The sequence below is a fragment of the Globicephala melas genome, chromosome 17, assembly GCF_963455315.2.
Source record: "Globicephala melas chromosome 17, mGloMel1.2, whole genome shotgun sequence".
Classification (NCBI taxonomy): Eukaryota; Metazoa; Chordata; class Mammalia; order Artiodactyla; family Delphinidae; genus Globicephala; species Globicephala melas.
In genome coordinates this window covers 68,338,280-68,410,368 of record NC_083330.1, presented here as the reverse complement: position 1 = coordinate 68,410,368, position 72,089 = coordinate 68,338,280, and positions in this window count along the sequence as shown.

Genomic DNA, 72,089 nt, shown 5'->3' with positions numbered 1-72,089 from the left:
TGCCTATGTCTATAGCTAAGTCTACTCTTATTTTTCAAATCTGATATTGTGCCTGAAGGAATTCTCAGTAAAGACTTTTTACTTGCAACCTTTCTGCCAAAGCTGGGGAGCAATCATCAGACTGAGCCACTCTAAGGTATAATGAGTGTTGTTGGCAAGTATGGTGTGGTTGTCTAACTACCGTGTACCATTTTTTTGAAGGGGCCTTTACAGTAAGGAGCCCAGGGTTTAAACAGCAACTCTGGGTTCCTTACTATCAAAGTCTCCTAAATGTCCATCTCCTACCCTCACCTCTTTCCAGAATTCTAGCCTCATGTATCCAGCAGCCCATTCCACATCTCTACCTGTTTATTTAATACACATATCGATGATAACATGGTCAAAACAAAACTCTTGATTCTCTACCCTGCAGAACTATTCTTCCCTCAGACTTTCACCACTCAGAGAATGGTACCATCATCCATTCGGTATTTGAACCCAAGGTCTAAAATAATGCCCTGTTCTTCTCTTCCCTTCTTCTCTGCATATTGTCCATCAGCAAGTGCCCAGATGGACTCTCTCCTTCCACATTTGCCCCCTATAGTTCTCCACAAAGATGCTTCAACCATCTTTTTAAAACATAACTAAGATTAATGCTCCTCCTTACATTGCAATCCAATTCTTCCAAACTTCCCCTAAACTGGGACACATCTAAGTAATTAACTATTGGTTGACTAAAAGCCCAAGGTGTAGTGAAGAGGATATGCTTTGTAATCAGAGATCACTTCTAATTTGATCTTAGGCTTTTCTACCCAACAGCTGTGTGAATTTAGACAAACTACCTAAATTTTAAAGCCTAATGTCTCAATCTGAAAAATAAAATTAAAAATAGTACCTTTCTTCATTCATTCTAAAAACATCTATTGAATTACTAAGAGTGTCAGGTACTGTAATGAGCATTGGTATAAAAACTAAATAAAATAGATATAAGGCTGTCCTTACATTGCTTAAAGTTTACAATTGAACATAGTGAGTCAAATGCGGAACAAGTACTTAACAAGCAACCGGTGCTGCTACGGTCTGAGTGTTTGTGTCCTCCCAGATTCATATGCTGAAATCCTAATGCTTGGTGTAATAGTATTAGGGGTGGGGCCTTTGAGAGGTGCTTAGGTCAAGAGAGTGGAGTCCCCATGATGGGATGGGTAGTCTTATAAAAGAGACCAAAGAGAATTCCCTTAGCCCTCCTTCAATGTAAGGATACAACTTAGAAGTCCGCAACCCCAAAGAGGGCCCTCACTTGACCATACTGGCATCCTGATCTCAGATTTTCAGCCTCCAGAATTGCAAGAAATAAATTTCTGTTTATAATCCACCCAGTCTATGGTATTTTGTTACAGCAACATGAACAGACTAAGACAGGTGCTTTGTTCTTTTGCCTTCTGATACTAGGGATCACCTATCTTCTATTTCAACTTCCCTCAGATTATCTCCTGATTCTTAATCCTGAGCTATTTTTACTTTACCATGGTGCCTTATACTGTCATCTACTGGAGCAATATCCAGTTTTAAAACTGAAAACAAAAAGCTGAAATGATTTGTCCTCAAAGGATCACTTGGGTAGTCCTCTTAGTGCAATTTAGAGAAAGGACGTAGTTATAGCCCCCCATGTGAATAAGCCCTCAGCCTTGTACAGCACCGACTAGCTATGGTAAGATGCATGAGGAGATGAACATGTTCCTTGAAGGTTATAAATAGGTGTGTGTGCTGTTTGTAGCAAAATACAAGAATTGGGTTTTCATTACAGCAACATTCCATAAGCAGCCAGATGACACATATAACCACAAAAAAAGAATGCATTTCAATAACTGGAGTAGATGGAGACCCTAAAAACCACAGCTGCAACTAGTGCTGGCTGGAAACCAGCTCAGACTGATTCTGTCTTTGCTCATGAGCACCCGGAGACACCACCCTTTGGTGAGCAAGGTGTCGCTGCCACAACTTGGGAGGCCAAAGGCTGGTGGAAATCCCTTGAGGCACAGAACAAATTTCTTTTCATATTTATCCCCAGGAATTCATGCCCTTATGCCTCCAAAAGAGCCACAATTCAGTCCACAGCAGAGAAGAGTCAAAAGGACAGGTTTCCCATCATAAACTGAGCCAATCAGAAGGGAAACTGCCTCTTCTCGGAGCCTATGAATCTAGTTCTGAAACGATTTGATTTTTACTTGCGCTGAACAACAAGCACAACCATGATGAAAATGCAGGTGATCTGGGAACAGTTCTGACCCCATGCCTATGCACCAATGGGTAAGAGTCATTTCCTTTCTTCCAGCTTTCATTTCCTCACCCATTAAATAGAAGTTGAGCAGGAAGCTATATAGAAGGCCCTTTCTGGTGTTCAAAAGAGGATGGAGCTCTGAATCGGCCCAGGCCCAAGCCTCTTTCCTATCTGTGATTCAGATCACTGACATCAGCCTTTTGGGCCATTTTATCATACTCTGAGCTTCCTTTCAGGAAGTTGCTTTGCATTAAGTAGGCTCTTGCTGTTCTTTTGTCCCACTCTACTAGTCAGATTTCACCTGATTAACTACCTGCATTTTCTCCTCTTTGAGCCTTGGGGCTCTTCTTTGCACAGTAGCTTAATTTGCTGCCTTAGCAACTTGCATTTGTATTTCCAGTGGATCTCTCTACGCAGCCTCTGCTTCAGAACAAGAGAAGTACCTTCTTGGGAGAAAGGCAGATTGTATCGTTATAAGAAGCTCATTATACATTTCTTTTTCTTAATTTAAGCATCAACAAACTCAAGATAAATGGAAGTTAATGGATATTAAAGATTAACGGACCCATCCAGTCATTTGTTCCATACACAATTATTAAGTATATTCCATGTACCAAGCACTGTGCTAAGGGTATTACATATACCTTATATAATCAATCAAATTAAAAGTATTAATTGAATACCTACTCAGAATCTGGAAACTTACATCCTGCATTTCTGTTAAATTTTCCTGAATTTTTTCTTTCATAATACCTTTCCTATTTTAAAAAAAATAAAATAAATGTTATCAAGATATAATATACATTTTGGGGCTACAATTCAGTGAGCTTTGACCAATATAATCACTCCAGTCAAGATATAGAACCTATACATCCTCCCTAGACAGACCCTCATGCTCTTTGCAATCAACTCCCTTCTATTCCTGGCCCTAGGCAAGTCCTGATCTGTCATCATAGATTAGTTTTGCCTGTTTTAGAATGTCATATAAATGGAATCATGCAGCATGTTCTCTTGTGTGTCTGGTTTCTTTCATTCAGCATAATGCTCTCGAGAGTTATCCATGTCGTTTGCATGTATTATTCATTGTCCCCTTTTATTGTTAAACAGTATTCATTGTAAGGATATACCACAGTTAGTTTATTCATTCCTATGTTGATGAACACTTGAGTCGTTTCTAGTTTGGGCTATAATGGATAAAGCTGCCATAATGGACAAGCCTTTGTAGGAATATGTTTGATCCTTGAACAACACAGGTTTAAATTCCACGGGTCCACTTATACATGGATTTTTTTCAGTTAATACTACAGTACTGCATGGTCCACAGTTGGTTGAATCGATGGATGCAGAACCACAGACATGGAATGTCAGGGATAGGACTTGAGCATCAGTGGACTTTGGTTTCTGTGGCAGGTCCTAGAACCAATACCCCACAGATACCAAGGGACTAGGGTACATGCTTTCATTTCTTTCGAATAAATACCTAGAAATGGAGTATCTAGGTCATATTTAAGTGCATGTTTTACTTTATAAAAAGCTGTCAAACTGAAAGAGTGGTACCATTTTACACTTCCAGAGTTCTAGCTGCTTCACATCTTCACCAATACTCAGTATTATCAGTCTCTTAATTCCAGCCTTTTTAAGTGGATGTTTAGTGGTATCTCATTGTGATTTGAACTAGCATTTCCCTGATGACTAGCAATGTGAGTATTCTTGGATATTCTTATTGATGTTTTCTATATCTTCATATATTAACTGTTTGTTGAAATACCTTGGGTTGTTAGATTTTTATTATTGAGTTGTAAGAGTTATTAAATATTCTTGATACAAGTCTTTCATCAGATATAGGCACTGGGGAAATCTTCTCACAGGCAGTGATTTATTTTTTCAATTCCTTAATGGTAAATCTTCTCACAGGCAGTGATTTATTTTTTCAATTCCTTAATGGTTTCTTTCAAATAGTAGATTTTGGGGCTTCCCTGGTGGCGCAGTGGTTGAGAGTCCGCCTGCCGATGCAGGGGACACGGGTTCGTGCCCCAGTCCGGGAAGATCCTACATGCCGCGGAGCGGCTGGGCCTGTGAGCCATGGCCGCTGAGCCTGCACGTCCAGAGCCTGTGCTCCGCAACGGGAGAGGCCACAACAGTGAGAGGCCCACGTACTGCAAAAACAAAAAACAAAAACAAATAGTAGATTTTGTAATTTTAATTAAGTCTTATTTATTACTTATTTTTCATTTGTGGTTAGTTAGTTTCGGGTCAGGCCTAAGAAACTTTTGCCTATTCCAAGGTTGTGAATATTTTCTCCTATCTTTTATTCTATACAATTTTATAATTTTTGTTTTTACTTGTAAGCCTGTAACCCAATTTGAGTTAAATTCTATGTATAATATGAGGTACAAGTCAAATATTATTTTTTTCTCTATAGATATCCAGTGTTTCTACTACAACTTGTTGAAAAGATATGTATTTCCCATATTGAATTATCTGGGTGCAGTTTTGTAAAATGAATTGACCATATATGCAAGGGTCTATTTCTGTATTCTCTATTTTGTTCTATTGATTTATATATCTATCCTCATACTAATACCATACTGTTCTTGATTACTGTATCTTTAGAGTGAGTAAAACAGGTAAGTTTTCTGACATTGCTCCTTTTCAAAATTGCTTGAGATATTTTAGGTCTTCTGATTTTCAGTATTAATTTTAAAATAAACTTGTCAAGTCTTATTTAAAAATACCCTGCCGAGATTTTGATTGGAGTTACCTTGACTTTCTATGTCAACCTGAAAAGAAATGTGATCTTGACAATACTAAGTATTCCAATTCATGAGCATGGTATAGCTCTCCATTTATTTATGTCTTCTTTTTTTTGTTCTCCCAACACTGTTTCGTAGTTTTTAGTATATAGGTATTTCATATATTTTGTAAAACTTATCCCTAAATCTCTCATGTTTTTGGTGGTATTATAAATATATATATTTAAAAATTTCCCAATTATTTGTTACTAGTATATAAGTACACAATTGATTTTTTTGTGTATTGACCTTTTGTTCTTATAAACTTACTAAACTCAGTTATCAGTTCATAAAGCTTTTTGTCGAGTCCTTAGAAATTTTTATGTACATGTAATATTGTCTGTGAAGAATAGTTTTTTTTTTTTCTTTTCAATCTATATGCATTTTGTTTCTTTGACATGCGTTACTACAATAACTAGGATCTTCTGTTTGTTGCAGAATAGATGTGATGGAAGTGGACATCCTTCTTTTATTCCTATTCTTCCAGAGAATGCATTCAGTCATAAAACATAAGATATGATGTTAGACATAGCATTTTTTTGTAGATGTAGTTTGCTTAGCATTTGTTCATGAATGCTTGTTTTTTATTTCTTGAGATAATCATGTGGTTTTTCTCATTTATTCTGTTAATATGCTGAATTATATTGACTGATTTTTAAATGTCCTATTAACTTTGCATTTTTGTTTGTTCACGTATAAGAGTGAAGCATCAGATATTAAAAGCTACCTGAAACCTACCATGCATGGGTAAGCCTTGTCAACTGATGGACTTCTTTATAGAGAGGTCTAGATTGTTCATTGTGTTTAGGGATTCCCACATGTCAGTATTTATATACCTGTTCTCTTTGGCTGGTCGGATACCCCATAAAAAATTCACCAACTCTTCCTTGAAGTTAAGGCCTATTTACCACTGATTTATTGCTTCATGAAGGAAGAGAATATCATTACAGGATTTCTGTGTAATCTCTGTTTTCTGTTTGGTTCTCTAACACCAACTTTGTCTTCTGTCCTTCTGGTTCAACCTCTCCAGAGAATAAACCTCCATTCTTCTGTGAGGTAGGAGGGGGATGAGGCCTATTGTTTCAGAGAGAAGGTATCTAAAGGTATGGCTTCTTCTTATACAGTCTTTAGGCAATCATTCTGAGACCGCTTTCAGAAGTATTTGATCTTTTGAACTTCTGAAACTTTCTGGAGTTTCATGGTGCAAAATAGCTTGCTTTCAAGATCCCTGTATTTCTAACTTGGGTTTCAGAATTGCAAAATATTGTTGCTAATTTTCTTGTTTCTCTTCTTTTTGTTTTTGTGAATTTATGCCTTTTAAAAATCCTTTACTGTCTTTTAAAATGTAGTTTGGAGATGCAGCAGAGATGTCCAATCATTTAGAAAGTCCTGGCATTGTTTGTTTAAAAATATTTGATGAGGAAACTGAGACATATTAAGACTAGAGAAATAAGCAGACATTACCACAGGGCCTTGTAGGCCATATAAACGTGTTCACCTTCTTCCTGAAGGCAGTGGAGAGCAATGAGGGATTTTAAGTAGGATACCAATGTAATGAGAATTAGATTTTTAAATGAATCTTATGTCTAGAATATAAAAAGTTGTTGAGAAGAGTCAAGAATAAAGTCAGAGAGACTGGTTCAGAGGTTCTGGCAGCAATTTTAAAAAGAGTTATGGCAGTTTGATCTAGGGCAGGGGCAGTGGATCAGGGACTAGCATCTTGACCTCTACCTTCAGACCTCTACCTTTCTCTCAATCTGTCTTCTTTCCTTCCTTCAACAAGGCTTAATCCTGCAAAATGTAATTTCAAAAAATCTCTCTGTTGTATATTCTCTTCTGTTCTAGACTAGAATATCATCTAGCTCCCGAGGGGCCTCAAGACACACCATGAATCCTGTACTTGGCTGCCAGAATTATTTTTAGAGAGCACAAGTTTGATTATGTGTCCCTTCTAAAGAAAACTTTTCAACGACTCCCCAAAACTCAGAAGACATAATTTGAGATCCTTAGTCTGACATTCATTTTTATTAGATTTTACAAAAGTACCTATCTATAATGTATTGAACACTTTTAAAAAGAAAAAAATCTGATACTTCACCATAGACAATTTGAAAAACACTGCTTTAGATAATTTCCCCCATGATAGTAAAACTCATGAAGAACCAGGTTCTTAACCAATTGCTCTGGCCACATAAGTGTCATAAATGCCTGGAAAATAGCAAATTAAAAGTAAGAGAGGAGGGAAAAGAAGGGAACACTAATATCTGTCAAATACTTGCTCTCTCTCTGTCTCTTTTCTGGGAGTTTTTCACATGTAGCAAAGTAAAGAAACTATTTTAACTACTGAAGTTAAAGTTTCCCTTGGGAATGAAATTCTTCATCTGGGAAAATATCTTGATAGACTATTTTGGATGGGCAAGTTAAGGCCTCAAAACTCTGCAAGGTAAATGAACAGGAAATTGGTGTTGATAGCAGAAATGGAAATAGAGGTCCTAAATAATCTTATAAGAATTTGGATCCCACACAGAAAAGTGGCCAAAAAGAAATTCAAAATGGCAGAGCAACATGAAGATGTTTTAAAAATAAATTAAATGTCTGATTGCTAAAGTTATATTGTTTAAATTGTTGTGCTAGAAACTTTTACCTCCCAAAAATTTTTAGAAAAGAGGCACACTAATGCCTAGTATGAATGACTTTGAGAGTATACCAAGAAAAGGGGGTGTGTTGCATATTAAGTTGAAATAAATAGATGATAATAAATAGAAAAAAATGAGATGAAAATAAGTAGAGTTTTATGGAAGCCAAAACTCATAACTAAAGATAAGTAGGAGAATGTAAATATACTACCAAGAAGTTACAGAAACCTTGGGTAGAACACAGGATTTCCCAATGGACATAGGATATGTATTTTGTAACAAGTTTTTAAAATCTCTCATTGGACAGTTGCTGCATAAAAAATTACCACAAATTTAGGGGCTTAACACAACCCATATTTATTATTCCATTATTTTTGTGGGTTAGAAATAACAGGCATAACTTAGCTAGGTCCTCTGCTTCAAGGCCTCTCATATTTAGAGAGAGATGGGGAAGAAAGTAAGAGAGAGAGGGAGTTTTATTTCAAGGAATTGTCTCATGCAATTGGCAAGTTTAAAATCTGGCAGGCTGCAATTCATGCAAGAGTTGCAGTCTCGAACCAAATTCTGCAGGGCGACAGGCTACAAACTCAAGCAAAGTTTCTATGTCACAGTCTTCAGGAGAATTCTGTCTTCTTTGAAGAACTTCAGTCTTTGCTCAGTTAAGGACTTCAACGGATTGAATAAGGCTCACCCACATTATGTAAGAAATGCTTTATTCACTCTATTTAAATATTAATCATTACTCAAACTCTTCTGATTTAAATGTTAATCACATTTAAAAAATATCTTCCCATCAATATCTAGACTGGTGTGACCAAACAACCTGCCATTATAGCTTAGCCAACTGGACATACAACGTGAGCTATCACAGGCTGTAGTCAAGGTGTTGGATAGGGCTGCATCTTATCTGAAGGCTTGACCAGGGAAGCCTGGATCTTCTTCCACACTCATCAGTTCTTGACATAATTCAGTTCTTTGCATACTATTGGATTGGTGGCCTAAGTTCCTTGCTGGCTCTTGGCAAGAGGTTGCTCTTGCTTTTTTGCCACACGGGCCTCTCCATTATGGTAGCTTGCTTCATCAAGGTCATCAAGGAAGAGTCTATTAGTAAGATGGAAATTATAATCTTACGTAACCTTATCAAGGAAGTGATATTCTACCACTTTACTACATTCTACTTTTTGGAAACAAGTTGCTAAACCAGCCCACAACCAAGGGAGAGAATTACACAAGGGCATGAACACCAGCAGGTGGGCATCATGTTAGAGTCTGCCTATCACAGGTAGCTTATCTCAGTTAACATTTGGATGTCAAGTTAACTATTTCATTAGAATTGTCTTAACCAGTTTACGAGGTAGGCAGTTTTATTCCCATTTCACACATTAAGAAATTAAGTAACTATAACATACCAAGTAAGAGGCAAAGCTGGTAATCAAGCCTGCGTCTATTTGCTACCAAATGTTGCATTTTTCTTACTAGGCTGTAAGGAGTAAAACACATTGGAATTAAGCAACTCTGCGAACAAGCTTCTTTCTGTTTCCATATTTTGCTTGACCTTCTACCCTGCAACCTGTTCTAGTTTTCTTTTTTGTTTCACTAGAGATTTCCTTTAGACTGATATCCATTGCCCTTTCTCAAATGTATGTACTCTGTAGATGCTTAACTTCTCCAGATATAGCTCTGAGACCAGGAGTTATATTTGCCTTGTGGAGTGCAAGGAAACTTTTCTCGGAACTTCTTTCCATTCTTCATATTCCTACTTTCAATTTCCCTGGCTCATTATTTTATGATAATCCTTAGTGCCTCTTCGTGTTCCATGGCTTAGCCTAATTTTCTGCTACCCTGCTCATGTGCCCTTACAACTGGAGCTATTCTGTTTTGCCAGCAGATTTAATGTTACTTCATTCTTCATAGCCAGTCAGTTCCCTTGAGGAGAGAAATAATCCCATGGCCTGATCATCCATTATCAGGACAGGGAAACCCTGGATTCTATTCTAAATTGTGCCCTGGGTTCTAAATTCTGGCTTCAAGATCTGCATTTTATAATTGATTCTCATATCTAAGTACATTCCTGGCATCCAAGTTTTCTAGGACTGGGGTCCCTACCTTGGGGTTCCTAGGGCCTGGAGTTATGATTCTGAACCCATTCATTGTAGCTAAGTCCTCTTCTCTACCTCTGCCACACTGCCAGATTGCCGGTCCTCTTCTTATTTCAGCCTGTAGTTAACATCTAAGTATTATTCATCCCAGATAGTAGAGAAGATGAAGAGCCTTATGACATTTCTTCTGGGTTTGTAATGGGTGGGAAATTACAAGAATGATACTTCTAGTTTAAAGATTTTTTTGACATGGACCATTTTTAAAGTCTTTATTGAATTTGTTACAATAGTTTCTGTTTTATGTTTTGGTTTTTTGGCCATGCAGCATGTGGGATCTTAGTTTCCCCACCAGGGATCGAACCCACGCCCCCTGTATTAGAAGGTGAAGTCTTACTGGACTGCCAGGGAAGTCCTGAAACTTCTAGTTTATATCCTTAGGTTACTTGTTATAAACTTTAAATGCAAAGAAAGAAAATTCCACACCTTCTAGCTAAAGGTGAGGAAGGAATAGGAATTTGGAGGCAGAGGTCTTTCTTTAACCTTATGCCACTTACTCAAAGTAAGCTGTGACTATTGTTGAGGCAGTGCTCCGCCCCAGACATCTGTGTAACAGACCACCTCTCTCCCTTCCTCAAATTTCTCCTGTTGACCTCCATTGCTTACAGTTCAGAATCCAAACTTCCTAGGCTTGTACTCAAGGGTCACCATGGGCTGGTTACAAGCAATTTTTCCAGTCATAGTTCCATGTCCTGTGCATGATAATCCCTTCCCTTTCCTCATGTATGATAGTCTTCCCTTAATTCTTCACTTATTAATCTTGATCCAAGATCTTTTCATTCCGGTCCATTAACACCACATTCTTAGATAGCATTTCCTGTTCCTTGCAAGAATCTCAATGAAATGCTCTTTTTATCTGAGATCCTCATTACTTTGTTTATAACTACCCAAATGCATATTTCATTCTATCACATGATTTGGCTCATTGTTTACATGCCTTTCTTTCCTTACTCGTCCAGAAGTGTTTTAAAGATGTTAAAGCCTGCTTTCTATCCTTTGCTGTGTTCCTACTCTCAGATTCTATCATAATGCACTGAGTGAGGAATGGTGATAAAATGAGGTTGAGGACAGGACATAGATTTTGGAATCAGACACACTTAAATTTGGAAATAGGTCCTGCCATTTACTAACTGTGTGATTGGGAAAGTTACCGAGGCCCTAAATCTTGCTTCCCTCATCTATCTTATGAGAAGAGCACTGCCTGCATCAAAGGTTTGCTGTAAGAACTCACTAATATTAAATATATAGAAAGATTGGCACAATGTAGGGTAAAACAATTAATGTTTCTTCCCCAGACCTCCCATTCCCACAACCCAGAATCCAGACTTCATTCCAACCTCCTCTCCCACCCATGCTTCCTCGTTCTACCCCACCACTAATAAACATTAAATTGGATTGAATCCTGTCACTAGCCCCCTCGAATCAGGAAGCAAATGACTCACAGTGTTTAAATGATCTATTAACTTCTTTCTCTGAAGCCTTTCTGTTTTTTTGGTACCACGCATGCTCCTCGATTTTCTCTTCTCCCAGCCTGGCCTGGTATGAATCCTTCTTTTGTGTGCTCTTTCTGTTGTAAAATTTCATTTTCACCTTCACGTTCTTTGTTTACGTGGTGTCCCTCTTCTGTTGAAAGAGAATGGCCTTGTAGAGCTGGCATTTGTTTCATTTTCTGGCTTCTCAAGACCCGTCTTTACGAGTTTCCTAATCTTCCCAAGTGCTGGGGACTTCAACACACAAGCCAGAGCTTTCTGACTAAGTGCTCCAACCTGAAAGGAGAGCTGTTCCAAGGTTATGTCATCTCCTGCAATGGCGCTTCCTCATCCACAGCCAAAGTTTCCATGGAGTTGAAACAGAAATGAGTCTGTCTGATCAATTCTGATTTTTATAAATAGGAATCCATTTTAAGTCTATATTTGAGGCTTGAGCTTCTTGTCATAGTTAAGAAGAGGGTGGGAAGTTATCAGGTAAATTTCTAGCACTGAATATCTGCTCAGTTTAGTATAAGAGAGAGACTAGACCCTTGCCCTAAGGTGGCTTAAAATTTAGTTGGTGAATGAAAATTTATTTGGGAAATGAAAAGTAATCCACAGGATAGAGAGGGTAATTAGTGGATAAGAGTAGGAAAAAGTAGTTTAATTACCATTTATTGACTTATGGCATGAATGAATAAATACATGATTGTTTGTGACCTCCTGCCCTACAAATTCATATGCTGAAAGCCTAATCCCCAATGTGATGGTATGTGGAAGTAGGGCCTTTGGGAAGTTATTAGATCATGAGTAGAGACATCATGATGGAATTAATGTCCTTATAAGAAGAGACAGGAGAAAGCTTGCTTCCTCTCTCTCCTTCTCCCCTTCTCTTTTTCTCTCTCCCGCTCTCTCCTCACCATGTGAAGACATGGCAAGAAGGAGGCAAATCAGGAAGAAGGTCCACACTGGAACATGACCATGCTGGTATTCTGATCTTGGACCTTTTAGCCTCCAGAACTGTGAGAAATAAATTTCTGTTGTTCAAGCCACCCAGCCTATGGTATTTGTTATAGCAACTCAAACTGACTAAGACAATGATTGAATGAATGAATAAAATTGGTTAAATGAATGAATAAATAAGTCTTGTACTTTACAATTTTGACAAAGTAACTAATTCAAAGCAATTTAAATCATCTTTAAATTATTTGCATTGGAACTCCACATTAATCTCATTAACTCAGCAATTTAAGCAATTTCAACAAAGACCCCTTAAGTAACCACACTGACCAGATAGTACACTGAGTACAAAAGAAAAACAAAATGAATAAGGTATTGTCCTTTTTCTAGTACACAAACAAAAATTTCCCCTCACCCTTCTATGAATTGTTGCCAAGATATCCTAAGTATGGTCCATAACCTAGCATTGAATAGGAACCAGTTTTATATCATCAGTTTTAAGTACAATAATGGGTTGAATGCAAATTGTGTTGGGATTCAGGGTGACTTGCTGACTGATCTATAAGCATTACTCAGTGTGTCTATTTCATCAGTTGGAGAGCTTTATCTTTCTCTTCTGGAAGTAGTTTGACATTTTTGGTTCTCTGTTCTTGGTATGTGAAATATTTGTTATGTTCTCAACTGGAACATAAATTTCTTGAGAGCAAGATCTATTTTTAATTTATCTTCTGCAGAGCCTAGCATAGTGTCTGGCATATGGCAGATACTCAATTATATTGGATGAATGAATGAAGGAACAAGTGTAATATAAAATAATGATGTGTATTTGCTCAGTGAGGATTTGGGAACTATTACTATGTGTCACACACAAATCTAAGCAATGGAGACATAAAGATAGATAAAACTAGTTCCCGATGCTTCAGGAACTCTCAGCCTGGTTGGAAACTCCAAATGCAAACCAATAATGATGATTCAGTGTGCTAAGTATCATGGTAATGATAAACATCAGAAGCTTTATGAGCAGTTGGCAGGTCTCAAGAATTCTGAAAAGACTTAGGAAGAAAGGTGAACTTGAAGTAGGACACAAAGAATAAGTTTGCTACATGAAAAAGGAAGATAATTCAACAGAAGGATAAGAATGCAAGCTAGTGGTGAGATAGACCTCATTACAGACAGAAGGAACAGCACATACAAAGGCACAGAGAAATGAGAATGTCCGACATTTAAAACAATTTGAAGTGGCCAGAGTAGGGGTGTGTTATGGAGAGTCATAGGATAAGGGAGTAGCAAGATAGACTAAGATCAGATTATAAAGTTCCGGTCATGCCATTGAACTTCATAACTTGAGCAATAATAAGTCATTGATTTTCTTTAAGGAGAGTAGTGAGATAATCAAATTTTTGTCTTAGAAAGACAAGTCTGACTAAGATGGGGAAAGTGAGTGATCCTAAGTATCAAGGAAGGAAGGGAACATTTATTGAGTGATGACTATATGCCAGGAAATTTATTGGGGGTTTTCACAGATATACTGAGGTTTGCTTCATTTAATCCTTATGAACCAAAAGCAATAAGCATTAGTATGTTCATTAACAGAGGAAAGGTCTAATATTTGAAACTGGGAATGAAAGAATAATTAGAAGTCGAGAAACTACTTAAAATTCTAGGGGAGACCAAAAGTAGGTCAATGCCAGAATAATGGTGTTAGAGAGGGTAGGGTAGGGAGGGCAAAAGGTTAAGTATACAACATATTGGAGAAGTTCAGAAAGCATAATTAATAAAATTGTCATTAACTCGATGTAATAAGGAAGAGGAATAGTCAATGGTGAATTCAAAGTCTCTAGAGAGTTTTTTGTTGTTTTCTTGTTTTTTCTTTTTTAAGAAGTAAATTTTATCTTTGCCTTCATTTATTCCATTTACAATGTTCTTAATTTCTTTGTGTAGATTCAGATTTCAGTTTGGTATTTTACATCTTCTTCCTGAAGAACTTCCTTTACCATTTCTTGTAGTGATGATCTAATGGCAATGAATTAGTTGAGCTTTTGTTTGTATGAGAAGTTCATCATTTCCTCCTTCCTCTTTGAAAACTCTTTTCTCTGGGTTTTAGAGTTCTGAATTGACAGGGTTTTTTTTTTTTCTTTTAGCACTTTAAAGATATTACTGCATTGTCTTTTGGCTTACATGGTTTCTTTTCATTTCTTCTTCTTTTTTTTTTTTTTTTTTTTTTGCTTACCCTTCCCCCTCCCCATATCCTCAAGTCCATTCTCTAGTAGGTCTGTGTCTTATTCCTGTTTTATCCCTAGATTCTTCATGACATTTTTTTCCCTTAAATTCCATATATATGTGTTAGCATACGGTATTTGTCTCTCTCTTTCTCACTTACTTCACTCTGTATGACAGACTCTAGGTCTATCCACCTCATTACAAATAGCTCAATTTCGTTTCTTTTTATGGCTGAGTAATATTCCATTGTATATATGTGCCACATCTTCTTTATCTATTCATCCGAAGATGGACACTTAGGCTGTTTCCATCTCCAGGCTATTGTAAATAGAGCTGCAATGAACATTTTGGTACATGACTCTTTTTGAATTATGGTTTTCTCAGGGTATATGCCCAGTAGTGGGATTGCTGGGTCATATGGTAGTTCTATTTGTAGTTTTTTAAGGAACCTCCATACTGTTCTCCACAGTGGCTGTATCAATTTACATTCCCACCAACAGTGCAAGAGGGTTCCCTTTTCTCCACACCCTCTCCAGCATTTATTGTTTGTAGATTTTTTGATGATTGCCATTCTGACTGGTGTGAGATGATATCTCATTGTAGTTTTGATTTGCATTTCTCTAATGATTAGTGATGTTGAGCATTCTTTCATGTGTTTGTTGGCTGTCTGCATATCTTCTTTGGAGAAATGTCTATTTAGGTCTGCCCATTTTTGGATTGGGTTGTTTGGTTTTTTGTTATTAAGCTGCATGAGCTGCTTATAAATTTTGAAGATTAATCCTTTGTCAGTTGCTTCATTTGCAAATATTCTCTCCCATTCTGAGGGTTGTCTTTTGGTCTTGTTTATGGTTTCCTTTGCTGTGCAAAAGCTTTGAAGTTTCATTAGGTCCCATTTGTTTATTTTTGTTTTTATTTCCATTTCTCTAGGAGGTGGGTCAAAAAGGATCTTGCTGTGATTTATGTCATAGAGTGTCCTGCCTATGTTTTCCTCTAAGAGTTTGATAGTTTCTGGCCTTACATTTAGGTCTTTAATCCATTTTGAGCTTATTTTTGTGTATGGTGTTAGGGAGTGATCTAATCTCATACTTTTACATGTACTTGTCCAGTTTTCCCAGCACCACTTATTGAAGAGGCTGTCCTTTCTCCACTGTACATTCCTGCCTCCTTTATCAAAGATAAGGTGACCATATGTGCATGGGTTTATCTCTGGGCTTTCTATCCTGTTCCATTGATCTATCTTTCTGTTTTTGTGCCAGAACCATACTGTCTTGATTACTGTAGCTTTGTAGTATAGTCTGAAGTCAGGGAGCCTGATTCCTCCAGCTCCGTTTTTCATTCTCAAGATTGCTTTGGCTATTCGAGGTGTTTTGTGTTTCCATACAAATTGTGAAATTTTTTGTTCTAGTTCTGTGAAAAATGCCAGTGGTAATTTGATAGGGGTTGCATTGAACCTGTAGATTGCTTTGGGTAGTAGAGTCATTTTCTCAATGTTGATTCTTCCAATCCAAGAACATGGTATATCTCTCCATCTATTTGTATCATCTTTAATTTCTTTCATCAGTGTCTTATAATTTTCTGCATACAGGTCTTTTGTCTCCTTAGGTAGGTTTATTCCTAGATGTTTTATTCTTTTTGTTGCAGTGGTAAATGGGAGTGTTTTCTTGAGTTCACTTTCAGATTTTTCCTCATTAGTGTATAGGAATGCCAGAGATTTCTGTGCATTAATTTTGTATCCTGCTACTTTACCAAATTCATTGATTCGCTCTAGTAGTTTTCTGGTAGCATCTTTAGGATTCTCTATGTATAGTATCATGTCATCTGCAAATAGTGACAGGTTTACTTCTTCTTTTCCGATTTGGATTCCTTTTATTTCCTTTTCTTCTCTGATTGCTGTGGCTAAAACTTCCAAAACTATGTTGAATAAGAGTGGTGAGAGTGGGCAACCATGTCTTGTTCCTGATCTTAGTGGAAATGCTTTCAGTTTTTCACCATTGAGGATGATGTTGGCTGTGGGCTTGTCATATATGGCCTTTATTATGTTGAGGAAAGTTCCCTCTATGCCTACTTTCTGCAGGGTTTTTATAAATGGGTGTTGAATTTTGTCAAAAGCTTTCTCTGCATCTATTGAGATGATCATATGGTTTTTCTCCTTCAATTTGTTAATATTGTTTATCACATTGATAGATTTGCGTATATTGAAGAATCCTTGCATTCCTGGAATAAACCCCACTTGATCATGGTGTATGATCCTTTTAATGTGCTGTTGGATTCTGTTTGCTAGTATTTTGTTGAGGATTTTTGCATCTATGTTCATCAGTGATATTGTCCTGTAGTTTTCTTTCTTTGTGACATCCTTGTCTGGTTTTGGTATCAAGGTGATGGTGGCCTCGTAGAAGGAATTTGGGAGTGTTCCTCCCTCTGCTATATTTTGGAAGAGTTTGAGAAGGATCGGTGTTAGCTCTTCTCTAAATGTTTGATAGAATTCGCCTGTGAAGCCATCTGGTCCTGGGCTTTTGTTTGTTGGAAGATTTTTAATCACAGTTTCAATTTCAGTGCTTGTGATTGGTCTGTTCATATTTTCTGTTTCTTCCTGATTCAGTCTTGGCACGTTGTGCATTTCTAAGAATTTGTCCATTTCTTCCAGATTGTCCATTTTATTGGCATAGAGTTGCTTGTAGTAATCTCTCATGATCTTTTTTATTTCTGCAGTGTCAGTTGTTACTTCTCCTTTTTCATTTCTAATTCTATTGATTTGAGTCTTCTCCCTTTTTTTCTTGATGAGTATGGCTAGTGGTTTATCTATTTTGTTTATCTTCTCAAAGAACCAACTTTTAGTTTTATTGATCTTTGCTATTGTTTCCTTCATTTCTTTTTCATTTATTTCTGATCTGATTTTTATGATATCTTTCCTTCTGCTAGCTTTGGGGTTTTTTTGTTCTTCTTTCTCTAATTGCTTGAGGTGCAAGATTAGGTTGTTTATTCGAGATGTTTCCTGCTTCTTAAGGTGGGCTTGTATTGCTATAAACTTCCCCCTTAGAACTGCTTTTGCTGCATCCCATAGGTTTTGGGTCGTTTTGTCTCCATTGTCATTTGTTTCTAGGTATTTTTTGATTTCCTCTTTGATTTCTTCAGTGATCACTTTGTTATTAGTGTACTGTTTAGCCTCCATGTGTTTGTATTTTTTATAGACCTTTTCCTGTAATTGATATCTAGTCTCATAGCATTGAGGTCGGAAAAGATACTTGATACAATTTCAATTTTCTTAAATTTACCAAGGCTTGATTTGTGACCCAAGATATGATCTATCCTGGAGAATGTTCCATGAGCACTAGAGAAAAATGTGTATTCTGTTGTTTTTGGATGGAATGTCCTATAAATATCAATTAAGTCCATCTTGTTTAATGTATCATTTAAAGCTTGTGTTTCCTTATTTATTTTCATTTTGGATGATCTGTCCATTGGTGAAAGTGGGGTGTTAAAGTCCCCTACTATGAATATGTTACTGTCAATTTCCCCTTTTATGGCTGTTAGTATTTGCCTTATGTATTGAGGCGCTCCTAGGTTGGGTGCATAAATATTTACATTTGTTATATCTTCTTCTTGGATCGATCCCTTGATCATTATGTAGTGTCCTTCTTTGTCTCTTCTAATAGTCTTTATTTAAAGTCTATTTTGTCTGATATGAGAATTGCTACTCCAGCTTTCTTTTGGTTTCCATTTGCATGAAATATCTTTTTCCATCCCCTTACTTTCAGTCTGTACGTGTCTCTAGGTCTGAAGTGGGTATCTTGTAGACAGCAAATATATGGGTCTTGTTTTTGTATCCATTCAGCCAATCTGTGTCTTTTGGTGGGAGCATTTAGTCCATTTACATTTAGGTAATTATCAATATGTATCTTCCTATTCCCATTTTCTTAATTGTTTTGGGTTCGTTATTGTAGGTCTTTTCCTTTTCTTGTGTTTCTTGCCTAGAGAAGTTCCTTTAGCAGTTGTTGTAGGGCTGGTTTGGTGGTGCTGAACTCTCTCAGCTTTTGCTTGTCTGTAAAGGTTTTAATTTCTCCATCTAATCTGAATGAGATCCTTGCAGGGTAGAGTAAACTTGGTTGCAGGTTTTTCTCCTTCATCACTTTAAATATGTCCTGCCAGTCCCTTCTGGCTTGCAGAGTTTCTGCTGAAAGATCAGCTGTTAACCTTATGGGGATTCCCTTGTGTGTTATTTGTTGTTTTGCCCTTGCTGCTTTTAATATGCTTTCTTTGTATTTAATTTTTGACAGTTTGATTAATATGTGTCTTGGCGTATTTCTCCTTGGATTTATCCTGTATGGGACTTTCTATGCTTCCTGGGCTTGATGAACTATTTCCTTTCCCATATTAGGGAAGTTTTCAACTATAATCTCTTCAAATATTTTCTCAGCCCCTTTCTTTTTCTCTTCTTCTTCTGGAACCCCTATAATTCGAATGTTGGTGCGTTTAATGTTGTCCCAGAGGTCTCTGAGACTGTCTTCAGTTCTTTTCATTCATTTTTTTTTATTCTGCTCTGCAGTAGTTATTTCCACTATTTTATCTTCCAGGTCACTTATCCGTTCTTCTGCCTCAGTTATTCTGCTATTGATCCCATCTAGAGTATTTTTCATTTCATTTATTGTGTTGTCCATCATTGTTTGTTTCATCTTTAGTTCTTCTAGGTCCTTGTTAAATGTTTCTTTCATTTTGTCTATTCTATTTCCAAGATTTTGGATCATCTTTACTATCATTATTCTGAATTCTTTTTTAGGTAGACTGCCTATTTCCTCTTCATTTGTTAGGTTTGGTGCATTTTTATCTTGCTCCTTCACCTGCTGTGTGTTTTTCTGTCTTCTCATTTTGCTTACCTTACTGTGTTTGGGGTCTCCTTTATGCAGGCTGCAGGTTTGTAGTTCCCGTTGTTTTTGGTGTCTGTCCCCAGTGGCTAAGGTTGGTTCAGTGGGTTGTGTAGGATTCCTGGTGGAGGGGACTAGTGTCTGTGTTCTGGTGGATGAGGCTGGATCTTGTCTTTCTGGTGGGCAGGTCCACGTCTGGTGGTGTGTTTTGGGGTGCTGTGGACTTATTATGATTTTGGGCAGCCTCTCTGCTAATGGGTGGGGTTGTGTTCCTGTCTTGCTAGTTGTTTGGCATAGGATGTCCAGCACTGTAGCTTGCTGGTCGTTGAGTGAAGCTGGGTGCTGGTGTTGACATGGAGATATCTGGGAGATTTTCGCCGTTTGATATTATGTGGAGCTGGGAGGTCTCTTGTGGACCAGTGTCCTGAAGTTGGCTCTCCCACCTCAGAGGCACAGCACTAACTCCTGGGTGCAGCACCAAGAGCCTTTCATCCACATGGCTCAGAAGAAAAGGGAGAAAAAGTAGAAAGAAAGAATTAGTAGAAGTAGAAGGAAAGAAAGGAAGAAAGAAAGAAGGGAGGGAGGGCGGGAGGGAGGGAGGGAGGAAGGAAGGAGGGAAGGAAGAAAAACAAGCAGATAAAGTAAAATAAAATAAAGTAAGATAAAATATAATAAAGTTATCATAATAAAAAAATAATTATTAAGAGAAAAAAACAAAAAACGGACGGTTAGAACCCTGGGACAAATGGTGAAAGCAAAGCTATACAGACAAAATCTCACACAGAAGCATACACATACACACTCACAAAAAGAGGAAAAGGGGAAAAAATCATAAATCTTGCTCTTAAAGTCCACCTCCTTAATTTGGGATGATTCATTGTCTATTCATGTATTCCACAGATGCAGGTACATCAAGTTGATTATGGAGCTTTAATCCGCTGCTTCTGAGGCCGCTGGGAGAGATTTCCCTTTCTGTTCTTTGTTCGCACAGCTCCCAGGGACTCAGCTTTGGATTGGGCCCCGCCTCTGCGTGTAGGTCTAAGGAGGGCGTCTGTTCTTCGCTCAGACAGTACGGGGTTAAAGGAGCCGCTGATTCGGGGGCTCTGGCTCACTCAGGCCGGGGAGAGGGAGGGGCACGGAGGCGGGGCCTGCGGCGGCAGAGGCCGGCGTGACGTTGCACCGGCGTGACGCTGCGCCGCCGTGACGTTGCACGAGCCTGAGGCGCGCCGTGCGTTCTCCCGGGGAAGTTGTCCCTGGATCCGGGGAACCTGGCAGCGGCGGGCTGCACAGGCTCCTGGAAGAGGGGTGTGGATAGTGACCTGGGCTGGCACACAGGCTTCTTGGTGGCGGCAGCAGCAGCCTTGGCGTCTCATGCCCGTCTCTGGGGTCCGCGCTTTTAGCCGCGGCTCGGCCCGTCTCTGGAGCTCCTTTAAGCAGCGCTCTTAATCCCCTCTCCTCGCGCACCAGGAAACAAAGAGGTAAGAAAAAGTCTCTTGCCTCTTCGGCAGGTCCAGACATTTCCCCGGACTCCCTCCCGGGCAGCCGTGGCGCACTAACCCCCTGCAGGCTGTGTTCACGCCGCCAACCCCAGCCCTCTCCCTGCGCTCCGACCAAAGCCCGAGCCTCAACTCCCAGCCCCGCCCGCCCCGGCGGGTGAGCAGACAAGCCTCGGGCTGGTGAGTGTCGGTCGGCCCTGATCCTCTGTGCGGGAATCTCTCTGGTTTGCCCTCCGCACCCCTTGTTGCTGTGCTCTCCTCCGCGGCTCCCAAGCTCCCCCACTCCGCCACCCGCAGTCTCCGCCCTCGAAGGGGCTTCCTAGTGTGTGGAAACGTTTCCTCCTTCACAGCTGCCTCCCACTGGTGTAGGTCCTGTCCCTATCCTTTTGTCTCTGCTTATTCTTTTTTCTTTTCCCTACCCAGGTACGTGGGGGGTTTCTTGCCTTTTGGGAGGTCTGAGGTCTTCTGCCAGCGTTCAGTGGGTGTTCTGTAGGAGTTGTTCCACGTGTAGTTGTATTTCTGATGTATCTGTGGGGAGGAAGGTGATCTCCACTTCGTACTCTTCTGCCATCTTCCCGGAAGTCTGGTCTCTAGAGAGTTGAAAAGCCTGGGTCTTATATGACTATCTTCTTTGAATGGTTTTAATATTTTTCACATTTCTCTTTGTATCATTACCTTGAAATTTGTAGAGGTAGCTAGAAATTTCCTTCAAGATGCAAACCAGAGTTTTAGAGATTTGTGCCTTTAGTGTATCCCTCTGGGAGTCAGCTACAGTGCCAGGAAATATCCCAGGTACCCAGGATTCAAGATGATTTTGTATCTTTCAACTCTACTGTATTGAGAGGATTTCTGTTGTTAAAGTATTAAGAGGATTTTGGAAGCAAACAAACATATAAGTGCAAAGAATTGTATCTAAGGGGAGACGCCACCCAGACGCTTGGCAAGCCTAAATTCACTTGGAAGCAATTAGTGTCCCAAGAAACTGATATCATAGAGGATCAAAGTGTTCACTGGGAAGTGATTTGGGGGATAAAGAGGCCACCAGTGACTTCACAGCAAACCATGCAGTGATTTTGAAACAGTGTGTTTTGCAATGCTATGCACAGCAGAGGAACCACTCCAATTCCAGAAAAATCCTGCTGACATCCAAAAGACCTCTTTCTTATGCTTCCAAGAACTTCTAGTATCACATATTCTCTTTCCTATCTCAAGCTTAATTCTGGTGGTCTACTCTCTATTTTGAGAGTTTCCTTAACAACTATCATGACTGGAAAATTTAGTCATGCACATACCAAACCTTTTGTTTTACAAAGGGATCGAGAGTACAAGAGATGGATTTGAATTGAGGAGATAAAGAAAAAAATTAATACCCTTTCTAGACCCTTCTGCAGTGGTTCTGATCACTTCCTCTGACCAAAGTGATGAAAGAGGAAATAAGAACAGAGGATGTGAGTGACAGGAAATTAGAAGGGGAGGAGAGGGGCAAAGAGACTTCAAAGAGAGCTGTCCTGTCTTGCATATCTAACAAACTGTCCTGTCTTGCATATCTAACAAACAAACTCCCCATTAATGTGTCTTGTAGCAGCCTACTTTTTTGTTTTATAGTTCTTATCAAAGTTTGCAGATACATTTTTATAACTATGGTCACCATTCATGGTCCCTGAAATGCCCAATAATAGCTAAAAATAATGGTGTCCAGCAGAGTCCAGTGAGGGATTTCTATGTGTCGCACACGTGTTTGTGTGTGTGTGAGAACGACAGTGCTTGCCAAGATGAAAAGATGCCTCAGAATTCTCAAATGGAGGCCCAGAACTTCATCCACGGAGGAGGAGGAGATTTACAGGTTTCAATTATGATACTCAGGAAATTAACCAGACCAATGAGCTAATGAAATGGTAGCTTCTATACATGAGATCTGACTTTCAGAATCACATTCTCTGAGGATTAAAAATTCAGACACCTTAGATTCAGAACACATTATCAAAATCCTTTGCAACAGGTCCCAATCTTCTTTTCCTTTACCATCTCGCACTTCGCTTTCCTCCATCCTCAGAAACACACACACACACATGCACACACACACGCACATGCACACACACACGCACATGCACACACACACACATGCACACACACACACACATGCACACACACACACATGCACACACACACACACACACTACCGTACATTTCAGCCATTCTCTTATTCCCACTCTATTAGTTTCCTGTTGCTGCTGTAACTAATCACCACAAGCCTAGCGGCTTAATAAAGCACAAATTGGTTATCTTATAGTGATGGAGGTCAGAAGTCCCACACCAGTCTTCTTGTACTACAATCAATAAGTACAGGACTGTGTCCCCTCTTGAGGCTCTAGAGGAAAATGTATACACTTGATTTTTCCAGCCTCTAGAGACTGCCTGCCGTTCCTTGGCTTATGACTCAATGTTTCCTTCTTGAAAGCCAAAAACATAGGATTTTCACGTCTCTCTCTGACTCTGACCTTCTTTTGCTTCCTTCCTTCATTAATAAGGACCCTTACAATTACATTGGGCCCATCTAGATGGTATATGATAATCTCCCCATTTTAAGAATTTTATCATAAACACATCTGTAAAGTTCCTTGTGCCACGTAAGGTGACATATTCACAGACATCGGACAGGAGGCCATGGCCATCTTTGGAGGATGGTCTTTATTTTACCTCGCATGCTTGCAAAATGCCAAGCACATTCCCACTTCCATACATTTTCTTAGGCTAATTTCTTTGCCTGGATTCCCTTTTCTCCCTTTTCTACCTGGAGATCACGTACCTTGACTACGACCTCTTCTCTGAATCTTTCACTAATTACCTATCTTTCCCTTGGAAGAATTACTGTTTTATCCGCACGGCAATGCGTTAAATATTGAGTCGATTACAGCAGCCATCACATGGACTTGTTTTTCTGTCACTTGTCTGCCTCCTGCAGAAGGCTGGGGATTTTTCAAGGTCAGGATATATACCTTTACTTATTTCTTGTTTAATTACTAGGGAAGTGCCGTTAGGAAACACTGTTTATCTTATATATGATTGAATTCACTGATTTAGGTTGAATATTTTGGTCATTAACAACAAAGACTTTGTCGTGTCCCTTCTAACTCCGATTCAAGAACTGCTTTCAACCGTGTCCTGAAAAAGCTGTGGCTTAGCTGGTACCATCATAACTGAGTTCAGACATTGGAAGAAATCTCTAGGAACGAAGATTGATTTGTGTGATGTCAATAAAACCAATACCCCAACGTTACTGACCCATTTTGATTTATCATGAGCATGAGTTTTCTGGTTAAAAGAGCTGTAAATCAAGAATCAACTCTTTGAATCATCTTCCAAAGAGAACAATGTGCTTTCAGCATAAGAATATACCAGTTTAAACCATAACATATGTTTGTAAAGTAATTTACAGCTTGTAAAGCGCTTTCCTATGCATTATCTCATCTGAAACACCACATTAATTATTTTAAGTAGGTAGAATTTATTATCCCAGTTTACAAAAGAGGAAATTGAGGCTCTGAGAAGTTGTGACTCAGTGATGGACAGATGTGGAAATAAAATCTAGTCCTCACTCAAATGTTAGTTCTTACTATACTTCACTGTAATGAGGTTTAGATTCCTTCACCATTAGATCTGAGGCAGAAATAGCCAGAAGAACATTTTCTCCTTAAACTCCTTTGCATAATCCTATAGAGGAATTGTTGAAGGATCACTTATGACTCTTACTATAGTCAATGTATCTAATATTCCTCAGTACTATAGTTAACCTGCAATATATATATATATATATATATATATATACACACACACACATATACACACACACACACATACATAAATACTATAGCTAACCTGGTTCCTTGTGAACATGTTCTAGATCAGACTTTGAGAACAAAATACATTGCCAAAAGTCCATGAAAAAAAAAAAAAAGAAGAACTGGCTCTCTAAGAAGAGGGGTCATGTCATTTTTTTTTAACATCTTTATTGGAGTATAATTTCTTTACAATGGTGTGTTAGGTTCTGCTTTATAACAAGTGAATCAGCTATACATATATCCCCATATCTCCTCCCTCTTGCATCTCGCTACCACCCTCTCTATCCCACCCCTCTAGGTGGGCACAAAACACCGAGCTGACTGGATATAATTAATGTAGAACAGAAGTCCATCCACCTGGAAGTCTGGAAGAAGAGTTTCCCTGCTGAATGTGGCTGGACCATTCCAGAATAACTTCTTTTTAAAACTAAAAGCAAATTCAAAAATATAAAAGATTTATAAGCCACATTTTAAAAATGCTTCAATATTAAAATAGTATATCTAAATGACATTATGAAAATCAGTTGAGTAAGATGCTCAAAGAATCAGTCCCTCCACTACATCAACCATAAACTTGGGAAAATGGACAGAATCAACTTTCTTTGAACCCTGGATTCTAACTGAAGACTTGCGGTAACTGAGGGAGTGTTTGATGAAGAAAAAAGTTACCAAAGTTTGTTAATAGTGTGGCACTTTTGTTTGTTGCCTATCATTCCACAACATAGCAGTAGTGGTCAGGTGGTCAGGTGATGGTGGCTCACATTCCTGGTGGGGCTCGCTGGAGCTAGTGGAATGAAACTTATTCTTAAAATACTGTGATTGTAAATTTGTGTCTGTTACTGCAGTTCCCACAGGGGTTAGGGGCTAGTGCAGAGGTTGACTTTTGTTTTGCCCCCTTCCCTCAGCTGGAAAAGCTTTCCTGATGGCAGCTGAGGGGTCTGTCAAAAGATTTAAAGACATACACCATCTGTGCCTGCCAGTGGCAAGAGATGGAAGATGAGGCAATCGTCAGACAGATCCAGACGCCTGGGAAGGAGAGGGCTGAGGAGGAAATTTCTTGGTGGAATAAGAAATTCCCTCAGTGATAGAAGGGATTCCCTTCTATCCCTCAGTGATAGAAGGGATTCCCTCAGTGATAGAAGGGCCTCTGTATATACCAAAGAAGATGGAGAACAGTGTGCATGCCCAGGAAAAGACACATGCCCAGGAAAGACTTGAGGGTACTCTAGGTTTATATCTCTGGCAAATCTGTGGGTGCTGCACAAGAAGGAGGTGAAGGCTAAGGCACGGTTATAGGCAGACTAACTTATCACTGAGGGAGTGCTTCAGTTCAGAGTCAAGTTACAAAAACTGGACAGTAGTATTTTTTTTCCTTCATTTTTGATTCCAGGGTTTAAGCGAATCCATGTCAAGTCACTGGGTGACCACTAAGATAAATGAACAGAGACTTCAGTGATCACATACAACAGAATACAGTCTTTGCAAAATAGTTTGGATAAGTCACTAAATAAACAGATAACTCTAGCCCATAACAATCAATAACAGCAAACCCTAAGGAAGAAGAATCTGATTCCAAGATTCACTGTATTATTATATTCAAAATGCCCAGTTTTTAACAAAATATTGGAGCATGCAAGAATCAGGAAAACATGGCCTACTCGTACGCAAAAAGTAACAGAGACTGTCCCTGAGAAAGCCTAGCAGTTGGATTTACTGGACAAGAAATTAAATCAAATGTCATAAATATGCTCAATGAGCGAAAGGAAACCAACACTGTGGCTTTGTAGGAACTTTGGAATCAAGAAGTATGCGTTCTACAATTTTGTTCTTCTTGTTCAAAATTATTTTGGCTATTTTGGACCCCTCCTGATTTGATCGAATAGGAATTTGAGGATCCAATTTTGAAATTAAAACGTATGTATCTTGAATTGTAATACATAAAATATGAGGTTGGAAACCACTGGGTCAGCTGTGTTTCCCACCATGTGGACCAGAGAATCAGAGGAGGGGAGTTTGCAGAAAAAAAGAAAAGCGAGGCAGAAGAGCAAAGACAAGCAATGAGGAAAAAGAGGGAATCTTTATAACATTCACATTCCTCATTCCAGACGCATCTCTGAGCTTGAATTCCATAATCCCTCTGTATCCTTTTAATACATTGTCTCTTTAACTTAAATTGGTAGGTTTTCTGTCCCTTGAAATGAAATGAATCATAACTGTTACACAGTGAGGAAATGAATACTGCTTTACAGACACAAAAATCTTAATACTTTTGCATATTTTAAAGGCAACAAATAAAGAGACAATTTTCTTTTTCTCTTTCAAGCCATCTATAGGATTTTAGAGTTTCTAAAGTATATTTGAATGCAGTATCTAATTGCATCCTAATACTCCCCTGGAAGTAAATGTTATTATCACCCCTATTTTAAGGATTGGAAGACTGACACCTAGCAAGGTAAAATGGCTTGCCCCAGTTAGCAGCAGAACAGGAGCTAAAATTAATGTATTCCATGAAAAGCAGTCTTTACTGAGCAGCCATTCTGTGAGTGACTTGTCCTGGGAGACAGAGATAGAAAGAGAGAGGATAATCTCCATGCCGCCATCTCTACACGTGGACTTCCTCTCCCATAGCACACAATCTCCTCTCTACTTGGCAGGGACAAGTAGAGTGAGCTGTGCCTCACGGGCCAGTGCTAGTACCTCAGCTTCCTGGAAAGCCTTTCTCAGGGCACTCTGGTTGCTGTGAACTATTATCAGCTCAGCTGGCTTGGGTACCCACTGGAATCCAAAGGATCAGACCCTTTCCATTATTCTTTAGCCTTTTCCCTGTGTCCATTCCCTCCTGACACCAGAGATGTGCACTGATTAAGCAATTTTAAGAAGGCAAATTTCTATGGCTGAGGTAGCTGTGCAGAAACTTTTTGTGCTCTCTAACCAAAATGCTTTGTGTATGTAAAAGGCTACATTTAGAATTGGATTATAAGACTTACTGCACAGTTACCTGGGATCAATGGTGTCAAACCAGAATAAGGCTTCCAGCATATTCTAGTCATGAGCAATAGATTAGGACAAGAGATTCCCTGTTCAGCAACAACAGTCATAATGGGTAAAAAAAAATAGTGCATGGGAAGAATCTATATGCTGCTCACTTTCTTTAGCAGTCTCACAGCAATTCAGGTTGGTATGGGCTCTTCAGTGTCAGGGACCCAGGATCTATTTATCCTGTAGCTTCAACATCCTTAGCACATGGTTTCCAACTCCTGGTTCAAGATGGCTGCTCAAATACAATTACCATGTTTGTGTTCCAGTCAGCAAGAAGGGAGAAGAGGATCTCCCTTTCAGGACATTTCCTAAAAGTTGCATACTCATTTCCTTTTACCAAATATGCAACAAAGCTTAGATATGTAGTTATAACTCATTGCAAAGAGACTGAGAAAGGCAGTCTTTATTCTGAGTAGACATGTCCCTATCTTAAATTTAAAACTTGCATTAGTAAATGACAACAGAGTATTAGAGGGCACATAGCAAACTCTAACACAGTGTGAAAGCTGCAGGTGAAGTCATTATAAGGCTGTGCATGTGTGGCCTTTATGAAAATGCCAAGATGGAAAGTTCTATTTCCTTAGATCAAACATATCGTTTCTCTTCTACAGAAGCATCCTGGTATACCAGCACCCTGGGGAAGATAGAGCAAGTGATGTCTGCAGAGCAATAGAATGTTCAAATGCAGCAATTACAAGTAAGAGCAATACTGTTATAATAATCATGATAATAATGTGTCACATTTCTGAAGCAGAATGCTTCAGATTTCCAATATTTAACTTATCCTAATTGAACCCCAAACTATGTAACAAAGATTTTAGTAATAACTCAGTTTTATAGAGGAGAAAATTGAGAATCAGAGAGGTAACTGCTTGTGTAAAGTTTATTACACAGCAAGTAAATCCTAGTCCAAGGCCTGAGCACTGTGTTCAACCCTGATTCTAATGTTCTTTGAGGAATGCAATGCCAACGTATAAGTGTAATTCTAATTTCTATGTATTCCTTCATTCATTCATCAACTCGTGTTTACTGAGCAGCCCAAAGAATACAAATGGAACAGAACTCCTGAGTTCAAAGGCTTTGAGAAGTTAGTAGTGAAAAGTGGCATGTATACATATATATATATAATTTATATCTATATATTTATTTTATATTCATGTATGTCATGACATATACATATATAACACAATATATTTGTGCTTTTTAAAAGAATATGTAGAAAATTCAGTGCTGGGGTGGAGTATCATTTTCCTTTTCAAGCATTAATTGATGCCAATAGAATTAATAGGCTACCCTGTACCATAGAGGGTAGCCTTTGCCTCCTCCAGTGGGTCTTCCTTTCTCTCTTAAAGCTTCATCGTATCATTTCCTCCATCCCTTGCTGATACATTTCTCCGATGAAAGGTCTTACAACACTCCAGTGAAATAACCATCATTATTCCTATCTTATAGAAAGAAAGAATAAGACCAATATAGATAGATAAGCTTCTCAGGATGGAAGTAGAAACTCTATGTCAAACCAAAATTACCACTCTTTTAGTAAGTTTCTTACCAAAACTACGGGGTCCTAAAAATAAAGATTGTATTTATATATCCATTATTATAACTACCATTTTGTGTGCCTCTAACACAATGCCATGAACATAGTAAATAGCCCCATTTTGAGGGCTCTCTATACATTAGATAATGATAATAATGATAGATAACATTTATTGGCATGCACCAAGCACTTTGTTAAATATCTGATGTCTGCCTCATTTAATCTTTAGGACTATGTCGTGAGGTTGATGATGTTATCCCCTCATAGCATATGAACTTGCTGAGAGCCAACAATGTGCCTGTGTTCACGGAATTCATATAAGTTCTCAGATTGTTGGGTCTTAAAATCTAAGTTATCAATCACTGCCTCCTATATGAATTTATATAGTACATTGACTTTAGTTATAAATTAAAACATGAGGGAGAGAAAAAACACGAAGATTGCAGAGCAAGAATAAGAATAATATTTCCTGAAATACCGAGAAGAAATACCTGTGTGAGATGAAAAAGTATACATTAAAATACCGTATAAGTATAATAAAATATAATGGATGTCTGTTTACTCTTGAGATATACATGATTTTCATCACTGTCTTTCTTCTAGGTATTACAATCATTTCTGTGCATGTTTTTGATATTTTATTTGACTATAAGCTTTTTAAGGACAGGGACAAAAGTTTTTTTTCATTTTTTAACCCCTTTACATGAGTGAAAGTATATAGAAATTGAAGTAAGAGATGTGAGTTGAAATCTTTGCTCCACTCAATTCTTACGTGACTAGAAAATTTTTCTCATCCGTGAAATGGAGAGGATGAGCCTGAACAAAATCACACGGCTGTGCTGAGAGTTAAACAAAACTATATGTTACACTATCAACTGAAGGGATATCCAAATGTTCATGATTGACATCTTCATCATCATCGTCATCACCATCACTTCATTATAATCATCATTAGACCCAACACTTTGTCTCACAAAATGAGGCATTAATATTTGCTGAATGAAGGAATGATGAAACAAATGGATGAGTAAATGAATGAGACAGGATGGACGAGAAAAAAAGCAGGAACCTAGATTTTACACAGCCTTGCAATCTCATTTATTATAAGTAGTTCAAGACAAAAGGTGGGTTACCAGTGCTTAATTTTGAAGTCCTGCTTTGTGTGTAGTTTTCTGATGGTAAAATGTAAATTTGGCTTGAATGGACCGCAAGTAAAGGTCATGGGTAGGATTGGAAAAAACCTTCGTCTTCTAAAATGAAACTGTAAGTACTTTGGCACTGATGAGAGCCATCTTCTTCAATGGCCTTGAATGAACTTCCAACATATGAGAGGAGGGGATCCAATACCCTTGTTAATTAAGTCTATTGTGGATGGACCCCACAGCCAAAGAGTTACCCTAGTTCAGACTCCAGGCATCTGTATCCAAATCAGGTATGCATTTCCAAAAGTGAATTTTTACCACTGAAGTTGAGGATGTTACTTCACAGAAGAAAGAATATCAGCTAATATTAGGAGCATTTAAACCTCATGACATTTCCTGCCCCTTATGGGAAACTTGTATATATTAAAATTTCTTAAAAATCAAGAATCACTTTTGTCCCAAAGTAACATTTCTTTGCTTTTTCTTTCATAACTTCTGATGTTACCATCACTTATGCTTAAGGATAAAGACATCAGGCTGAAGAAGAAAAAAGCAGATGTGGAAAAAATGTGTAAGATTTAAAAGAGTGCCCTGTTTTACATTTCTGGCTCTGTTGTACAGGGTGGTCTCATGATGAGTGAAAGGAAAGAAAACCCACAAAACCAACCTATTGGATGGGTGGAGGAGAAGAAAGGAAGAACTAAAAAAACAAAACAAAAACAAAAACATCTTTTTGTTTAAAATGGAATCACTTGCTTAATACAAAAAAAAACCCCTAAATGACAAGTATTGTTAAGGACTTTTATGAATTAGTTTGCATAAATGTAATCACTTTTTGTATGCACCTACAAGTATTTGGATTTATATGTGTGTTTTTATTGGTTTTGTTGAAAAAAAAAAGTTTTCTAATCACAAGAATGAGCTATCACATACAATAAAGGTACTAAGGATCCCAAACATTAAGCCCGTTGGGTTGGAAATAGAGAAGAAAAAATGAAAAACTCTCCACAGTTTCTCCTCATTTGACCTTTAAACTTTGTTTTATCATTTTGCCTGAAGAACTGTGAATTCTCATAACTCATTTGAGCCCTTTATTCTGGGTAATGAGTAAGTATGAAAATGTCTTCCCATGCTTGCTGTGGGCTGGGAAGATGTCTACACCTCTGGTCATCCACATTTGTGAGAACATGGAATGTAATCATAGAATGACTGGAAGCTGATAGCAGCATTTCAATACTAGTGATAAAAGTATTTAGTCTTATTTTAAAAAAAAATTTATTGAGTATAGTTGATTTACAATGTTGTACTAGTTTCAAGTGTACAGCAAAGTGAATCAGTTATATGTATACATATATCCACTCATTTGTTTTTTTAGATTCTTTTCCCATACAGGCCATTACGGAGTACTGAGTAGAGTTCCCTGTACTACCAGTAGGTTTTATTAGTTATCTATTTTATATATAGTAGCATTTAGTCTTAATACTGGAAAATATCAAAAGATGTCATCTAGTATGTTGGCTACCTGGGAAATTTTAGAGGCCAAGAAAAATCAGGTGAAGTGCTCTCCTATTTTTAAAGACATCTCTCTCTCTTTTTTTTTTTTTTTTTTGTGCGGAACGCGGGCCTCTCACTGTTGTGGCCTCTCCCGTTGCGGAGCACAGGCTCCGGACGCGCAAGCTCAGCGGCCATGGCTCACGGGCCCAGCCGCTCCGCGGCATGTGGGATCTTCCCGGACCGGGGCACAAACCCGTGTCCCCTGCATCGGCAGGCGGACTCCCAACCACTGTGCCACCAGGGAAGCCCGACATCTCTCTTTTTAAGAAGGAGACCAGGTGATTCTGATGCAGGTGGTTGATTAGGAGATGATACTTTGAGAAACATTCCCTTAACCAGGAAGAGAGCAAATATTTCATTAATGAACATTTACTACTTGCCAAACACTGATGGATGCTTTATAGATACTGTCATCATTCCTCAAAACAACCTTATGAATAAGTATTATTATCCCATTTTACAGATAATAAATAGAGGCCAAGACTGTGGCCTAATAAGTGGTCTAAAAACTAATAAGTGGAGGATTAAGGACTCAAGTCCATGTTCTTCTAGCTATTTCTTTCCCTGCACCAAAACTTCTTTCTTTTGCTCACATGTCTAGCAATTCTGAGGATCAGAACATTATTCTTCTTTGGGTACAAAAGTGCAGTGTGCTATTATTTAGCTCATGAATCCATTTTTAGATTGAACAATGTCTGGGCATCAGCATGCAAATCAAGCCCCGCTCAGTAGAAGTATCGAGAAAAATGTCTTGTGGGTCCAACTTGGCTCAGAAATGTCTCTCCCCAACAGCAGCGCGTCTGTCTAATTGTGTTTTTTAAGGATTACTCATCATCAATTATTTTGGCCTGAAAATTGGATATTTCTCACAAAAGAAAATTTGGGGAGGGATTATAATCAGGTTTGTGGATAAGATTTGTTCTTTTTATAACCCAATCCTGTTATTTCTTATGGCTCCATTATCTTTGGAAAGTCGGTATGTTTTGTTCTTCTTTTATATTGGTTTTCCATTCTTTCTTATACCCAGATGCTAAAATTAGATTTAGGGCATCATAATTATGCCATAATTACCATGATCATATTTTCCTGCCATTGAAAATTAGTACCAATTTTGATTTTCCCCAAAACTTCAACAGATGCTCTCTTTCTATAGCATCATAAATCAGTGTCAGTGTGTATATAAACGTACAAGCCATTTTGCTGAACTCATAAGGGGTGTGCTGAACTCACTGTTTCACTGAAGTTAATTGTTTCCAAGAATTATCATTCTTTCTATTGATAATTTTATTCCAGAGAGCTTAATTTTTCTCTAATTACCCTGAAAACTGTTTTGTTTCACTGTCCAGAAAGGAACTTATTATCTCTGCCTGAAAACTTCAGTTTACAAATGAGACATAGAGGACCAGAGAAGGGAAGTGACTTGTTCAAGGTCACTTAGCAAGTCAGGAAGAGAGTCAAGGTTAGATATTTTTATCCCCAAATGCGTTTTATTGTATCACACTGACTTAATCAGACTTAGGTCTTGGGACTTAAGACTGGAATCTTAATTCTGACTAGCCATTCTGCCCTTGTTATTTTTGAGGAATAGAAGATTAGAAAATACAGTGGAAGGAAACTAAAGGTCACCACTTCTGGAAAAGAAGAGTAAAGGGTTTAGTATCCCAGTAAAGTCTGAAAATAAGACGTTGTTTATCTGGGATTAGGAGTACTATTACTCTCTCGCTAGGTGGTAGCTAAGAGCTAAGAGGAATAAAGCTTTGGCAATTCATTTACTCATTCAACAAATAATGACTCTCAACATTCTGTGTGTAGTCTCTGGGGATACAAGATAGAAGACACTTTCCCACACACCATCCCAAGTAAAAGAGTTGTCGTTCCAGTGGTAGTTAGAGATATACAGACCAATAATTATAATATAAGAGTGGTACATTTATGGATCAAAGTTGATTGTGAGTTTTTTTTTTTTTTGCGGTATGTGGGCCTCTCACTGCTGCGGCCTCTCCCGTTGCAAGCACAGGCTCCGGACGCTCAGGCTCAGCGGCCATGGCTCATGGGCCCAGCCGCTCCGCGGCACATGGGATCCTCCCGGACCGGGGCACGAACCCGCATCCCATGCATTGGCTGGCGGACTCTCAACCACTGCGCCACCAGGGAAGCCCGAGATTTATTTATTTATTTTTTAAATTAATTTATTTATTTTTGGCTGTGTTGGGTCTTCACCCCTGTGCGAGGGCTTTCTCTAGCTGCGGCAAGTGGGGGCCACTCCTCATCACGGTGCGTGGGCCTCTCACCGCCGCGGCCTCTCTTGCTGCAGAGCACAGGCTCCAGACGCGCAGGCTCAGCAGTTGTGGCTCACGGGCCCAGTCGCTGCGCGGCACGTGGGATCCTCCCGGACTAGGGCTCGAACCCGTGTCCGCTGCATCGGCACGCAGACTCCCAACCACTGCGCCACCAGGGAAGCCCCTCCGAGATTTATTTTTAATACTGTACTATCTCTAATTTTATCCCAAGATAACTGTTTCTTTCTCCTGCACGTATAGAACTATTACTTTATTCAATATATTTTAGTTTATATTTTAATTATTTTTCATGCCGTATCACCAATAAAGTACTGCATCAAGCAAGGCTCCTATCTTCAAAAACTTGCAATCTAGTAGAAGAGACAAAATCGTTGTTTAGTCATAATTCAAATTAAAGTGTGAATATTCATCTTTAAAACTAAGGTATTAAGTGGTTAGGATAGAGGTAGCATTGATTTTGATCCTTAAAGAATTCAGCAAGTAGAAAATGGGCCAGTTGTTCCAAATAACAGAGACTTTGTGCTTAGAGGTCTGAAGCTTACAGTTTTACAGGATAATTCAGTCAAAAAGGGCAGTGGAGAAAAGTTTAATTTGGAAAAATATGTTGGAGCTAGATTTGGAGAAAAGTTGGACATTTTGAAAGCAATCTGACCACTGATGAGTTGAAGCAAAGCCATTTATTGAAATGGCATGTTTAAGGTCAAAACATTTCTAAGGTGGTCAGAATAGCCTAACCATCAGTTGAAGAGTCTATTGAATTTATTTCATTTTTCTGACAAGGTCAGCTACTGACCAATGATTACATAGTAACTTCTCACTATGGTCATGAACATGTGTGTGGGGGGGTGGTGATGGTGGTGGAAAGGACTCATTTAATATCAACCACTGTACACTTTTCCAGGTCATATATGAAAGAGACGCCTATTAGTTAGATGTAAGAAAATAATCTGTAGAATTTCATGGCAGCAGACAGGAGGACATGTAGAGCCATTAGCTACCACTCCATATAGAGATATGATGAGTTCAAGGAGACTTACTATGGTGTCCGAAATTAGATTAAACTCACTTGTGTAATTAACTCACGGTGCATCAACAGTCATTTCCAAATTCTTGTGCAAACTGCTTATCAAAGATAGGGTTGCTGCATCATCTTTCTTTTCCAGTAAGACAATGAACGATACTTCTGGTTTATCTATGTTGCATGTCTTTAAAAATACTGAGTGAGGCATGAAGACAATAATGTTTGCTCAAAATAAATTCCAAATATTAAGCTAACAAAGTTTAGAGGAATCTTAGAGATTATCCAACTGTGTTTACCAACTTAATTAAATTTGTTTAAGCACATTAACTATAAATTGCCCTCTGTTATGTGTCAGGGACTTGTTAGGTGAATTCAGAAGACCTAGTTCTGTCATTTATAAGTTGTGTGATCTTGGGTTAGTCACGTAACCTCTCTGAAGCTCTTTCGCTATCTTTAAACAATGTGAATGAAAGTCTTCTAACCTCATGATGGCATTGTGCGGGTGAACTAGGTAATGTATGTGTGAAAAGAACTTTGAGTAATGGAAGATGCCTTAGACATGTTAGCTCACATTATTATTAAAACATTATAGATGTCCTACCTTAAGAGGTCGAACTTGGGGAAAATGCATGGGGATGGTTGAAATCACCCTTTTCTTTTCTTCTTTTTTGAGTTGGCTTTGGCTCATCAGTACTTTTATTTTATCAAGTAAGGACATTTTTATTTTTATTTTTTAAAATTTTTATTGGAATATAGTTGATTTACAGTGTTGTGTTAGTTTCAGGGGTACAGCAAAGTGAATCAGTTATACATATATCCATTCTTTTTTAGATTCTTTTCCCATACAGGTCATTACAGAGTATTGGGTAGAGTTCCCTGTGCTATACAGTAAGGACCCTTTTCTTTTTTATATATAAATTTATTTATTTTATTTTTGGCTGCGTTGGGTCTTTGTTTCTGCTAGTGGGCTTTCTCTAGTTGCGGTACACAGGCTTCTCATTGCGGTGGCTTCTCTTGTTGCAGAGCACAGGCTCTAGGTGCGTGGGCTTCAGTAGTTGTGGCACAAGGGCTCAGTAGTTGTGGCTCGCAGGCTCTAGAGCACAGGCTCAGTAGTTGTGGCACACGGGCTTAGTTGATCCATGGCATGTGGGATCTCCCCAGACCACGGATCGAACCTGTGTGCCCTGCATTGGCAGGTGGATTCTTAACTACTGTGCCACCAGGGAAGTCCAAGGACCCTTTTCTTTATTCATCTTTACCCACAAGCGAATAAACACAAACAGGCTAGCAACTATACAACCATGTAGTTATGTGAGAGAAACAGTAGGACAGGGAGGGACCAACCTCTCCTTTGTATAATCAGTCCAGAGTTGTTCACTCATTTGAAATAGCATCAAAACGAGAATAATATAAATATTTTAGTAATTATTAGACAGTGGTTTTGAAGAAGGTGATTGATCTTAACAGGAATATTTTTCATTTTATTTTAAATGTGTGACTAGTACGCATCCTAACTCCTTCCCTGGTAGGGCTGGCAGGCTCTGCCGCTGCAGGGAGTGTTCCCTTCTCCTCAACAGAAACTGATCATGGAAGTTGTCCAATCTGCAAGGTAGAAGAAAATATCTGGAGATTGATACTTGATTATTTGAAGGGGAAGACCACTGATATCCTATAAGATGGGGAGAGGAATTAAGTGGAAAATGCAGCAGAGGTACGGGAGAATGGCAGGTTTAGAGAAAAGAGGATTTTTCACCTGGGCAGCTCAAAAACTGTAGGGACTCTCTAGGGATCAACAGATGCCTACATAACACTCTTCTGAAAGAGAGTCAAGAAGGTAGACCAAGGAAACTATGCTCTGTCCCCGTATTTCTCCTAATCTCCATCATCACATACAAACTTCTCACATATACACACGCACAAACACACACACACACATACACGAATCATGTATATTTTCTACAACTTTAAAGCAACTGTTTAAGTTCTTTAGAAAAGAATTATTGAAACCATTTCCAAGTTTATGGGTACACTGTTTTTTGAGAAAGGGGAGAAGAAGAGTGGTATCCATAACAAAAAATGTGTATGCCCTCCTCCAAGACGATTGTTGGTTCCCTCATTGTGGATTCCCAGTGAACAAAGGTTTTCAACACCTAGACAAGAGTCCCACTGGGAGAAGATGGGGCCCTCTGACACTCTCTACTCAGAGAGAAGCAGGAGAGAGACCTTGAGGAAAAAATAAATAGGAAACTTATTACGGGTTAAGGATACATAGTTTCAAAATAAATCTGGATAAATCATTTCATGGAAGACTCACAGTAGGAGAGCAATATTGTCAAAGAGCTCTTACATTTCAGATGCTCTAAAATGTATTATCTCCACTTTTAGGTGCAGAAATTGAGCCTCAGAAACGTTATATCATTCTCGCAGGTCAGATGATGCTGAATAGAAAATCTAAGATTCTAGCACGTGTCCACACAACCTCAAAACTCTGAGATGACACCATGTTGAGAGACTGGTAACTAGTATCACTTATTGCATGCTTAGTATATTCCCAACTCTACATTATATAATTCTCACAATAGATAAATTTAGCGGGGCACTATTATGCCCATTTGACAGACAAGGAAAGAAAAGAGGTCAAGGTGATAATGAAATTCACACAGCTAAGAAGTAGGCTTGGGATTAAAGCTCAAGTGTGCCTAAATCAAAGTTTGTGTCCATTCTACTAAACTGCAATAGCCCAGTATCCCTTTGAGATTCACCTATGAAGAGCAAGCTTACCTTCCAATCAATGTGGCCTTCTGGGGTCCCTACCAGAACAGAGTGACAAGATTCATTACTGCTTCTTCTGGTTACTCAGTGGTACCATAATTCTGTGTGCTTTTTGCTCCCATAGGCTTACACATTGCATTGCTACTGCCTATATCTCTATGTGTCAAACCAGAAGATGCGCTGCAGCTTATCTTGCCATTGTCCATTTCCAGGGACTGGCACAAAGTAGGAACTCAGGAAATTTTATTGAATCCCTATTCTGATGAGAAAGTCTTAACGGGTAAATCCTGAAATGGAGGGCTGAGCTTGTGTCAAAGTTCCTCAGCTAGTTCTAAGGTTTGGGAACTGCTTGAAGGAATTATAAATGCACCAGGAGCCAGAGTATCCAACACTTACTGCAGCTCCCAAACCTCTGATGACTGTCTGTGTCATCACAGCATTTCCTCATTTCCTGCAGAAGAGGTATTTAAAATGCGTTTCTGGACAGATCACGAAGAATGGTCACTCTGGTCTTTTTACAATAGAATTGCTCATCTGTGGCAATGGTTGACCTGGCCAGGACAGTCTGACCCAGAGGCCAAACCATCCATGGTGCTTCCTTTAATAGCCACCCTTTATCCTTCCTTTTCCAAAGGTGGCCAAGGACCACAATCACCAAATAATAATGACAGAGTTTGCTTGTTTATTTTTCCCGTGATCACAGGCAAGATGGGGAAAAAATAAAGTAAATGGCTTCACATGTCTAGAACACTTGCTTAGTATCAGACACTATCTGACATATGCATAGGTTGACACATTTCATTCACCAAATACCCTACGTGGTAGTTTATAAATGCTGTACCTGGTATTTATACCTAGTGACTGCTTAACATGTGTTTGTTGGATAAAAAAAAAAAAAAAACACCCCAGAACTTGAAGCAAAAGCTTACTTGGGGGGATGCAATCTCAAGGCAACAGGAGGGAAGCAAAAATGGGTAGGAAAAGAAGGAGAACAAATGCAAGGTGTGTGCCACCGAGCTAGTCAATGCTTTGCAAACAAGCAGTTGATTCCTTGATCTTACAAGATGTTTTCAAATAGGCTATACAAAATACAGTGTTTCAAAACAGTCTTTCCATACAGTGGGGAAGAAAGAAGAATAAGTATATTCTGGTTCCTTCTGGTTCCTTCCTTCCTGTCCTTTATCTCCTATTGGTCAAAGTCTACCATGTGGAGCATTAATTGCACTTCTCCGTGGAAACCAGAGCCCCCCAGGATACTTTTGGCCAGTGTACAGACAGGGTGATCTCTTTATAAGTCAGAGCTGTGCGTGGGGCAACTCACTCTGTAGCAGCAGCAACAGCAACTTGGATCCATGAGTATTGAAAGGGACGTACACCCTTGCTAGGTTCTCTCCAGTCTGAAAGCAAGACAAGTGTCTTCAGCTAGAGTCAGGGTACATGGGAGGCATCATTTAGGATGGTGTATAAACTGAGTCCAATGTATAGTCCTAAATGGCCTCTTTCCTGCTCAGGTTCTGTACTCTTTCTCAGACTCAGACACAGGGTGTCTTATGTTAATCTTCCTTCTTTTCTTTATCATGGACTCCAGACACTTGGCCTGCTTTTCTCTCTTTTCAGCAACTGCTACCATATACTCTACCTTTTAGGAATGTTCTCTGCATGTCTATGCCTTGCAGAGTAATGGGGCCTTGTCTCTTCAGATTGCGCTCCCCCGCAAGCTCACCACTTACCCCAGCTCCTTATTGCTGCCCTCAAAGACAAGCCTTTAGGTGAGGAACAGCCAGCAAGTATCTTCCCCTTCACTGGCTCAGACCATCAGAGACATCATGGAATTCTGAGAAGCACTGTGAGGCCAGGTTCAGTGAAAACTGTTGTGATTGGTTTGGAGTTTCCACCATCGGCTTGGAAGGAGAGTAGTGACAGTACCTAGAAAAGGCTTTTATCTAATCATTTAGTGTAAAATCATTATGTTCTGTGTTTTATCTCTGGTCACTTATAGAAAACCAGTTGAAGAAGACAACTTCTTACAAATTAAAAATATTGGGAAATGATAACATTGTAAAGTTCTTAAGGCCATGATTCCTGGTCTATCATCCTTAGTATCTTTAAGGTAATGAGTGGGAGTTCCAGTAGGTTTATATTCCTGTGTTTTGGGGAGAACTTATGGACAGACTTTCCATACCATAATATCATCATTGTCTTCCTCTTAATGAAGTATTTATCAAAAATTCTTGCCACAATGAGAACCTACTGTATAACACAGGGAACTCTACTCAGTGCTCTGTGGTGACCTAAATGGGAAGGAAATCCAAAAAAGAGAGAATATATGTATATGTATAGCTGATGCACTTTGCTGTACAGCAGAAACTAACACAACATTGTAAAGCAACTATACTCCAATAAAAATTAATTAAAAACAAAAACTCTTGCCACATTTTCCTCCAAGAAAACTTCCTTATCAGCCATGAATATAAAATCAAATAGAAGAGGTAGGAATCCTTAGACTCCAGTGAGCAATTTGTAACTAAGACTTCCATTCTGAGGTATCCCATTACCTTTAGATCCACAAGATTTGGAGCATGTCTTTGGCTGAAATAGATTGGGAACTTAAGGGCACAAATTAATGACAATGAGAAGTAAAAAGATTCTGGATATATTTTGAAGGTAGAGCCCATAGAATTTACTGTTTGATCAAAGTTTATTGAGAGAGAAAAGTCAAGGCTTTGACCCAAGCAACTGAAATAATCCCATCACAAAACGCTTAAGATAAGAACATTGTATCCACTGCCCCCAAGGCCATGCTGGATTCATGGCGGAGGAGAACACTGTGAAGATGCAAAGCCTTGGATCCCTAAGTATTGGCTATACACTTAACAAACGGTCCCTCTCCAACATGAAGCCTCTAGTTGTCTTTAATTGGTTAAGAGCATATGAGGGAGAAAACATCTGGGGAAGCAGACATCTTAAGCCAAAATAACTCCATATCAAATAGTTGTGAAAGAGTTACAGAGGCACAAGACCAAAGTTCTCTGTTTCCAAATGAATGTAGATGCTATTTTACACTCACTTCAGAACAGTAAAGTGAGAAGTGTAAGGCTCAAGGGAGAAATGAAAATTGAGTGTCTAAAACTGCTTTCTCTGAAAAAATAGTTTACTACAGAGAATACATGGCAGAAAGTTTACCTGCAGACACACTTGTAGCAGAGTGTGGAAGGCAGAATTGAACAAAGGCAGGAATTGATCCATGATGTGGCTGCGTTTGAGACCTCAGCAGGTCCTGCAGAGAGCTCTGGAGCTGGGATGACCTATCAGAGCTGTCCCAAATTGCAGCAGGAGACTTTGTATCCCTACCTGAGTCAGTCAGGGCTTCTTGAGAAGGTCGTGGCCTTGAGTAAAGTAAACTCTGTGGCCAAGGACTAGTGTTAGTGAAGGATTCAGCTGCTGGCCATGAAGATGTGGGTGTGTTGGCACTACAGAAGGAATTCAAGATGAACACCAGAGTATCCTCTAGAAAGAAGTTATGTACTGGCAGATTTCCTTCTGAAATAGGGGGATGCATAGTGACAAAATGTAGGTAGGAGATTTCTCCCAAGTGAGTTTACAAGTCATGAATTCCAGCAACCTGTCATCAATTGATTGGCATTGTGGCGAGACCATACCAAGAAGATTTTCCCTTTCATTCACATATCACTAAGCTTCTGCTATGCTTTTTGGCAATGGTAAATATTGTGTTCCAGGAACATAATTTTCCCAGTGATAATTGCTTTAGGGGGCTAGAGATTATTTTGTTTTCCAAATTTGCCGTGTGTGGGCCAGGGAACATCTGTATGTGCTGACACAGAAGGTTTTCTACAATATTTTTATGAATGATAATCTTGTGTGCACTTTCACCTCTTTAGTCTCCTTAAAAGTCAAGCGGGGACTTTCATTTCCTGGAGATGGAATACATGTACTTTTCTGTTTTACTCCTGATAAATGCAATTAAACCCTGGATATTATACATAAAACAAACATAAAGAAGACTCTGAATGTTGGAGAGAAAAAAGACTGGGGACCACAGGACCCAAGGAATGAAAAGGTTGTGAGTGCCTTTAGGTGTTTTTGTTTGTTTTGGTTTGGTTTTCATCATATATATCAGCCTTGAAGCCAAATAAGCCACTGAATTAGAAACCCCAATGGATACAGATGAAAAATAAGCCCCAACAGAAGCCTGCTCTCTCTAGTCAGAGGATGAAGAAACAGGCAGCTTAACAGGACAGAAAACTTTTAAACAATAGCCACTCATGCGAGCAAAGGCTAGACACGCACCCTCATGAGGCTGCAGCAAGATACCCCTAACACCGCTGCTGGCGTAGTATCAGAGGAGGCTAATTAAGGAGGCTGGACTCTTATCCATGTTGGCCAATGAGAAGGTCCTTCTTCACCTGCACTGTCAGTAGAGACACGTAGAGATTCTGGACTTCTACCCCTGCCTAGCAATAACAAGATGGCCCTTCCATTCCTTACTAGATTGGTGACAGAAGAGGCCTAGTGAAGACTCAGGACTTTGACCATCACCCATCAGTAGTAAGGCCATCCACACTCCGGTGTCAGTGGAAACCCTGAGGGGAACCCAGATTCCTACCACATCCCAACAGTAATGAGAAGCCTACCCTGGGGGTACCAACAGAGGCCAAGTGGGAAACCTGGACTCCTGCTTCTACCTGGCAGTAATGAAGCAGCATCCCTCCTTCGTGTGCCACAGCAGTGCCATAAGATCTAAATAAACAGAGATAGACTATGTTTCTGAATCAGAAGACTCAATATAGAAAAGATGCCAATCCTTCCCAAATTGGTATGCATGTTTCATAAAATTCCAGCAAGAGTTTTTACAGATGCAGACAAGATTATTCTGTAATTTGTATGGAAAGGCAAAGGAAACAGAATAGCTAAAATAATCTTGAAAAAACAATAATAAAGTAGAAAAAAATCAGTCAACCTCATCTTACGATTTCTTATATAGTCACAATAATTAAGAATGTGTGTTATTGACAGAAGAGACACATAGACCAATGGAATAGGACAGAGAACTCAGAAATAGACCAACAAAAACATGGTCAACAAAGTTCTGACAAAAACACTAAAACAGGGCTTCCCTGGTGGTGCAGTGGTTGACAGTCCACCTGCTGATGCAGGGGACACGGGTTCGTGCCCCGGTCCAGGAAGATCCCACATGACGCGGAGCAGCTGGGCCCATGAGCCACGACCGCTGAGCCTGCGTGTCCGGAGCCTGTGCTCCGCAGTGGGAGAGGCCACAACAGTGAGAGACCCGTGTACTGAAAAAAACAAAACAAACAAACAAACAAACAAAACACTAAAACAATTCAATGGAGAAAAGATAGCCATCTCAATAAGCTGTGCAGGAGTAAATGGACAGCCATAATCAGAAAATGAACCTCTACCACATTTCATAGAAAACATAACCCAAAATGATCACAGGCTTAAACATAAAGCATATGACTATATATCTTTTAGAAGAAAACATGAAAGAAAATGTCCAGATTATAATGTTAGGCAAGGAGTTCTTAGATTTGACATCAAAGCAATATCTATTTTTAAAAATGGATAAATTGAACTTTAGCAATATTTAAAACATCTCTTTTGCAAAAGACCCTGTTAAGAGAATGGAAAGAAAAGCTATAGAGTGGAAGGAAATATTTGCAGACCTTTTAACAAAGGACTAGAATCGGATATAAACTCAACAATAAAAATCCAAAAAATCCAATTAGAAAATGAACAAAATACATGGTGAGACTCTTCACTGGTATGGACATACGGATGGCAAATAAAAAGATGTTCAACATAATTTGTCATTAGAAAAATGCAGAGTAAAATCACAATGAGATATCTCTATATACACATAGAAATGGCTGAAAAATGAGTAATAACCACACTACATGCTCGCAAAGATGCAGAGAAACTGAATTACTCATACATTGCTAGTGGGAATGTAAAATGGTACAGACAATGGGAAAACAGTTTGACACTTTCTTAAGAAAATTAAACGTTCAAATCCTATATGACCTAGAAACTATTCCTGAGCACTTACCTCAGACAAATGAACACTTATGTCCATAAAACAACCTATACACAATTGTTTATATCGGTTGTATCTATAATAATAAAAACCTGGAAACTTTAAATATCTGTTTTAAACTTTTTTTTATAGGTGTTTGTTATGGGCTGAATTGTGTTCTCCCCAAATTCATGTTGAAGCCCTAACTCCCAAAGCCACTATATTTGGAGGTAAGACCTTTAACACAATAATTAAGGTTAAGTTAAGTCATGAGGATGGGGCTCTAATATGACTGGTGTCCTCATAAAAAATGGAAGGGATGCTGGGGAGGCATGCACACAGAGAGAAGGTCACACGAGGACACAGAGAGAAGGCAGCCCTCTACAAGCCAAGGAGAGACATCTCAGGAGAAATCAAATATCTCGATCTGAGCTTTCTAGCCTCCAGAACTGTGAGAAATTAATTTCTGTTGCTTAAGCCACTCAATCTGTGGTATTTTGCTGTGGCAGCCCAACACAGCATGTTAAGCTTATTTTACATACTGGGGGCCTAAATAACTCCCAACAAACAGCATCTCTCTCTATTATTGGAGTTTTGCATAAATTGAGATATATAACAAATGAGTGGCAGATGGGGTTTTTAAAAAACAAGTTTATTACTGATCAAGGCCAAATTGGAGAATCCTGTCTTGAGAACAAAAGGCAAGTAGATTTGCTAATATAAATGGTATAATCAGGCAAACTCACTTACCAAGTCCTACCAGCATAGACTGGAGCAGTCTTGCCTGAATGGGAACCTGCTGGGCAGGAGAGAGGACTGGAATATACTTTCTATGGACAGAAAAAGGAAGCGAATGACCTCTCATTCCTGAGCCCACAATGTCTGCTTATTCTTTCTAAATTTTCCATTCATTACATCATTCCGCATTAGGAGAGGAGGAAGAAAAGGATAGATTGAGAAAAGTCAAGAGCATGTGTAAGGAAAATGACTCTTGAAAAACCTGGAGAATCCCCTCTTCCTTTCCTCAGTTTTTTGTATTCTTTTTTTTTTTTTTTTTTTTTTTTTTTTGCGGTACGCGGGCCTCTCACTGTTGTGGCCTCTCCCATTGCGGAGCACAGGCTCCGAACGCGCAGGCTCGGCAGCCATGGCTCATGCGCCCAGCCGCTCTGCAGCATGTGGGCTCTTCCCGGACTGGGGCATGAACCCGTGTCCCCTGCATCGGCAGGCAGACTCTCAACCACTTGTGCCACCAGGGAAGCCCAGTTTTTTGTATTCTTAACCCATTAGGACTAACGATGATTCCTTTATTGAAAAAAAGGTGTGGCTATCTTGTGAAGGTCATATGACCAACAGTCCATTGAGATATTCCTTCTGGTCTCATAAGGTCAGTCTACCAATACCAATAACTACTTTACTGGGAATTCTCCAGGGACCAGTGTTGTGTATTAATCAACCCACAGTGCATTATTAAAAAAACCAGGTTCCCTAAGCTCAGGGTTCCTCAGCTACTACACAAGTCCACTGCATGCATAGTATCTACTTGTTCCCCCACAGGTTACACCTATGGAAATTGAGAGATAAGGGGAAAGGGTGCAGATACGTTAACTTTCATGAGCCAGGTGTAATAAAGTCCTTTGCCTCTGCCACAAGCACCTCATGTCTTTTGCCAGAATTCATGAAACTGTGGCAGACAAAATTGTTAGCTTATGAATAAGGTAAAACTCCAGACTTTTAAAAATTCTTGACCTAGACTTGTGCAAATTAGTTTATAATCATAAAAAGTAGAAATCAAGTTATATGTGTAACAATGGGGGAATGTATGGAAAGTTGTGTAGTACAGCATTTAAACTGAGCGAAGTTGATGTACTGTGTTTACTTGTATAAGACCACTGTTTTTATAGGTCAAAATTAGTTGATTATTGGCAACTGTATGCAGTTTAACCTAATATGCATCAATATAAATAGATATCCAAAACATAAATTTAATTTTAAACTTTGATTTGTTCCCTAAAAAACAAAGTATGCAGATGTTTAAAATGGAACCTTACTCTTTTTTGTTTTGTTTTGTTTTGTTTTTTTGCGGTACGCGGGCCTCTCACCGTTGTGGCCTCTCCCGTTGCGGAGCACAGGCTCCGGACGCGCAGGCTCAGCGGCCATGGCTCACGGGCCCAGCCGCTCCGTGGCATGTGGGATCTTCCCAGACCACGGCACGAACCCGCGTCCCCTGCATTGGCAGGCGGACTCTCAACCACTGCGCCACCAGGGAAGCCTGGAACCTTACTCTTTTTAAATTTTCACTGATGGAGTAAAATTACTCCATTGTGGAAGGAGAGACACTGATTTCAAGATGATAAGTGCCCCTGGAGTGAGTGGCAAGATGATGAAAATAAGGTGAATACCAGTGAGATTTCAACTGTATCTATAAAATTCTGGCTCTAAAACCAATGAAGATCAGAAGTAAATATTTTAATGTGCTAAATAGTTTTGTTTGTATGCCTGTATACTTGAGTGGCTGCCATAAACTTCCTGAAATCCTCTTTATACAGTAAGTATCCATTTTTTCCCAATTAAACCACAATATTAAAGTAAAACGAACGTATACAGGCTCAAGATGGAGACCACAATTTGGAAAGCAGTCCTCCTGAATGGGCTTTCCAGATCTCCAGAAGCAGCACCAGACCTCTGTTCTCTCATTTTCCCAGAAGGCCTTTCTTGGTCTACAGGACAGTTTTTTTCTTCTAGAAAACACATTATGAGTCACTCAGAGGAATATGGGCTAAAATTTTTACCATGTGTCATTAAATGTCATATAGTTCATCATCTGCAGGAAATTTTTTTTCTCATAATGAGAAATGCAAAGTCTGGGCTGGTTTCAAGTTAATTTTTTTTTTAATATAAAGTGTGTACTGTTACTGCCCTCATTTTGTATGTGAAGAAACAAAGTAGTGGAGTCAAGATTTTAATCCCTAGACCTCTTGGTCCACAGTTGGTCAACCATTCAGCTGTCAGCCGTATTTATCAGAGTAGCACCAGTAGTTTTCCCCTTGAGGAAACGGAAGCCCAGAGAGGCTGAGCAAAAGGTTCAAGTATTGTTTTGCACAGCTATGATGGAAACAAGGTCTGTTTAAGCCCTACATTTTAACACGATGATTTTACTTAGCACACTTTATTTAGTTGTGTGTTTCTCTCTCTCCCTCCTTTCCTTCTCTACCTCTGACTTTCTCTTTTTTATATAATAGAAGATGCTGACAAATAATATTGCTTTCTACAACTTGAAGTCATATCTCCAGGCTTGTCATTCTACAATCCTGCGTAAAGGTTAACCTCTCACTTTAGTTAGATTTGTAAGTCCCACTTCCAGAAGCAGCTTAGGATGCTTTGTGTATCTGGAATGGAGACTGGGTTGGCCTGTCTCTAAAGAGAAAGAGAAAGAGCCATCACAGACCTGGGCTGAAGAACAGGCTATGCTGTGTCAAGCCAGCTCTTTCAAAATGTCATCCATTGGTAACTGGCACAGAATCTAACTCTGATGTTGAAGATTCCCATTAAAGTAGTGTGAGTTTGAGTTTTCCCCAGTTCAAAGTTCTGGTTCTGGCATTGCATTGTACCCACTAGCTGAGTGATTTTCATGAGTTATTAACCCTCCATTTCCTCATCTTTAAAATGGAGGTAGGGAGGATGGGTGATGCATATTTCACAGCTCTCCCGTAAGGATCAAGGATGACTCTAAGTGCCTGGTATATACTAGGAATGTGTCTCAGTTAAGTGCCTAGTTTCAAGTAGATATTCAAGAAATGGTAGATATTTTTATCAGCAGAATCAACATTGCTGACTTTCAAGGCTTAGAGCACAGCAGATTTAAAATGTGGTGTTTAAAGCATTCTACCTGCACTTGAGCCATTGATATGCTGGGCGTTGATTTTCCACCAACTCAAGAAAATTTTAATCATAAAATGTTTCCATTTGACAAATATTTTCTTTGAGTATCAGCTTTTAGAAAGACACTGCCGAGGATTCATAAAACAACAAATCGGTTAACTCACAAGCCTTATCTCAAAATACAAACGCAGGTGTCTCTACTTCTGTGTTCCAATTGTCTGAAGACACTACATTTTGATTTCTTCCCTGAAAGGGATTCATGTGTAAGACGAAATCACAAGATCAAAGATTATACAATTTTACATCTCCAGGGATTGTCCCTCCTGCTTGTTGCCAGGTCTCCCTGAACTCCCTGAGTTCACAGACTTTCTGCCAAGGGCTCTGGCTGGAGAATGATTAGTGTATTTAGATTGCTGATGTTTCATAGTGATACCCCAACCCACTGGAGTTTTCCATGTGTGTCTGCTCTAAATGACCTACTCGCATCTGATAAAATACCTTCACTTTTCGGCTTACCCACAGCTGGGAATGCAGTTCTGCTTTGCTAAGATGAATGAGCCTCTCCTACAGGAGCTTGATGGTGCCTCTTTGTGTGAGAAGCAGGGTAGATGACAGAGACGGTATTTCATTTTCTTTAAGTTCAAGTAATATTTAGGTTTGGGAGAAGCTAACACAACTAGTCATCCCTCTCTCTTTGGGTCACCAGTGAATTCTAAAAATTGGAAACTGGGGCTTCCCTGGTGGCGCAGTTGTTGACAGTCCGCCTGCCGATGCAGGGGACACGGGTTCGTGCCCCGGTCCAGATCCCACATGCCGCGGAGTGGCTGGGCCTGTGAGCCATGGCCGCTGAGCCTGTGCGTCCAGAGCCTGTGCTCCACAATGGGAGAGGCCACAACAGTGAGAGGCCCGTGTACAGAAAAAAAAAAAAAAAAATTGGAAACTGAGCAACTCAATATGAATTTAAGGGAGCATTAAACCCTGGGAAAGGAAAGATGTGATCTGTCAGTGAAACTTGTGGGATGGAACATGTGAAGCCTTTGTGGCTTCATGATTTGGTTAGTAAGGAGTGGTTTTAACATCAAAAGATGACTTTTAACTCATATTTGGCAAAATGCCTTTACCACAATTGCTAGTGACAAAAGGAGAGCTCAGAACCCATTGCACATTCTTCCCTATATGATGATTCTAGGAAAAGAAAAGATACTTCATTACCTAGGATACTTAATTTAACTTATCTAACAAATATTTGACAACCCCTTACTTATGCTAAGTACTAGGGCTTCAAATATGAATATTGCAGTGGAGTTCATTCCTCAAGCTATTTCTAAACTAGTGGGGATATGGATATGTAAACCAGTAACTGAAAAATAGAATTAAAAAGGACAATTCATGAAGTTACCAGAACTTCAATTCCTTGTAAGTTAGAATGATGACTAGTGGTAATAATTCTTGCCTCAAGTGGTTTTAAATTAAGAAAACTATAAATAAAGTCAGTGATACAGGTAAGAGCAGGCAATTAATAAATGAAAATCATCAAGATGATTATTAACATCATTCTTCTTATAGATCCAATAACGTGTGTGTGTGTGTGTGTGTATGGAGAGGGGGGAAAATAACAAGAGGGGGACAGGGGACGGAGTATTTAACTCTACTTGGGATTATCTTTAAATAAGAGAGGACATAGTAGTGGACAAGAAGAGAAGTTGGCAAAGGGTAATTGCAGGCACATAGCAAATACCCAATACATGTTATCTATTATTATTATTATTATTATTATTATTATTATTGTTGGAGGTTGACCTATGATAAGTTTTGAAGGGTGAAATGAGGCCAAGAAGGGAGAAGGAGGGAATTCCCAACAGGGGAATGAATTTGTGCAAAGGATAGAGGCACAACACTTCATTATACCATTATGGAATACGAAATATTTCAATATTGCTAGGGGATAAAATGTGACTGAGATAAGCCTGGAGAGGTAGACAGAACTACATCATAAAGGGTCTTGGATAGTAAGCTAAGGAGCTTATACCACATCTCCTGACTATGGGAAGTCACAAATGGAGTTTAACTATTTTCGGGACATGATCGAATTTACATTTTAGAATTATTACTTGGGTAGCAATAGAGGAAAATATTAGAGGTAAGAGGCAGAGAAAGCTCAGGGATATATGGTAAAGTTAAAATAACCAAGAACCTAAAATGATCCTACGCAGTACAGCATTTGTTCATTTATTGCAATATTGTTTATAATAGCAAAAAAGTATTAGACACAATCCAAATATATATCAGTAGGAATAAATATATGAAAAATTAGTCTAGTATAGTCTAGTAAAATAATTACTAGAATATTGTGCACTAAAATGAATCAGTTAAATCTAAGTGTAATAGCAAGAGTTAACCCCAAATACCTGTGAGTTAAAAACAATAAGTTGAAGAATGTTAAGTACAACCTGATGCCATTTATGAACATTTAAGAAATAATATTGTTTATGGACACATATAGACGAAGCAAATGTCCACAATAAAGACTGGAAGGGAAGTCACCAAATTCCTTATGGCTGTTATATCATGGGAGGGAGGAAGGGACATGAGATTGGAGAGGAAAATAAAGAAGACTTCAAATTTATCTTGACTTTCTCTTTATGATAGGTAAAATTTAAAGCAAACACGACAGTATACTGGCTTTTGTGATTTTCAGTGTGGGAATACAGATTTTAATTTTTAATAGTTTAAGTGCTTGTAGAAAATAATTTTAAATGAAATATGTGTTTGATTTTGGTGTGTGTGTGTGTGTGTGCACATGTACATGGGCAAGGTCCAAAGTCTCCAACTGTTAAGGAGAATTCCTGAATATATTGAGGCTCACTCTCTGTCAACTCCAAAAAGCAGTAAATGGCTGATAGACCAATAACTTGGACTTGGGCCCAAGAGCAGTGTCAGGGGTTAGGGATGCATACTACTAACTGCCAAATCTTTCAAATAGCAATAAGGCTCCTTGTAGTTTTCAAATAAGGAAATCAATGAAGATCAAGTACCGTTATTAATTGAGGAGGAAGAGGAGACTTTTCAAGGGAAGCTAATGATTGGGAGGCTGGCGTGGGCGGGTACGATGGCCCAAAGATCTGGACAGGAGTGAGTCAGTCTTGTGGTTTCAGGGAAATGGGACATCGCCTTTACAACTGCAGGCAAATGATTGTGCCTCACCTCCTACCTTCTTTCACAAATGGCCTTGAAGCCCCGTTTTTTTTTTTTAAATTTCCATTGTTACTTTTTTTTTTTTAAATTTTTGGCTGTGTTGGGTCTTCGTTTCTGTGCGAGGGCTTTCTCTAGTTGCGGCGAGGGGGGCCACTCTTCATCGCGGTGCGCGGGCCTCTCATTATCGCAGCTTCTCTTGCTGTGGCGCACAGGCTCCAGACGCGCAGGCTCAGCAGTTGTGGCTCACGGGCCTAGTTGCTCCGTGGCATGTGGGATCTTCCCAGACCAGGGCCGGAACCTGTGTCCCCTGCATTAGCAGGCAGACTCCCAACCACTGCACCACCAGGGAAGCCCCAAAGCCCCGTTTTTGAGGGAGGAATTGAAAATGCTAGCTTCACAATCATAGTTTTTGCTGTATTAAAAATACAATCAGAGACCCTTATGGAGAGAGATATTATGATAACAAGCTTAGTTTCAAAAATATGAAAAAGAATACCCTCTTAGGAACTTGAATTTTCAGTTCAAATCAAGTCAGCAGAGAACAAACATTTTTTTTCCCTTTGCCAGGTGTGTTTTGGATACTATTCTAGGTACTACAGGAGGTGAAAAATAAAAGGAAACATACTATTGAATTCAAGAGAACTTATGGTCTAACTATTGTGCAGGAAATGTATGCTAAGGGCTATATGATTCATGCAAACCATGCTGTAAGATTCCAAAGTAAGAATATCACACAAGCACTACAAAACAAGTTTAAAAATATGCATGGGATTTGCATTTTTGCTGGGTCTTAAAAAGACAGCAGCATTTCAGCAAGAGGAGGTCAGAGGAAATAATTTTTAGATAGAGGGAATGGCATGGGAAAGCCCAAAGGGAATGGAAAGCCCTATTTGGAAGTACCCAAACAGTGCTCTTCAGCTGCATAATAAGGTCTAAATTAGAAAGTGGGGGAGAGCAGTGATGGAAGACAATGAAAGTTAAGTAGAACCCGTGTTATTTAGGCACTGAATGTCAAGGTGAGAAATATGGGTTTTATACAACACGCAATGGGAAGTAGTTCAGAAAAGAGTATTTGAATGTGATATACTGGGAGCACTCTTTTATTACCCCGGATCCTCTAGAAGCACCATATGCAGCTTGCCCTCTTATGCTCTTAGAATCTATGCCATGAGAATGAGACCAAGGTAGTCTGCTGAGTGATGAGGAACACAGACTCAGTCATCCCTATTATTTGCTCCAGGTGACAGGTTGCCAACTGCCAGACTTAGAAGGGAGGTCATCCTAGATCATGGAGACACAAGGTGACCCATCAGCTGACAGTAAACAGTTGATAAAGCCCAGCAGATATTATCAAAGCCAATGCAGAGAGAAAGAACCACACCACTAACCTACAGAATCACAAGCTAAATAAATGGTGGTTGTTTTAAGCTACTAAGTTTTGGTGTGTTTCGTTTCATAGCAATATGAATCTTCCTGGGCACAGTAAATACTTATCTATTCAAGAACTAGTTAGAAAGACAACCTGTTTTAGCATTAAGAGTCATGGATGGTATTTAATAATTGCTGCAAGTCTTACAGATGATAAAGTTACATAGATGATAGACAGATTTCCTGGCTCTCTTTTACATGTTATTTCTGTATTCTAATGCTGCTTCACTAAAGTTCTTGGGAGACAGAACTGTTTTATTCTCTTCCTTTTTAATAATCTAACTCTTCCCTGTGGTCCATAGGGCAAGTCATGCTCTCTAGTCAATACCGATAGGTAAACACTAAATGAATATCAGTGATAAAAGGATAACGTGCAAAAAGGAGTTAGCATAGCAGAACTGGGACTGCTATCCTTAGAAAAACCTGCTTGCAAATTTGACCCTTGACAGGTATATTTGGGGACTTGGATTTGGGGAAGGTTTCCACCATTCCCTAATAAGGAGTTCACCATGCCTAAACTGTGCAAGCCATATGGCTTATTTTGAACACCTGCTCTTTTTAAAGGGGCCTAGAATTTCAGTATGTTCTAGGCAGAGGTTGCCTCTGTGACTAGACCCTAATAAAAACCCTGGGCACTGAGGCTCTATGAGCTTCCTTGGTAGACAACGTTTCACAAGTATTGTCACAACTCATTGCTTGAGGTTAAACATCCCCTGTGTGGTTTGGTGCATGCCTTGGTTCCTCAGGTCTCACCCATGCACCTTTTCCCTTTGCCAGTTTTGCTCTGTGTCCTTTCAAGTAGTAAATCTTATTCATGGACGTGACTATACATTGAGTCCCTTGAGTCATTGTGAATCAATTACTGAACCTGGGGTGGGCTTGTGGACCCCCCCCAAGATAGATACCTATGATAGAAATTATATAAGACAGAATGGCTTTTCCGCTGCACTCAAATTGCATCTGTTAGAAACTAAGTCATACATAGGCAAAGACTGGCCCACCCCCAAAAGAATGTGGCCTGTTCAGACATGCCTGCGTAAGAGTGCTGCTGAATAGTGGTCAGGAAGGCTGAAAAAAGCAAAAACTAAACCTCTTTAGAATAGTTTCTAATATCAACTTTATATATGTAATTATAATATTAAGTTAAATAGAAGCCTCTCTTTTACTAGAAGTATAGAAGTATTACCTAGTTATTAAAAAGGATTGGGGATGGAGAAATGGACAGAAATTAATCAGTGAAGGGGAAAAATTATCCACTGTCCATATCCTCCTGCATATGCACTTTTGTAATTGTGGACTAATAACAGTTAATTTAATCCCATAACAGGATATATAATATTCAGGCAAAACTAAAACTTATTTCTAGTGAGAATGATCAATATCTCCTGACTAAGGTATAAATGTGTCCATAGAACTAACAAGTGCTTGCTGTATTAGGTTGAAGAATTTATTCTGAAGGATCATGCTATATCAGCTATACCTTACTGTAAAAACCACCTCAAAATTGTATCACTTAGAACAACATTCATTTGCTAATGATTCTGATGTCCAGCAAATTGGACTGATCTCAGCTGGGTGGCTCTTCTGCTGGTCTTGTCTGAGGTCACTCATGTTCTTGATGACTCAACAAAATCTGGGTGGTCCAAGATGGCAGATGATGCTGACTGTTGACTAATTGGTCCAGGAGCTGGAATAACTTGTCTCTGCTACACATAGCCTCTTCTCTTCCAAACTGCAAGACCAGGCTTCTTCACTAGGAATACTTCTTCCAGTGATGGTGGAAGTATTCCCAAAGGACAAGAACAAAAACTGCAAACCTCTTGAAACTGAAGTTTGCAAGTTGCACAATGTCACTATGCCACATTCAGTAGGCCAAAGCAATTACAGGGCCAGTCCATATTCCAGGGGACGAGAAACAGATACTACAAATTGATGGACGAAATAGCAGTCACATTGCAATGGGCGTGTGTACCAGGATGTGAGAAATTGTTGAGGCCATCGCAAACTATATACCAAACTTTGACACTGTTTCTCTTCCTCTCTCTCTCCATCTCCCTCTCCTACTCCCTCCACCCCCCTTCCCCCTCTTCCTCTCTTTTTCCCTCTCCCTCTTTCTCTCCCTTTCTTTTACATTTTTTGTTCTTCGTTCGTTTTCCTTCGACAAACTTGACACTATGTCTCACAATGGTCCATTTAAGACCAGTCAATGCTGAATGTAAAAAATTCTTAAGTCTCGGTTTGCATTGCAAAAAATTCAGTCTTTAAAGTGTACAGATTTTCCACTTTGACAACATAAAGTTTCATCTGTTACTTGTTCTCTACTTTGACTATTTCTTTGTCCATTATTTCCCACATCTGTGCAATGTATGACTGTCTTCCAATGAAGAGGGTAAATTCTGAATTATCTCCCAAATTAATAATTGCCAAAAGCCTGTGCCTCCAAAGTGGGAGAGTTTGTTTTCATACTCGTGACTTTCTGTAAGAAAAAGTGAAACTTCTGGTTAAACGTTGCATTATGACCTTAGTCAATATTACTGAATCCATAGAACTGATGTGAGAATTAAAAATGGCAAGCTAGAGCCAAAACTGCAGAGCTACCTCCAAGACCTTTCAATGTAAAGCGAGAGACTGGCACACATATGGTGACAAGTATCACAAGAGAAATACCCAACTTGTCCTGTGAAATACCCAACTGCTCTGTGTATCATAAGCGCCATTACAGACTAGTCAGTGCTAATTCTAATGTCTTGATGAGAAAGCTCTTAGTTGCAGCCAGGATAGCACCAAATTCAGTCTTCAAATGTAAAGATTTTCTACTGTGCCCCAATAGAGGCTTATTCATACACACACACACACACACACACGCACACGCACACGCACACGCACACACACACGTACCGTAAGAGGGAAATGGACAAATTCCAATGGGAAATTAAAAGGTGAACAAATTACTTTTAGTCGTAGGAAGCAAGAAAATTCTGAGATGCTACATAAATGTCTGTTACCTTTTTCCATCCTATTTCTCTGAATATGAGTTTCTTTTCCTTATAATAAGAATTTTGGATTATATAATTTGGTGGGTCCCACTGAATTCCAGTATTTTATGCTTACAGCATAGGCACCGAATGTGGCATCAAAATTTCCAACACTAGTGAGTCCAAACTATTCCTCACACTCTTTCAGAAATAATCCACTGTGCTATCAAAATCGTTGCTGAATTATAATACATCTTATTTATTCCTTAGAAATGACACCACTCCCATCCTTGTGAAGTTTAGAAAGAAGAGCTTTAAACTTACAGTTGAAGTCCGGTGCACAAGACGAAAAACAAACTGAGTCAAAATGAAAAAGAATTCTGTACTTTCTGAAAATACTAGCAGAAAAAGTGACAGATCAATTTCATAGAAGCTCATTGCTCTGCTATGTAATGCACATGTGTGATTTACAGACCTCCACATAGGAAAATGAGTCCTCTGACCTGCTCTGTAAAATTCTGTGGAGTTCTTCGTTTGTAATGTTAAACAAATGCTCTACTTTTCCTCCATCACCCAGAAAAGTGTACTTATCTGTCAAGTAACTAAGATTTTTATGTGTTGATACTTCATTGTACTTTTTACATTTTAAGTAACTTTCAAACACGCCCTCACATTTGATCATCAGACAAAACCGTGAAGGTTTTTATAAATAAGACAACTGAGCCCAGAGAATCCAAGTGAAAAGCCCTAGTTTACAGAGCATGTCAATGACAGATCTAGGGTGAAACCCAGACATCTCACCTTGAAACCATTTTTTTCCTACTACATAATACAGGGGGGAATTTTGAAGAGTTGTGTAGGCCTACCCCTCTTTTAGAGACAGCATCACTCATCTGTTTCATGGCTCTGACATTCAAATAGCATGAAAAGGATTAGGTTTATTTGGTGCCAGCTAGGCCATTTTGCTGCTCATCTTTCCATCTGTTGGACAGCTGGACAAAGGAACAGCTGCCAATCAAGGCTGTTTTGCCTGGCACTATCAGATCTATTGGCACCCAATGCCATATGCCAGCTGGTGCCCACTCTTGTTGAATAGAGCTTGTTTGAGAAGTGTAAGGCTCCAGTTGTTATTAATGCAGTTGTGGACCTCAGTCCCCTTCTTAATGCAAAAAGCTAAGGTCAGAGAGAGATGGTAAATCAGACTCACCATTGAGAAAGGTTTACGTCTGCTTTTGTGGAACCAGAACCTGAGTTAGTGTCACAGACGAGTGTATGAATTCCATAGTTGCCACTTCTCAACTGTGTCACCTCAGACAAATCACTGTGCCTCACCCAGCTTAAGATTCCTTACTCTGCAATGGAACTTGAGCCTACCTTGCAAACGTGCCCTGAAGTTGAAATGAGTATATGTGAAAGAACCTTGCCCACAGTAGACCCTTAATCAGTATGAACTGATCCAGAAACCACCTCCATCTGCAGCTTGATATAATCTCTAGAAGAGAAGACTCTGGGGTCGCTTGTTATCAATCTTTAGTTATCTGAAGGACTGGAAGGACGAAGGAGGATTAGAATTTTTTTGGTATATTTCTCTAGAAAGAAAAACTAAAAGACCCAAGGTTCAGACGTTTCAGGAAAATAAATTTTAGTTCAAAATTAGAAGCAACTTTCTAGAATTCAGAGCACTTAAGAGATGGGAAAATTGGGAGGGACACGCCCCATCGAACACTCCTGAGAAGAGGTTTAGTCACCACCTTTTAGGATGTTATAGGAGGGAGCCCCTTTCTCCTCTAGTCTCTTAGTTTGCCTTTTTTCCCTTCCTTTATCTCTCTGGCTATTACCTATTTCAAGAGTATTGGGTAGGGATAAAAGTGATTAATACACGCCTGTATCCTTAAGGAGCAATACGCACCTTACAAGTCAGTGCATTATAAAAGATTCAAAAAGTGTGCTGTGGAAGTTAGTGAGCGTGAGAGGGAATGAAAATCCCTGCATCCAGAAATAAATAAGGGCAAAGTCGCTGGGGAAACATACGTGAGCATCCCTCACAAAGCTTAACCCACTCAAAGTGGGAGCAATAACTTGGTCACATTTATCGTACATGCAACACAGTTGGCATGTTTGCTAGGGCTGCCGTAACCCAGTATCACAAACTGAGTGGCTTACACAGCAGAAATTTATTGTCTCAATACATGTCCATAGGCTGGACATTCAAGATCAAGGTGTCAGCAGGGTTGGTTCCCTCTGAGGACTCTGAGGGAGAATCTGTTCCTTCTTCAGTAGCTTCTGGTGGTTTTCTGGTAACTTGGGCTTTCCTTGGCTTGTAGGAGCGTCACCCTGATCTCTGCCTTCATGTTCATGACATTGTTCCAGTGTATGTGTCTCTAGGTCTAAATGTTCCCATTTTATAAGTATACTAGTGATATTTGGTTAGGGCCTACCCTAATGACGTCATCTTAACTAATTACATATGCAGTGACCTTATTTTCAAGTAAGATCATCGTCTGAGCTACAGGGATAGGACTTCGACAGATGAATCTTGAAGGGACACAATTCAACCCCAATTAGGGCCTTAGATGTGGTAAACATTCAATACTATTTTCTTCAGGACTTCAGCTGAAAACAAGAGTATAATCAAACCACAGAGTTAGAAATAAATTGATGAAACAAGCTCTACTTCTCCTAGGCCTCCATCCTTTCTGTGATTCTGGCTTTCTTTGGAGTCTTCCCAGGGTGTCTATGAAAGGTAGAATTTTTTTCAGCTATTTATTTCTCCAAGGTTCTATGACTGTGAGTGGGTGAGGAAAGAAAGCTAAGGAAAGAGAGTCCTAAAATAATGTGACCGCTTAAAGCATTTGAATTCCTTTGCTTGCTAGCATAGTATTAACTAATGACTAGAGTTGAACTATCAAAAGCAAAATAATTAGAAAGGAAATCGTTATTATTTTCTGAGCGCTTAATATGTGTCAGACACTGGACTAAGTGGTTGATGTGATTAGATGGAAAACAACTCACAACCATAGGGGTATTATCACTTACACAATTGAAGAGAGGAGTCCTGAAGAGGTCAAGCAACTTGTCCAAGGTTACACTGCGTGCAAGATGCCTCAAGATTCAAAACGGGTCCACCTGACTCAAAAGCCTCCCTTTCATAAGTCCTGTTCTATACTGCCTTTTCTTGTCTCTTACCTTTCTTCAAAATTAAATTCAAACTGAAAAATCTGCTTACTGGCTCAGAGTGAGGATGGAGGGTGGTGAGGATGATATTTGTGCATCCGTGTATAAAACCAATACATTTTAAAGAGGGAGGGAGGGAAAGGGAGAGAGAATTGGTAGAAGGGAGAATTCTTACCAGTTTATGTTTTAGGTAGGTAGGTAGATGGGTGGCTATTTATAACCTGCTTTCTTCAAATTATTTTTGGCTATTTCCACTATTAACTAATACATGACAGTAGACCAATTCAGACAATTCTATTTCCTAGAAAGGCACCTGGCCCTCCCACTCTGTGGTGGTGAAAGGAAGAACACCAGATGTGCTGAGGTTTGCCTGATCTAACATTCTTCTTTGGGTCCTCACCACAGTCCCTGAAAAAGGAAATGATTTTAAGTGAGTTAATTAAATGAGGGTGGTGTTGAAGATGTATCTTTGGCTCTCTAGATCAATGCTGTGACAGTGAACCAAAGTGCTGAGTACCTTGAATGGTTCCCTCACAGACGCAAGGGTCCATTCTATTTCTGGACCACAGAAGATAGTTCTGTGAGCCTGACTCAGTCAGTGAGGGTGAGAGGGCTCAGAAATCCAGCTGTGCTTCTCCCCGGAGTACATCACTAGTAAATGTGATACTCTTCAAGTAGGAACGTATTGAAATTAATCCATAAATACCCTCCATTTTTTTTCTAGTCTTGATGCTGAGGACATCAACTTTGTAACCATGGTTCGCCTTTCAGAAAATAAGTAGAGGATTCCGGAACCAAGTTAGCCCCCTGCCCACTTGCATACTTCCAATTCATTTGGCTGATATGCTCTGAATACTTGCTCCTAGAGAATTTAACATAGTAATAGACGTAAAATATATTCACTCATTTCAACGATCCCACCAGTTAGGCATTATTCACCACAAATTAGTGAGGGACACAGAATAAAGTAACTGGGAAAAATGCTAAATTTCCTGTGAGCATCTTAAAACATTAAGCGGAAGATGTGTGTCCAACTCATTCATTCATTCATTCAACAGATAACTTTAGATTGGGCTAGTGATGAAGAAAGAAAAATTGTAATATAGATATAGATAGATAGCCCCCCCGCTTTCATAGTTCTTACAGTCTACCAGAGAAACAGGATAAAACATAGTATCATACAAATTATCATATATTTATAGTTGCAATAAATATATTGTGAAATGAGAGAATATAAAAGAGGTGTAATCTGGTCTGAGTATTCAGATAAGCATCACTGTGGTAATAACATTTAGGCCAAGATATGACAGATAAGTAAGAGTTAGCTGGAAAGGAGGAATGGCAGATGGAATAGTAAATTGGGGATGAATTTTGGGCACTGTGGGTGAATGAGAAGCCAGATGATTGAGAGGACGTGACGGAGGAGGAAAGTGGCATAAGATGAGGCTGTGGAATTAGGGAGGGACAAGAAACGAGTCATAGTAAAGCTGGTCTGTATCCTAAGACTAATAGGAAGTCATCGAAAGGTTTGAATGAGTGCAGTTACAAGGTCAGGAGGACATTTCAAAGATCACTTTTGTCAGGACATGAGGAAAAAGAGGGACAAGAAGGAGAAGGGTGAAGTCCTGTTAGAAGATTCTGAAAAGCTTCCATGAGAAAGATGTGGTAGGTTGGATTAGAACTCGGGCAGTGAAGCTGTAAATAGATGTTTGAACTAAAAAAAATATTGAGAACGGGTTTTGTCTAGACTGGAACATTATTAAAGATATGTCCAAGATGACTAGGCAAGTGGAAGGCTGGAGATGCCACTTATTGAGGTAGGAAACACTATAGATGGAGAATATTTCCTGGGGAAAAATATTGTGAGGTCAGTGTTGCATTTACCTGTGAAACATCCAGGCCGAAATGTCAAATCAGTGATTAGATATTCAGGTTGAGGTCTAGAGCCTGGAAAAAAAGATTTAAGTTGGAAATATCAGTGTGAAAGTCATAGCCTTTGAGGTGCTAATGAAACCGTGGGCACAGAAAATGCGACTTAGGGAGAAGTTCTAGACCGGGACAGCAAAATAGCCATGAGGAGCCCTGAGGGTTTTTTTTTTTTTGCGGTACGCGGGCCTCTCACTGTTGTGGCCTCCCCCATTGCGCAGCACAGGCTCCGGACGCGCAGGCTCAGCGGCCATGGCTCACGGGCCCAGCCGCTCCGCGGCATGTGGGATCCTCCCAGACCGGGGCACGAACCCATGTCCCCTGCATCGGCAGGCGGACTCTCAACCACTGCGCCACCAGGGAAGCCCCTGAGTTTTTTTTTATATCTATTTAGTGGAGGAACAATAACCGTGAAAGGCTCTGAGGAGGAGTGACCAAAAGGGCAGGTGGAAACAGAAGACTATTGCACCAGCCAGGTCAAAGGAGGACTGTCTGCAGAACATAGTGGTCAACGTTATCTAAAAGTCAAGAAAATGTGGTGAGTGCAGAGATTGCCTGAAACTGGAGATTTGGATATTGCTGGACCTTTTGGACAGTCATTGCCAAAAAGTGATGGAAGCAGAAGGCAAAATGCAGTGGGAGGTAAGAAAATAGAGAAACATACACAGAAAGCTCTTTAAATGTGGTGAGAAAAGAAGAAAATTGGGACAGCAGCTGGATGGAAATGATCCAAATGGTATAGAAGACAATTTTTTCCACCATCAGTTAAACTAAACGACCTCCAAGAACCCTTTCAACTCATAAACTCCACCGTGGTATCCCCCAGTAGTCAAGGCAAGAGTTAATAGCTGTGTTTTTTACTGTGTTCATTCTCAACTCATGACACAAATCCTATCAACTTGCAGATGCTACTAAGTTTTTTGAAAGATTAAAGTTGTTATTAGTGGACTACCTGCTAGCGTTCATGAAATACGTACAGGAAATGAAAGAACTGTTTGACTAGAGGTCTAATAAGAATAAAGGCCAAGATCTTTCAAAACTGAAAATGTGATATCCTTGTGAACAGAATGACTAGGTGAGCAAAAATAGAGGCAGAGCTCTTGGTAAGGGAATATACACTTATTGGTCAGTGAAACCACCGATGCAGATATATACACATTGGAAATGATTAATTTAGAAAGTACAATTGGCCCAGCAGCCAGAAGCCCTGTATTTTTTTTTTTAACAGTCAGTATTGGAATGATTGTCAGGTTGCAAGATCTATAAGGAAATGATTGAAAGCCAGAGAGAGTAAAGATGAAAGTGCCTTCTTTCTTGAGTTTCTCAAAAAAAATATTGGCTTGATCACTTATCAATAACTGTCTGGTTACTGGTTTTAATGCCTGATGTGAGAAAAGCTTGAGAAATGTACCTAGGCTGATGCTTAATATTTGGGGTTATCTATAGTCCGCAACACGTCATTCAGCCTAGTGTGATACCAACCTTGAGACTAGAAGACCTAGACTCTAAAACTAGAATTAACAACAATAGCTAACATGCAGTTGCATCCCACTGTGCCCCTAAATTTGCTGTTTGCAGTGCCTAGTATCTAATTTCCATAACAGTAAGAGTTAACATTTATTTAGTGCTTACTGCATGCCAGACACTGAGCATGTATTATCGCATGGAACCTTCAAAACACTTTTCATTTTACAGAGGGAAAAGCTAAGGACAGGACAAATAGCTTGATTAAGAAGTTTGCATAGTTATGAAGTGTTTCATCTGGTATTTAAATTCAGCTGGATGCTGACCAAGAATTACGAAACATACCAGAACATTCATTCTGCCGTGAATACATCCAGGCAAATAAGGACCAGCTGGGAAAGAGGCATCACCTCCTTCAAAGCCAGCAAGGGCTAGAGAGTGGAACAAGGACCCACCCATGGTTTCAAAGCCTTCATCCTCCCTCAGAAAGGTAGAGAGAGTTTTCTGATTCATGTAGGTGTCATCTTGGGGAGAAGAAAGAGAAATGGGTGGAAATATTGATAATTTACTCCCAGAGGATTCTTTTAAACTGTTAGGAATCCCATTTGTATTGTAAAAAACTGAAGTGTCATTAGCTGGCAAGGGTTTTCTTTTTCTTCCTATCCAGAAGATTTGGGGTTCAGAACCAATCCTTGATGAGTTATACAAAAACAGGAAACATTCCATTTTTTTGGATACCTGTGAAATCGGTGATGCTGCTATGTTACAGGCAACAGGCTTTGTTTGTCCCCAAACAACCCTGACTGATACAGCTACTGACATTATATATCCAGTACAATTTCTTTGATAAAATACTGGAAATATTTACACTTCTTCACCTTTGCAGTTCTCTCCCACATTGATGCCAGATACAAGGGAGAGCTTCTCTAACAGCTTAAGGTCACAGTGGTCATCTCATGTCAACCTTTTTGTGTGGTCCCCTGTCCCTGAACCTTTCAGAACAGGAAATCCAGGTACACATTTCAAGGTAATAGCAGGGGGAGGGGCTTGTTGGACAGTGCAGAAGAAGGGATCAATGTCTTAAGTGTGGTCCGAGGTCGTTTGATGTTTCTCCATGGTCCTTGAAAGGCTGCACTAGGGAGAATCCATGGAGTTTGCAGATAGCAGGATTTAGATGTAAAGATTTATAGTAATTACCTGAATAATTCATGACAAAAACTTAAAAAGGATTATTTTCTGAGCCAACTGAATCATAGCTTCATGGCATATCAGTGTTGGGAGGAAATTTAGAGATTGTGTGGTTCATCTCTCTCAGACTGAGATATTTTTTTAACATTTTTATTGGAGTATAATTGCTTTACAATGGTGTGTTAGTTTCTGCTGTATGATAAAGTGAATCAGCTATACATATACATATATCCCCATATCTCCTCCCTCTTGCATCTCCTTCCCACCTTCCCTATCCCACCCCTCTAGGTGGACACAAAGCACCGAGCTGATCTCCCTGTGCTATGCGGCTGCTTCTCACTAGCTATCTATTTTACATTTGGGAGTGTATATATGTCCATGCCACTCTCTCACTTCGTCCCAGCTTACCCTTCCCCCTCCCTGTGTCCTCAAGTCCATTCTCTACATCTGCTGCTTTATTCCTGTCCTGCCCCTAGGTTCTTCAGAACAATTTTTTTTTAAGATTCCATATATATATATTAGCATACAGTATTTGTTTTTCTCTTTCTGACTTACTTCACTCGATATGACAGACTCTAGGTTCATCGACCTCACTACAAATAACTTAATTTCATTTCTATTTACGGCTGAGTAATATTCCATTGTATATATGTGCCACATCTTCTTTATCCATGCGTCTGTCGATGGACACTTAGGTTGCTTCCACGTTCTGGCTATTGTAAATAGTGCTGCAATGAACATTGTGGTACATGACTCTTTTTGAATTATGGTTTTCTCAGGGTATATGCCCAGTATTGGAATTGCTGGGTTGTATGGTAGTTCTATTTTTAGTTTTTTAAGGAAACTCCGTACTGTTCTCCACAGTGGCTGTATCAATTTACATTCCCACCAACAGTGCAAGAGTGTTCCCCAGACTGAGATTTATAGACAGGTACCCGAGATGACAAGTGGAGTTAATGCAGGAAAGGGACTTCTGGTCCAGGGTTCTTACGGCTCAATGACTTTAATCCTCCAACGGGTAGGTTTTACTCCTTTTTTTTTTTTTTTTTTGATAATGATTCATTCTTAGTGTATCAATTGGACAATCTGTATGGTGAACTTAGAAGCTCTCATTTGTTTATTCATTTATTGAAAAATTTCAGAGAATTTTCTATTGCTAAGTACTGGACTAGGCACTGGTAAAAGAAGAAGGTGAGTATATAGACCCTTCCCTTATAGAATTTGAGTATAACAGGAGAGACAGATGTGAAAGTTCAGAGTAAGTCACACAACCTAAACACCCTGAATCTCCTTTGCAATTACTGAGTCTAGGTGACTCTCACTGACAGTGCATAGAGTTGAGATGACTGAGTCTCCTCTCTTTCTGCATGATTTGCCTAGCACATTAATAATGAAAATATTCCTGCAATAGGTATCCTTGATCATTTAAGAGAACACATTATTTTTCAGCAAATGCAATGCATTAATGCATATACAAACAATGCACATGGTGACTGCTATCCACAGATTAGTTAGAGCAGAAAATGGCAACTTGGTAAACAGTCCTATAGCTGTCAGGCTGTTCTGCAGTGTCCTCAGCTCTGAAGAGGGGCTTCTAGAGCTACTGCCAAGGGTCAAGTGAAAGTCCAGCAGCTCCTCTCTTCCACCAGGTCAGTTACACACCCATTACTTCAATTTTTAGTCTTGCACCAGGGATTTCATTTCACCAAAGTGTTCACTGCTTTAAATAGTATGACAACTATTGATTTCAAGTAAGTCCTTGATTTTCAAAATGGGGAAATTGAAGACCAAGAAATTAAGTAATTTTGCTAAATTCCCAACGTTGGTTAGTAGCCAAACCGAAGTGAGGCTAGCATCCCATTTCCAGCCTGGTACTCCTTCCACCACTCTCCCCTGCTCCTTCCTTCCTTACTCATGAGAACCTGCTACCCCTGTGATGGGAAGTGCCAACCATTGGCTCTTATCCCTGAACTTGGAAGTCAAGGATCTATAATTTTTGCCAAATAGACTGGGCTTGTGAGTCATTTCACAGAGCTAGACTGACTTTGCACTGAAAGCTTACTGAAATAGGAAACTTGATCTATCCTTGAAAGAATCCTGTGACATTTGACAAAGCTGTTATCTTAATGAAGAGGACCACACAAGTATACGTCCATGATCCAAATAACATCTTAAAAGTGGCACCAAAATGAAATTGTTTTGTTGCACTTCTCTGAGTGCAACAAAGCCTGCATCATGAGAATAAAATGAAAATAAGAATCACATATGAGATCACACTCATAAGGAAAACAGACCCTAACACACGTTTATGTACTTAAGAAATTATCTAAGAAAGTGAACGTGCAGCAGCAGGTACCACAAAATATAAATGAGCATCTGATTATTTAAAAACAAGATGATTTTGATAATTTAATCTTTCATTTTATGCTGAGTAATTTTATTCAACCTTGATCATCAATGTACACAATTTTTCAGGGAGATTAAAAATGGCCATATTCTACATTTATATTCATTCCTTGGTACAAATCTACACATATGTAGCTCTGACTTTGGCATATACACATACACACACACATAAAGTACACTTTCTATTAACACACACTTAAAATATGCATAAATTAATTTTAGAGTTGAATAGACTTGCAGATTCAAGAAGTATAAGACAAAAATTATAAAAAGATGAGAGTTTTGTAGATTTAATAATACCATTAAATTAACAATTGATCTTGAAAGCTGGACTCGAAAGTGGTAACTTCTCAATTTTGCATAATCCCCAGCAGTGAACTACAAACTTTTCTCTGTAAAGGACCAGATAGGAAATATATTACATTCTTTGGCCTGTATGTTTGCTACTGCAACTGCTCAACTCTTCCACTGTAGGGAAAGCTGCCACAGATGATAGGTAAACGAATGGGCATGGCTGCATTCACTTATGAAGACTGGCATTGCATTTCATAAAACTTTTATATATCATGAAAGTGTCCTTCTTTTGATTTTTTTTGGTACAGTTTAAAAATATAGAAAGCATTCTTAGAGCAAGGATTATGTAAGACAGGCAGGGCTGGATTTGACCTATGGGCCACAGTGTGCTGACCACTGCATGCAGCATCTAATATATTCTTATCAATAATTATGTTGTAGATATTCTCTAAGGGTAGTGCAGTTTTCCTTTTTGTCCAGAAACGGAAGGGACTGTCTTGGGAAATATTAAATACCCTACAATGGAGTTGTTCAAGTAGAGCTCAATTATTTGTCTGTGGACTTTCAGGAAGTTTTTCAAACTCAATTGAGAAATGACAATATTTAGAATAAATATTCCCAAACTTGGAGATTTAATATTATACTTCACACATTCAGTATGATAACTAAAGACCATAAATTCAAATTTGTGACATATCTTTCATATACTTACATGGTCCTTGTCTTCACAAAACCCAGATATAAGTTTAAAGATTCAGAATACTTTAGGTATATTTCTATTTAAAAATTGTAAGCTAAATTTTCTCATAGGCTAGATTAATGCCTTTCAGTCAAAATTACTCAAAAAAAAAAAAAAAATCTATTGAGCTCCTACTGGGTGCTGGGCACAGTTCAAAGTGTGGGATGGTACAGCAGTGAATAAGATTACATTCTTGCTGCCAAGAAGCTTGCATTCTATATTCTGTACATACACTGTTAAAAACAAGCAAACTGCTGACTAGTGCATTGCATATAATAGTAATTGGCATGAAGAAAGTAAAAGCATACATTGACAGAGTGGCAGAGTGATGGTGGCTAGGTAACATTTGAGTTAGAACCTAGATGATATTAAGGAGTCAATCATGAAAAAAAAAACAAAAAACCTTGGGAAGTGTAATTCCAGACAGAAGGGACAGCCAGGAGGTGGAAAAGAAATGGAAATGTTAGACATAGGGATGGAATGTTGCCATGGCCAGGGCAAAGTAGCAGAGGGAAAGGCACAAGATGTAGCAAGTAAAGTAGACAGAAGTCAGAGCATCCGGGGTCTTGTAGACCATGGTTAAGGGCTTTGGCATTATTCTACCAGTACTGAGAAGACATTGGAGAGTTTGGAACACAAGAGTGACAAGATAAGATTTACTTTAATATATATCATATAGAAATATAATATGGCTCCTATGTAGAAATGAAGCTGTAGAGGATAAGAGAAAAAGCAGGTAGCCCTGTTAGGGGACTGATGCAGAAATCCAAGGATGCCTTGACTGTGGGAGTAGCCATGCAGGTCAAGAGAGCTGAATGGTTTCAGATATATTTGGGAGGTAGAGTTTCTGATGCATCAGTTTTGAAGTATGAGGGAATTAGAGGAATCTGAGAGAAGTCTTAGCATTTTAGCATAAAGAACTAGATAGAGTATATATTTTACCAAGGAGGAGACATTCAGTAATGATCAATTATTGTTAAATTGATCTGTTTTTTTTTTTTTTTTCATTTTTTTCTGTCACCTTAACCACTCTAAGCCTCGGGTTCTTCAACTACCAAAGAACATAATATCTCATATTATTACATAAAATAAATGAAATAATGTATATAGCACATCATTAGGTCTTACTACAAGTAGCTCTATTTATCATTTCTCCTGAATATAATTGGACTTAATAGTAAGTACCATTTGTCAAACACCTAGTTCCATTTATTTGTGTTTTCTTCAATTCCTTTCATCAATGTCTTATAATTTTCAGTGTACAGATCTTCTTGGTTACATTGATTTCTTAGTAGTTTATTCTTTTCATTATATTTTAAATGGAATTGTTTTATTTATTTCTTTTTCAGATAGTTCATTGTTAGTGTATGATTTTATATCCTGCAACTTTACTGAACTTGTTTATTAGTTCTAACAGCTTTTTGGTGGAGTCTTCAGGGTTTTCTATATATAAGATCATATCATAAAATAGATAACTAATAAGAACCTACTGTATAGCACAGGGAGCTCTACTCAATACTCTGTAATGACCTATATGGGAAAAGAATCTAAAAAAGAGTGGATATATGAATATGCATAACTGATTCACTTTGCTGTACACCTGAAACTAATACAACATTGTAAATCAACTATACTCCAATAATAATTTTCAAAAAAGACCATATCATCTGCAAAAATTTTATTTCTTTCTTTTTGATTTGGATGTCTTTTATTTCTTTTTTCTTGCCTAATTACTCTAGTTAGGATTTTGATCTATCCTGGAGGGTGTTTTGCATATGCTTGAAAAGAAAGCATATTCTACTGCCTTGTGCAGAATATTCTATATATGTCTGTTAGTGTGGAATTTTCTGTATGTGTATATATATGTTTGTTTATTTGATCTAAGGTACAGTTCAAGTTTAATGTTTTCTTATTCTCTGTCAGGATGGCAACTGGGTTATTGAAGTCTCCTACTATTATTTATTGTTGTATTTTTGTATTGTTGTCTATTTCTCTCTTCAAATCTGTTAGTGTTTGCTTAATATATGTAGATGCTTTGATATTGGGTGCATATATATTTACAATTGATATATCCTCTTAATGAATTGACCCCTTTTTCGTTATATAATGAACTTCTTGGTCTCTTGATACAGTTTTGACTTAAGTCTATTTTGTCTGATATAAGTGCAGCCACCTTGCTCGCTTTTAGTTCCCATTTGAATGTAATACCCTTTTCCATCCCTTCACTTAGAACCTATGTGTGTCCTTAAAGCAGAAATGAATCTCTTGTAGGCAACATATATGTGTGTCTTCTTTTTTAATCCATTCAGCCTCTCTAAGCCTTTTGATTGGAGAATTTAGTCCATTTAAACTTAATGTAATTATTGACAGGTAAGGACTTACTAATGCTAACTTATTAATTGTTTTCTGGCTATTTTGTAGTTTCTTTTTTCTCTTTTGCTGTCTTTGTGAATTTACTGTGGTGGTATGCTTTGAGTCCCTTCTCTTTATCTTTTGTGTATTTACTGGAGGTTTTAGCTTAGTTTTTTTTTTTTTTATCATGAGGCTTACATAAAACACCTTATTGTATATATGGTCTGTTTTAAGCTGATAACAACTTAACTTTGATCACATACAAAAACTCTACCTTTTTACGCCCCCCACATAATTTTTTTATGATGTCACAATCTACCTTTTTTATATTGTGTACCTATTAACAAATTATTATGTCTATAGTTATTTTTAATACTTTTGTTGTTTAATCTTTATACTAGAGTTAAGTGATTAACAAAATACTATATTACAGTATGAGTATTCTGAATACCTTTACTAGTATGGTTTATCTTTCCTATGTTTTCATGTTAATAATTATATTATTTTGTTTCTGCTTGAAGAACTCCTTTCAGCATTTCTTGTAAGGCAGATTGAGTGGGGATGAACTTCTTTACTTTTTGTTTGTTTGGGAAAGTCTTTCTCTCTCCCTCATTTTTGAAAGAAAGCTTTGATGACAAGTAAAGTATTCTTGGTTGACAATTTTTTTTTTCTTTCAACACTATGAATGCATCATCCTAATCTCTCCTGGCCTGCAATATTTCTGCTTAAAGATCCTCTGATAGCCTTATGGGGGTTCTCTTATATATGAGGACTTTTTTTTCTCTTGCTGCTTTTAAAACTTTGTCTTTAATTTTTAGACAGTTTTATTATAATGTGTCTTAGAGAAGATCACTTTGAATTGAAAATCTGGGTGACTTATTAGCTTCATGAACTTGGACGTCCAGATCTCTCCCAAGATTTGGGAGATTCTTAGCCATTATTTCTTAAATAAGATTTCTGCCCCTTTCTACCATGGGACTAGCTTGGCACTAGGGTGAGTCCAAAACCTGAGGCTTTGGGAGTCACCCTGGAACCTGGGGTTTTGAGGGGCTGGTCTGGAGTTTGGATCTGTGGTGGCCAGTATGATGCTGGGGTGGGGTTGGAGCCTGAATCCCTAGGAGCTGGTCTTGAGGCTGGGGCCACAGGAGCTGGCCTGGTGCTGGAGTGGGTAGAAAGATTTGGTCTGCAGTGATTGGTCTGGCACTGAGCCCACCTGAGAGCCTGGTGCAAGTTCCCACCTGGAGCCTGGGTTCATGGGGGCTGATTGTGAGCCTGAACTACCTGGGTCCTCACAAGCCGGCTGACACTTGGATAGGCTGGGGGCCTGGTTTCAGGGCAGCCCACCAGGAGCCACCTAGACCTTGGGAGTAGTCCTGATGCTGGTACAGACAGTGCTGGGATCCACTATAAAGTCTGGCACTCACTTCACTCTCCTTTTCTCACAGGGAGGGTGTCTCTTTCCATGCTGAGTGGCCTGGATTTCGAAGAGAGGTGATGGGGGTAGTGTGAACTATCTTTCCTACCCTCCTCAATGTGTCTTTTCTTATGTCTGTGCTTCATCTAGGTGCTATCTTCCCTCACCTGGAATTCTTAGCTCTAGGGAGGTATTTTTGTGTACAGATAATTTTTCAATTTAATGTTTCTGGGAGGGTACAGACACTAGAAATTCCCATACAGCAATTTTGCTGATATCACTCCCCTAGATATTTCTGATCCTACTTTACAGATGACAAAACTGGGTCCCTGAGTGGATGAATATTTTATGTGAGGTCAAATAAGTCATTAGAGCAGGTCAGGGTAAGAACTCAAATGTGTCTGCCTCCAGTGTCCATGTACTTTCTCTTACAAAATCCCTTCTTTCCAGAAGTGAAATGCAGTGAAAATAAAGAGAATTACTCCTTTTAATAAATAATTAACTATAACCACATTTGCCCTCTTTGGGGTAGAATAATACACATTGGTGGGAGGATACCTCTTTATACTGCTCCCTTCTTTACAAATGCAAGTGAAGCCACATCCGGATGTTAAATCATATCAAAGGAAAGGTTGTAGTGCCAAAGGTTCCACCAATGCTTTGGCTGTCAAAAGTTGAAAACCTCAGATAGATGGCCTTTTGTTGAGGAGAAAACCATAATAACTCATAGTTTTTAAAGACTGACAGAGCTGAGATTTGGGGTGAAAAATAAATTATACTGTGCATTAAAGTGGAAAAACTCTAAGAAGTTTTTTTCAGGTAGTCCAAACTAGAGGTAGAGAGGAGCCCAGGAGCTGGGAGGGAAAGAGTGAAGTATATAAAGGAAGTGAGTGCCTGGCTAATACGGCAGCCAGGAGATCCATAAGGAAGACGCCAGCCAGTGAGAAACCTCTGTGAGGAGTGAACCTACAGAACTCTGGGAAGTTGAGACCTTATTAATAATTTCTCTTGGTTTTCTGCATAGTGCCACCAAAAATACGCTTCCTTTTTCTTTCTCTGAATCTTTAATCAAAACAGGGAAAGAAGCCCAGATTCTGCATTTGGGTTGACTCAAGCTAGGAAGATAAGAGCCACGAGTGGCAAGACACAAGTGAGACCAAGAACCCAGAAAAGAAACTTGGAAGACTGGGGAAAGTTGTGACCTTCCCCAACAGAAATCCAAGCAGATTTCATAGGAGGTGTATTATGGCTGGGTTTTTCAGTAGATGTAGATGGAAGCTTGAGCCTGTTTATTTCAGTATTAAAGGAAAATGGTGACCAACAACCATCAGCTGTAGGATTTACGAGACACTCAGATATCTGGTACTTGGGTCATAAAAAGGATACTGAAATCACCCAAACTGTCTAGCACGAGAGAAACAAAGCTCTTTGCGCAAATCTCTTTCCACATTTTTACTTTCACTCCATCACGCACCCTAGAGTCCATCAACATCAAGTGATGTGCCTTCTGCAGACACACTGTGATTATTCAGACCACCATCTTTTTCT